Raw genomic sequence first — 71,126 nt, 5'->3', positions numbered from 1 at the left:
GGCGGTAGACGGTGCAGTAGACTGGTAGCCTTCATCGGCGATCTGGGTGCTGGCAGCCGTGGGGCTTGCCTTTTGGCAGTAAATGGTGTATTATGACTGTTAGCCGGCCTATTACAAGTCGGGTCATCGCACATTAGCAGAGTCTTCCCTGAGCAGCAGCTCGTGCAATAGGCCTGAAGACCATCGTCATACACCGCCCCGTATTTGCTGCCAAGCACCCAGAAAGATGCCGAGGGCTATCAGTCACGCTGCACCGTCGTCTTAAGATGTAAAAAATAGATTTTCTCTGTATTCATTTGCTTCCCCCTCCCTCCGTCAAATCAACGGCCTGCTAAACCCAGGGTTTTCAGTTTAATCTTTGGGGGGGACCAGTCTGTGACAGTTGTTTGTGTCTCTCCCTGATGCACAGCCACCGTTCTTTATTTTAATTCCCTGTGCCTGTACGCCATGTCGTCACTCGGCCCCCCTCCCTCCTTCCCCTAGGCCGTCAGATACTACGTTTGCGCCACAGCTCGAGCCGCGAAGCGGTTCACGCCTTTTCTTTGAATTCTGGGTTGAGATCCCAATGCCCGGATGATGCAAAACAGTGTCGCGGGCGGTTCTGGGTACATGTCGTCAGGCCCCTCCCTCCCCCGTCACAGCAACGGCAGACAATAGATTCGCGCCTTTTTACCTGGGTTACCTGGGTTACCTGTGCAGACAACATGGAGCCCGCTCAGCACAGCTGAGCTCACCGTCACCATATGTCCTCTGGGTGCCGGCAGACGTGGGACTGCATTGCTACACAGCAGCAGCTGCTAACTGCCTTTTGGCAGTAGACGGTGTAGCATGAGTGATAGCCGTGGGGCTGGCAGCCGTAGGGCTGCATTGCACCAGCCCCTTCCAGGCGATGGTATATTATGACTGGTACCCGTCGTCGTCGTACTGGAGTGGCTGTCAATCATGGCCACCTGGGCAGACATGCTACTGTCTCGATGATGACGGTTACCAGTCATAATGTACTATTTTCTGCCAATTGCCCAATATTGTCTGCTAAGCACCCAGAAGAGGCCGAGGGCGATGCTGGGTGCTGGCGGACGTGGGGCTGGCAGACATGGGGCTGCATTGCTACACAGCAGCAGCCCCTTGCCTTTTGGCAGATGATGGTATATTATGATTGGTACCCATCATCATCATACTGGTATGGCTGTCACTCATGCTGCAGCGTCGGCTGCCACCTTAAGATGTAAAAAATAGATTTATTCTGTGTTCATTTGCTTCCCCTTCCTCCGTGAAATCAACGGCCTGCTAAGCCCAGGGTTTCCAGTTTAATCTTTGGGGGGACCATTCTGTGTGACAGTTGTTTGTGTTTCTCCCTGTTCCTGTACCTGTACGCCATGTCGTCACTTGGCCCTCCCTCCCTCCCTCCCTCCCTCCCGCCCTCCTTCTCCTGGTCCATCAGATACTACTTTCGCGCCTTTTTTCTGACCAGGCGCCATAGCTAGCACTGGGATCATGGAGCCCGCTCAGATCACCGCGGCAATTATGAGCACTATGAACACCACGCGCATTGTCCTGGAGTATATGCAGAGCCAGAACATGCCAAGGCGAAACCCGGACCAGGCGAGGAGGCGATTGCAGCACGGCGACGAGAGTGATGAGGAAATTGACATGGCCATAGACCTCTCACAAGGCACAGGCCCCAGCAATGTGGAAATCATGGTGTCACTGGGGCAGGTTGATACCGTGGAACGCCGATTCTGGGCCCGGGAAACAAGCACAGACTGGTGGGATCGCATCGTGCTGCAGGTATGGGACGATTCCCAGTGGCTGCGAAACTTTCGCATGCGTAAGGCCACTTTCATGGAACTTTGTGACTTGCTTTCCCCTGCCCTGAAGCGCCAGAATACCAAGATGAGAGCAGCCCTCACAGTTGAGAAGCGAGTGGCGATAGCCCTGTGGAAGCTTGCAACGCCAGACAGCTACCGGTCAGTCGGGAATCAATTTGGAGTGGGCAAATCTACGGTGGGGGCTGCTGTGATCCAATTTGCCAGGGCAATGAAAGACCTGGTGATAGCAAGGGTAGTGACTCTGGGCAACGTGCAGTCAATAGTGGATGGTTTTGCTGAAATGGGATTCCCAAACTGTGGCGGGGCCATAGACGGAACCCATATCCCTATCTTGTCACCGGAGCACCAAGCCACCGACTACGTAAACCGCAAGGGGTACTTTTCAATGCTGCTGCAAGCCCTGGTGGATCACAAGGGACGTTTCACCAACATCAACGTGGGATGGCCGGGAAAGGTACATGATGCTCGCGTCTTCAGGAACTCTGCTCTGTTTCGAAAGCTGGAGGAAGGGACTTTCTTCCCGGACCAGAAAGTGACCATTGGGGATGTTGAAATGCCTATCGTGATCCTTGGGGACCCAGCCTACCCCTTAATGCCATGGCTCATGAAGCCGTACACAGGCAGCCTGGACAGGAGTCAGGACCTGTTCAACTACAGGCTGAGCAAGTGCCGAATGGTGGTGGAATGTGCATTTGGACGTTTAAAAGCGCGCTGGCGCAGCTTACTGACTCGCTCAGACCTCAGCGAAAAGAATATCCCTATTGTTATTGCTGCTTGCTGTGCGCTCCACAATATCTGTGAGAGTAAGGGGGAGACCTTTATGGCGGGGTGGGAGGTTGAGGCAACTCGCCTGGCCGCTGATTACGCGCAGCCAGACACCAGGGCGGTTAGAGGAGCACAGCAGGGCGCGGTGCGCATCAGAGAAGCTTTGAAAACGAGTTTTGTGACTGGCCAGGCTACTGTGTGAAACTTCTGTTTGTTTCTCCTTGATGAACCCTCCAACCCCCCCCCCCGACCCGGTTCACTCTACTTCCCTGTAAACCAACCACCCCACCCCACCCTCCCCTCCCCCTTGCAGAGGCAATAAAGTCATTGTTTTTTCACATTCATGCATTCTTTATTAGTTCCTTACAGAGGTAGGGGGATAATTGCCAAGGTAGCCTGGGATGGGTGGGGGAGGAGGGATGGAAAAGGACACACTGCATTTTAAAACTTTAACTCTTATTGAAGGCCAGCCTTCTGATGCTTTGGCGATCATCTGGGGTGGAGTGACTGGGTGGACGGAGGCCCCCCCACCGTGTTCTTGGGCGTCTGGGTGAGGAGGCTATGGAACTTGGGGAGGAGGGCTGTTGGTTACACAGGGGCTGTAGCGGCGGTCTCTGCTCCTGCTGCCTTTCCTGCAACTCAACCATACGCTCGAGCATATCACTTTGATGCTCCAGCAGACGGAGCATTGCCTCTTGCCGTCTGTCTGCAAGCTGACGCCACCTATCGTCTTCAGCCCGCCACTTGCTCTGTTCTTCCCGCGATTCAGCCCGCCACCTCTCCTCTCGTTCATATTGGGCTTTTCTCATCTCCGTCATTGACTGCCTCCACGCATTCTGCTGTGCTCTATCAGCCTGGGCGGACATCTGCAGCTCCGTGAACATCTCGTCCCTCGTCTTACGTTTTCTCTTTCTAATGTTCACGAGCCTCTGCGAAGGAGAAACATTTGCAGCTGGTGGAGGAGAAGGGAGAGGTGGTTAAAAAGGACACATTTTAGGGAACAATGGGTACACTCTTTCATTACAAGGTCGCATATTTCGGCTTGCAGGCAGCCATCGTAGGCCACAGTGTTTTGGCTTTTTTAACCTTCTTAACATGCGGGAAAGGTTGCAAACAGCAGCGCATTTCCCATATCAAGGATGAATTGGGTTGTCCATTTAAAATGGGGTTTCAATGTAAAAGGAGGGGGCTGCGGTTTCCCGGTTAACATGCGGCACAAACACAAGTAAACCACCCCCCCCCACACACACACACACGATTCTCTGGGATGATCACTTCACCCCTCCCCCCCACCGCGTGGTTAACAGCGGGGAACATTTCTGGTCAGAAGAGCAGGAACGGGCGCCTCTGAATGTCCCCCTTAATAAAATCACCCCATTTCAACCAGGAGAGCTTTCTGGAGATGTCCCTGGAGGATTTCCGCCCCATCCCCATACACGTTAACAGACTTGCTTGCTTTTTTTTTGTAATGTTTACAAATATTTACAAAGTTACACTCACCAGAGGTCTCCTGTGTGCCCTGAGGGTCTTGGGTGAGTTCGGGGGTTACTGGTTCCAGGTCCAGGGTCACAAACATATCCTGGCTGTTGGGGAAACCGGTTTCTCCGCTTCCTTGCTGCTGTGAGCTACCTACAGTACCTCCATCGTCATCTTCCTCGTTCCCCGAACCGTCTTCCCTGTGTGTTTCTCCAGTGAGAGAGTCATAGCACACGGTTGGGGTAGTGGTGGCTGCACCCCCTAGGATCGCATGCAGCTCCGCGTAGTAGCGGCAAGTTTGCGGCTCTGCCCCGGACCTTCCGTTTGCTTCTCTGGCTTTGTGGTAGGCTTGCCTTAGCTCCTTAATTTTCACGCGGCACTGCTGTGTGTCCCTGTTATGGCCTCGGTCCTTCATGGCCTTGGAGATCTTTTCTAATACTTTTCCATTTCTTTTACTGCTACGGAGTTCAGCTATCACTGCTTCATCTCCCCATATGGCGAGCAGATCTCGTACCTCCCGTTCGGTCCATGCTGGAGCTCTTTTGCGATCCTGGGAGGACTCCATGACGGTTACCTGTGCTGATGAGCTCTGCGTGGTCACCTGTGCTCTCCACGCTGGGCAAACAGGAAATGAAATTCAAACCTTCGCGGGTCTTTTCCTGTCTACCTGGTCAGTGCATCTGAGTTGAGAGCGCTGTCCAGAGCGGTCACAATGAAGCACTGTGGGATAGCTCCCGGAGGCCAATAACATCGAATTCCGTCCACACTACCCCAATTCCGACCCGCAAAGGCCGGTTTTATCGCTAATCCCCTCGTCGGAGGTGGTGTAAAGAAACCGGTTTAAAGGGCCCTTTAATTCGAAAGAAAGGGCCTCGTTGTGTGGACGTGTCCAGGCTTAATTCGGTTTAACGCTGCTAAAGTCGACCTAAACCCGTAGTGTAGACCAGGCCTAAGATAATACAAACTGTGTGTGCATTTGCATTTCCTTTGCCTTGACTTTCTAATAAGCTTTTACCTGGGACTCAGTGGTGTAGCCATTAGCCTTTGTCACCAGTGTCCTGGGTTCACATTGGTGGCCAATCACAAGTGCAGTGGGCTTGGTGACCTCACTGGATGTCTTGTCCAAATCCATCACCAAGTTGGCAGTCTCCAGTCAAGAGCACTCCCCTATCGGAGTAAGAGGTGGGGATGCAGTCTGGATGCCTGAGGAGTCCCCACACTCATCCGCCTTCATCACCCTTCGCTCTAGCCGATGCCGGCAGCCTCCCTCCCACCCCCTAATGAACCACCCATCTATCGAACCCACGCAGTGCAGTGAAAGGGAAGGTGTATGGCTCTAGCTATTTCTGGCTGTGCCGGTCTCTCCCTAGACATGTAGGTTTGCATCGTATGCCTTGTTCTTATTTTGTTCTGTTCGTTTGTTTAATGTCTATGTTTGGGGGATAGAAAAACTGGTGAATCTCCCTCAATGCACTTTTTCACTGTACTACCTAGGGCCTGACATTTCATTACTCCCCACTAATGGCAGTGCGTCCAAGTGTGTAGATAACTCAGCGCAGCACTGTAGGGGGGCTTGTTTTTAATTTAATTTAACTATATTATTATTATTAAATGGCCACCAGGTTGTAACTAACTTACCGGAAATGTGAATCCTCTACCCTTCAAGCCCAATCAGTTTTTGCATGAAAATGAAGAGTCACTGCCCAGAGGTCCATCGCTAATGGGTATGGTATGAATTATTCTATGCACGTGGTTCTGTTCTGGTTCCTTTTTTATACTAGGAAGAGGAAATGTAGATTTTGAGGGTTAAAACTAGCTGATGTTATTGAGATGCTGAGCCCAAGGCTATTCAGCGAGCCTTTGCTGAATCTCCATTTTTCAGTGGCTCTGTACTTCAGTTTATTCCAGCTGATGTAATCCTTTCTGGTTTGTGTGTCTTGAGTGCATGCCATCAAAACACAGTGAACATCTGCTCTCTCTCTGGTTGTCTGTCACCCCCCTCATTAAACTGGGTCAGATGTATACACGTGGGGGCTCTGGCCCTCCGGGTCATGAATGTGAAATGGTTGATTTTGTTCTTTAAGCTGATCGGTTAAAGAAACACAGCCCAAAGCGTGGTCCTGATTTTAAACTGCTCCAGTGCAAGGGTATTTGTACTCTGCATATTCAAGTAAACATTTTAAACCAACTGGAAGTCTTAAAATGAACTCCTTTGGGGTTGAGTTCTGACCTGTGGTTCAGGTGTCAGCTTTGTTTGATGTCAGGAGTGAATTATTCTGTGCTTAGAAAAGCAAACTGTTGGCGCTTTTACATAATGTTTGTATATAAATAAAAGACAGACCCTGATCTCACTGTGCTGCTCTTCTTTAAGCTCTGAGGTTTGGATGACTCAAGGGAATGGTAGTGAGCCAGTCTTTCCAGGCTGAGGTATGTGGCACACACAGCCAGCCCAGGGCAGCATTGACCTGATGGCTGTTCAGTGGGTTCCAGCCCAGGCCTTGGCAGACAGATTTCCATGGTCACAGCCAGCAGAGTTTCTTGGTTGGAGACCAAGAACTGAAAATTCTTGCCTTGCCTTGGCAGGTCATGCCTGAGGCGCACTGGCATTGGGGAAGCTTGCAGTGCTGTCTGGGACTAAAACAAAGACTTCCCTCTAGGGCATCAATAATAGTTGTATGTGGCACACAAATTGTATGTGCAAATTGGACCCCTTCCCACATTGAAGTGGGGGGGGGGGAGTTAAAACCGATTAAAAACATGAAAAGGTCAAAGTGGCTTCATTAGAAGGCAAGGGGCTTTCACCAGAACTCTGGGGATGGGGTGGGGGAGAGGGTAGGAAACTTTCCTGGTGAGAATAGAGCCCATGCGAGCAGGCTGGGAAGGGGAGCTTTTTCTGTATGAGTTTTGATGGATAAGATCAATGATCACTTCCAGGGATCATTTTGAAAACCTATCACTAACTCACTCAAATGAATACGGAAATACAGATTGGTTACACATTCTGAAATCAAATCATATTGATACTTCATTATCTCTGAACTGACACAAGGGCAACTGGTAATTGAAATGTCAGAGAAAGTTGCATATTGGTTGGAGGGAAAAATTGACAAATACTGACTGACTGCATGCTAGATTTAAATCCGTTCCTCCCTCCTAAAGTGGAAGGGGCAAATAAAATCCTACCTAAGGGAAAAGTAGAATCACTAATAAATGAGGGGAGTGAAATTTAATATGCGGAGAACAGATGAGCTACAGCACTGCTATTGGAGATTAGCAAGAATAAAAAAAATTTCAGCAGCTGGGATTGAGATGCAACAAAGACCTTGTCAAGAATAAACGTGATAAGTGGGTGATATTTATTTGGATACTCTGGCAGCAATGAATTATCTGGTGTGGATCATCTGCATGCTGGGCTGTAAAGGGAATCTAATAAAACTTACTGAATGTCTGCCTATTGCTTCTCAGTCACGGAGAAGTGGGTAAGTAGCAGGGGCATGGAACCCACCCCACTCCCTAAGCTTCAGAGCTGAAGTGCCAGACTGAGCACAAATGTCTACATAGCTATTTTTAGTTCTGTAGTGAGAGTCCTGTGTGCCCAAATCCATAGACCTGGCCTCTGAAACTCTCCTTGAACAAGGAGATTATGCCTGTGCTCTGCTGGGACCAATCCTGCACAGACTGGACTAAATCCCAGCAGTTGGAAACTGATTCAATATATTACTCATTGAATCTAATGCTCTGACTTACAGTGGGGCTTGCACTAAGTGTGAATAACAAAGAGAGCATTCTTTCACTGGGAAATATTCCAGCCTCTGACATGGGCCAGCATGGTGTCAGGCACAGGCTGGGCAATGCTTCATGGCTATACGATGTTGCGGAGAATGCTGTAGCTCAATGATGGCTGTCTTTGAAGGCTGTAGCTTCCCTTGACAGTGAGGTTAAATGCTGCATGTTAGTGGAAGAGCAGTGGCCCTGGCAGCATGACCTGAACCAACACCCCTCTGCTAAAGGAATGAAGACCTCTTCCGCAGTTATCACTAGAGAACCTGAATGAGCTTCTGCACGTGGTGGTGTCCAACTTGGGAGATGAACATTTGCCACTGCTGGCACCTGACCAAACACCTGAAGAATTAGCTGTTTCCTAAGCTGGATGGGACTAGGCTGGACGGCTGTGTGCTTCACCTGCTAGCCTAGCCTGGCCAGCATCCTCCCTGCTACAGGCATGGAGAAACTGCCCATCCTCTGCCTTCCCTCACTCAAACATTTAACAGCCTGGCTAACAGCTGCGGTAGTGTCAGCTATGACAGCTGACTCCAGCATGCAATGGCTGCTTTAGCCCAAGTATCAGGGGGTAGCCATGTTAGTCTGTATCTACAAAAACAACAAGGAGTCTGGTGGCACCTTCAGATGCATCTGAAGAAGTGAGGTTTTTACCCACAAAAGCTTATGCCCAAATAAATCTGTTAGTCTTTAAGGTGCCACCAGACTCCTTGTTGTTTTTGCTTTAGCTCAGGGGCCTTGAGGCTTACTGTTACCCAAAATTGGGCCAGCTAGTAAGCTTAGCGAGGACTAATGATCCACCAGAATTTGGCAGAAAGCAGCATGTTTATTATACCAATAGCTAAGCTCAAAAGAAGACGGGGGGGGGGGGGGGGAGGGGAAGGAGGGTCACACTCACATTCACATACTCCCAGGACAGGCATGGCCCTGGAGAGGTCAGGATTCTTCAAGGTAAGTGTCCCAGAGCACAGCAATGGACGGTGCGATGAAGGTAAGTCTTCCTGAGGCACAATGGAATGCAACGCTGCAAACCACTGGCCAGGCAGTCTGGGCAAAGGGCCTTCACAGGAGGTGCTTGTGAGTGCACTGCTGAGCACATGGCCCCTTCCCCTTTTAAGGACCTGCTCCCCATGGCCTGTGCCTAGAGATGATTTGGCCGCATCTGGTTCATCACACTCCACCTCGGGCAGTGTCCATGCACTGGGTGGGTGAGCGCTGCCTAATTAATCAGAGTCCTAGATGCCTTGTCTACGTGGAAGCTCTTCTGATCTTCCAGCTGTTCAAGCAGCCCATTCATTCCACAGGCATTCCGGGAGGGAGGGGGAAAGCCACTTCGCAGGTATTCAAAGAGGAAGAGGAGACATGAGGCAGGGGGAGGGAAAGAGAAGTGTAACAGACCTTTTGAGCATACAGATCATGGGTGCTCCTACAACACTTACAAGGGATGAGTTAATTACCATCCCAGCTAGTGCAGTATTGTGTGACTTTTCAGTCTCCCCCCAGAAGAGACCTGCAGAACTCACTGAATGAACAGCTGTTTGAGGGGCTGAGTTTGAACCACCCTCTGCTTTTTTAGCTCCAGTTCACTGAGCGTTCCAACCCTCCCCTCCTCTAAGCTGCAGCAGCCTATGGAAAGGAGGTTTCCTCCTGTGAGTAGTCCCCATTTTGTACAAACTGCACTTGGTGAATAGTAATATACCCAGCCCCCTCAATCTTCTGCCACAGACCATGGTGGGGTCAGCAGCCATGGTCCTGGACATACACCTCCAGCAGCAACTGGGCACTAGGAGATGGCTATACAAAAAATGCAAGTAGCCACTTTTGTCTCTATAGTGACTGCACAGGGCTGGAGCTGGGGGGGCTACAGCTGTTGGAGGGGAGATACAAGCAGTTAAGCACCAGGGAGCACAGCTGCTAAGGGCTTAGGCCCAGGACAGCTGCAGTTCACATGTCATTTGGGACAAATATAGATTTTGGTGCTTAAATTGGGGTACATTGTCAGGGCTGGATTAACCTTTTGTAGGCCCCCATGGAGGCAATGGAGTACGATGGGGGGGGGGGAGGTCAGTTCCCTGGAGTGAGGGGCCAGCTAGAGACAAAGGGGCATGGTAGGGGTGGCCCTGCTTCACCCAATGCAAGGGCACAATTTACAAACTGACAGTTGCCAGATGCACAGTGGCCAGCCTGGCCCTGTGCTCCCAGCATGCCCCTTCCTTGTAGGGGCAGGCCCATATCACACCACACAGCCTCCCCTGCCCAACTCCCTAGGTCCTGAGGCCCCCTGGACCACCTCCCCAAGACCCACCAACAAATGCACAGCACTCTGCATTAGGGTTACCATTCGTCCGGATTTACCCGGACATGTCCTCCTTTTCGCGCTAAAAATAGCGTCGGGGGGAATTTGTAAAGCACTCACAATGTCCGGGATTTCCCCCTCCCCCGGCACAGCAGAGCGAGCGGCGGGGAGGGCTGCAGAAAAATCCCGGGCTGGACTCCTGAGCAGCTGTAGAGGAGCCGGAGCCGCCCTGCATTCTGAGTTGGCCTCTCCTGCAACCCGGTCCGGCAGCACTGTGCAGGGCCAGGGTCCGGGTTTTGTTGTGCTGGGGAGCGCAGCCACGTGTCCGGCTCGGCTCGCACAGAGCCCAACACCCTGTTCTGAGCAGCAGGGTAAGGGGGACCGGGGGCAGGGAGGTTCTGGAGGGGGCAGTCAAGAAACGGGGGGGGGGGCTTTTGGGGGGGGGTGGAGAAAGTTTTGGGCAGCCAGGGTACAGGTAGGGGGTAGGGTCCTGGGGGGCAGTTGGGGGGGGTCTTAGGAGGGGGCAGTTAGGGGACAAGGAACAGGGAGGCTTAGGGGTGGGGTTCTGGAGGGCAGTTAGGAGCAGGGGTCCCAGGAAGGGGCAGTCAGGGGACAAGGAGCAGGGAGGTTTAGATGGGTTGCGAGTTCTGGGGGGGGCTGTCAGGGGGCAGGAGTGGGGAGAGGGATCGGAGCAGTCAGGGGACAGGGAGCAGAGAGGTTTAGATGGGCTGCGAGTTCTGGGGGGGGCTGTCAGGGGGCAGGAGTGGGGAGAGGGATCGGAGCAGTCAGGGGACAGGGAGCAGAGGGGTTTAGATGGGTCGGGAGTTCTGGGGGGGGCTGTCAGGGGGCAGGGGTGGGGAGAGGGATCGGAGCAGTCAGGGGACAGGGAGCAGAGGGGTTTAGATGGGTCGGGAGTTCTGGGGGGGGCTGTCAGGGGGCAGGGGTGGGGAGAGGGATCGGATCAGTCAGGGGACAGGGAGCAGAGAGGTTTAGATGGGTTGCGAGTTCTGGGGGGGGGCTGTCAGGGGGCAGGAGTGGGGAGAGGGATCGGATCAGTCAGGGGACAGGGAGCAGAGAGGTTTAGATGGGTTGCGAGTTCTGGGGGGGGCTGTCAGGGGGCAGGAGTGGGGAGAGGGATCGGAGCAGTCAGGGGACAGGGAGCAGAGAGGTTTAGATGGGTTGGGAGTTCTGGGGGGGGCTGTCAGGGGGTGGGGAGTGGTTGGATGGGGCGTGGGAGTCCCAGGGGTCTGTCTGGGGGTGGGGGTGTGGATAAGGGTTGGGGCAGTCAGGGGACAAGAGGCAGGGAGGCTTAGATAGGGAGTGGAGTCCTGGGGGGCAGTTAGGGGCAGGGGTCCCAGGAGGGGGCAGTCAGGGGACAAGGAACGGGGGGAGGGTTGGGGGTTCTGGGGGGGGCGGGAAGTGGGAGGGGCAGGGGCGGGGCTAGGGCGGGGCTCCTCCCATCCTCTTTTTTGCTTGCTGAAATATGGTAACCCTACAGACTCTGCATGCCACCCCTGCCCATAGCCCCACCACACAGAACCCCACCCCCTAGTGCACCAACACACACACACCCCTTTCCTGCCCCTTCACAGCCTGGCACCCCTTCTCCCAAGCCCTGCCTCCCAGCCACACTCACAGGCCTTGGTGGGAGGTGACTGTGTCTGCTGGGCTGATCTGGCAGCACAGCCAGGGCTGGTCCCAGGACCAGGAATCACTCCAGCCCCTGGGGAGTGGCATGATCAGCCAGGCCAGGGCCTGCCCCTACCAGGATCCCTCAAGAGGCACTTGCATGGAGGGGCCCACCCAAGCCCTCCACCCCCCCCACCCCCACCCCTGGCTGAGACTGGCCAGGCTTCTGCACCAGTCCCAGGCAGCTCAGCTCTGGGGAGACAGGTGGGGGCTGGGGCCCTACAGGTGGTGGGAAGCAGAGACTGCCCAGAGCCAGAGGTGCACTGAGGGCCAGCTGGCAGGCAGGCCAAGAGCAGCAAGTGGTGGGCAGGGGGAACTAGTGGGGGCTTGGGGCACAATGCAAACAGAGCAGGCTGGGGCCCCTTCTGAGCACGGACCCCGCTCCATGGAGCCATTGTAAACCTGGTACTGTAACATTGTTGCCCTCCTGCAGAGGTTACCCCACAGCTCTGCCTTGTTTTAAAGGGGCTGATGACCCTGAAGTATAAAAGCCAGCTCCCCTCATGGAATCCAGCCATCAGCACAAATGAGAGTGCAGCCCTTATACGGAAGAGGTAGTTTCCACAGACTTGACTGGGCTGTGCAGCCACCTCTGCTGGCTGGATTCTGAAATGCAGGCCAGCAGCTTACAGCAAAGGTAGTAAGCATTAACCCACCTCGTCAGCACCAGAGCCACTTTGTCCCCATAGACCAGGGGTCAGCAACCTTTCAGAAGTGGTGTACCAAGTCTTTATTTATTCACTCTAATTTAAGGATTCACATGCCAGTAATACATCTTAATGTTTTTAGGTCTCTTTCTATAAGTCTACAATATAGAACTGAACTATTGTATGTAAAGTAAATACATTTTTTAAATGTTTAAGAAGTTTCATTTAAAATTAAATTAAAATGCAGAACCCCCCCCCCCCGGCAGTATGAGTGCCACTGAAAATCAGCTCATGTGCTACAGGTTGGCAACCCCTGCCATAGACAGCAAGATTTGTTAGCCTGTGTAGAAGAAACCCACAATTTCACTGAGGCTGTGGGTCCAATCCACTCAGCAGTGGGCAGTTGCTTTGCCCACAGCATCTCTCAGCCCCTGTGCCCTCACCCCACACACTTGTGCTGCTACTGCTGAATAGAGCAGTGTCAGCAGGGGAGAGTACTTCTCCCCTACCCATAGGCTCTCTGTGTTCCCACCACCACTCCCTCTCCTCAGCAGGGATAGGGAGAGTTCATCCTGAATCAGTCTGTTTACAGGGAAAGGCCTCTGCCTTACAGCACTGACCTGGCTGCATTTGGACACCACTCCTCGAAAGGTAGTCAGGTTGCCCACGGTGGGCTTAGTGTAAAGATACAATGGCATAACCACTACTATGGTGCCTTTGATAGCAGCAGCCCCTGCTGTGAAGGTTTAGGAGACCTGATCATGCTATGCCCCATGGTTTTGGAGGATAATACATCAAGCAATCTCAGCTGAACAAAGACAGAAAATTACCTATTAAAGCTATGGGGGGGGAATCTATATTCATCTGCAGCCTGTGCAGCATGAGGAAGCTTGTGCAGCATGAGGAAGCTTGTGCAGCATGAGGAAGCTTGGTTTCTTTAGTTAACCAGTTACAATTCGTGTGCTGGAAGATCCCTCCAAAACCCCACCCAGCCCTTGGACAGAGCTCCTCCAATACACATCTACACTGCAATTTAGGGGGAAGATCTGTTCCTTTGTGATAAAAGCAGCCCGCACTTTTGAACGACCAGGTGTCTGTTGGGCATAAGGAGCAGAAGGCAAACTACTTCCTTTGAGGTTCTCAGGCAGGAAAGAATGTCAGAGTTTTACATACAGCTATGATGTAAGTAAGCAATTCCAGCTCATGCAGTCACTCTAATATCAGACATAGAATAGCTTTGGAGGCAAAAATCAAAGCTAGTCTGGCTAGAGTGCCCGTTGAAAGGAGTGAGTGGAAAGTCAAGGTTTCACAACACTGCACATAGTCGTTACCAGTCCCAAACTGAGCCTCCTAAATGAATTCTGTGCTGTGAATTCATGCTGCGAATTCATGCTGCCTGTGTGACCTTGCATCCATCCTTGCAGAGAAGAACGGACTGAAAAGGCCAGTTGCAATGAAGTTCTCAGGGGCTGGACTCCTCTCTGCATGAAGAAAGACTCCCTTATGAAGACTTCAGAGTATAAACTTTATTGGGTCAAAGGCTCTATCACAATATAAGTTACATGAAAAAGTAAACCATTAACTTTAATATATACAAGGACTTGCTCCCCCAGCTCATGGGAAACTATTTGCTCAGCAATTGCTACATGCCAGGGCAAAAAGGGCCCTCATTTATAAAACTGGTTTTGAGCCTATGGCCCTTGCAACATGAGCAGCAAGTTATTCTGCCTTTGGGGCAACTGACACTGTGCCACAGCATCAGGGATAAGAGCTGTTTCAGAGCAGTTTGAATTCCCCACCACCTTCACCAGGACAAAGTGCAATTCCTGATTTGAGCTAGCTCTGAGTGTTCTGTCCCAGTATCACAAGCTAAGTGCTTGATCAGCATGTGAGGAGCAATACTATGTTGGAAGGAGCAAAGAAAACTCCATCAGGCGGCTGGGGAGAAAACCCCAGCCTGGTCAGGGATATGAAGAGCTGATCATTTGACAATAGCTGGCTAAAGCCATTCCCTGATTTAAGACCCATACCAGGTCACTATAGATTTTTGGCTCCACGTGGCAGTTGTGGAGCTAGATTACAATTCCTGCATTAAGTTACTAGCTCAGAACCCTGCTGGGTAATTATATAGATTACTAGGTGTGGTACCATGCAGTATTTGGGTTATTTGTATGCAAATAGTCCTAGGCATTCACTGTAGATTCTGGTTTATTGTTTACTTAAATCTTGCATTTAAAAACTCCACCACCAGAGGAGCAGTCCCAAAAGGGTGTGTTCATCTTCTTGAGTCACCATGAGATAACTCCATCTAGTGTCCATCCATCACATCACGTACCATGTTGCAATGCCTGCAGCCAAGGCAATGCAAGCTGCAAGGACAAACTGCAGGGTGGGCTGCTTCAGCATGGCCATGCCAACGTGATAGGGGCAGCCAGGGTCCCCCTTGCCTGCAGGGAAGGGCAGAAAGCACTGTTAGCTGTATTACCCCAGAGATGCAGATTAATGTACTTGTAATAAAAGAAAAACTACCTAGTTTTGTGGCATAGTATGGGCACTTGCGCAGGTCTCCTTTTCCATCATGCACTGGGAGCCCTCCATCCTGGGCTTCTTCAGTTAACAATGCGCCAATTTTGTCCAGTTCATCGAATACCTGCCAGGGAAAGTGAAGATTCAGTGAGAGTCACCAAGAGCAAACAGCACTTCACAGCCATTCTTGTAAATTTAACTTAAGTGCAGTTTGAATCTGAAGTGTCATCTCACATTTATTCTCAATTTCCAGATCAAATTTGCTCAGCTAACAAGAGCTGCTGAGCAAGGTTTTCAGAAGGGACTGGTAATTTGGGTGCCCAACTTGACTTTTAAAGGGACCTGGGTCTTCAGAATATGCTGATCACCCATCTTCTCAAAAGTTGGACGCCCCAAAGGAAAAAACAACCCACCAACCCAGTCACTTTTGAAAGTCTTTGCTGTTTTTTCCTAGCTGCCAGCCCTGCAAACTCAGTCTGAGGCTCAAGTATTAAAGCTTGGCTCCTGCCTTGAATACATCATCTGAATTATGAATTTTGTTGGAGAACCAAACCAGTATACTCTAGGTCAGGGGTTCTCAACCTTTTTTGAGGAGGCCCTCTCAACATGCTATAAAAATTCCATGGCTCACCTGGGCCACAACTGTTTTTCTGCATATAAAAGCCAAGTAGCACAACTGCCCAGGACCCAAGCCACAAGGGGCCCACAAAGCTAAGTGGCTCAGTCTTCAGCTTCAGCCCTGGGTGGTGGGGCTCAGGGCCCCAGGCTTCAGCCCCGTGCAGTAGGGCTTTGGCTTTCTGCCCTGGGCCCCAGCAAGTCTAATGCTGGCCCTGCTTGGTGGTCCCCCTGAAACCTGCTCACAGCCTCCCAGGGGGCCACAGGCCGAGAACCACTGCTCTAGCTCACTCCCCAAGGGCAGGGTTACTCTGCAAGGCTAATGATACAATTAAATTCTCTCTTCCACCTCTGATGTACTTGGCGAGTGGGTGCCATTTTCAGTAAACTTTTCAGACTAGAACAAAACCCTTGAACAGAGTACTAGAGTTTATTTTTAGTTCAATATTTAGTAAATGAAGTGTGCAACTCCAAGCACTCTGAGGCTGTCTAATAACAGGAGTTCTCTGTTGAAATGCTACTGTGCAGCTTGTTCCAGCAATGTTACTCATTAAACAGAACAGCTTCATGCAGCACTGTAAAATAGGATGGGCCCCTCTTACTTGCTGGCACCTGCAACAGCTATCTAGGTTGCAGGTGAATCTTGTGGTTTGTGTGGCCTTTACATGACACAGCACTCCCTCCAGCAACAGAGGTAGCAGCACAAACTTTCTGTGAGCCCTGTGAAACTGGAGGGACAGGGTCCTGCCCCTCTTGTACTGAAACGAGTGGATCCTTAAATACTAGAGGTTGTGAAGAAATCCCATCCTCCACCCTCCTGCGAGAGTGGTAACAAGTATCTAGGGTTATTTCCCTGCCTTCTGAAACATCAAGCAGGGATCACCAGCAAGAGGGCACATCCCACACGGTCAGTTCACAGCATTATGTGGGGACCTTGGCTCTTCTTCCCCCAATTATGTTTACATACAGGGCAGTCCTAAAAAACAAAAAACTTGAAATGCCTACTGGGGACCATCTGTGCCTACAGGCCCCTGAAAAACAAACCTAGGAGAAGTGCCAACATCTGGCTCTCACAAACAGCACTGATTGTTCTCTAGTGCATCACGTGAAATTCACATATGCAACAAGATTCATGGTATCTCTACTCCTGTGTACTCCCAAGGAGGGCAAATGTCAGTTTGGAGGGGTCAGCTCTATTTACAGCCCTGCTTAAAACAGATTTCTCCAGAGCTGGCTGGGCGATGGGAATGTAACAGCCTGGAACTCTGCCCTGTTTGCAAGTAAGAGATTCAAGAGATCTTTCCTGTTCATCTTGCAGAGTTTCACTGAAGGTGAAATGCCTGCACAGCACCAACCATGTTCTGGGAGCTACTGTTACAGGAATCAAACAAGCTAGAGTCCCAGGTAAGATACTGCAGGGCAAGGTGGAATTCTACTCTGCACAGATGAGAATACTGCTTTCACCAGCAGTGTTCCCAGGCCTCTCCCAAGTGTCTAGAGGAAAAACTGGGAGATGTCAGTGAAGTGTATTAGCAACTCAAAACAGCCTGGAGTATTGTAGAAGGGTTGAGGCCACCAGGCTTTGCTGTTACTTTCCCTTTAGACTCTGGACTGAAAAACACCTTTCCCAATCCATTCTCTCCGCAGACATTCCTGCGAGCTTCGCTCTGCTCCCTTTACGCCCCCTGAACAAGTTTTCTGTTGCCCCCTGCCCTGCACACACCCCCTCCCCCCCCCCAAACAGAGTGCTGAGCTTCATCATTCCCCTTGATTTTTCTGCTGGCAGGGGCCCTCCCAACTTGGAGTGTGAGGGAATTTTAGTCTAAAACAAAAGTTAAGGAGAACTACAGCACCATTTGCTGGGACCTGTGTCCCCTATGTTCTGAACCCAGCCATCAAAGCTTGAACAAAGCAAGAGAGTACTTGGATAGTTTTATTCCAGGGTTTTTGTTTTGTTTTTTTAAAAAGGGGGAACTACTTTTGGTAGAACTGAATTGGGAATGAATGAAATCATAACTGGTGCTCCTCTGTGCTCTCATACTCCAGCCAACAGGGGAAAGCGTCAGGTAGGGATTCACACAGACTTAGCCAAGGTCTCAATAGGACATGGAAGAACACAATCAAATAGGGCAAGACTACTACAAAAACATGCTGCTGCTTGGTGTGAAGCTTGGAGAGGAGGCTCAAATAGTTTGCATTTAATTTTGTAGAAGGTACAACCCAGCATGCTCAACAGGGTAGGTGGGCACTGTTGGGATAATTGGGCCTACAAATTTACCCTAATTGTGAGTTCAACTGGAGGAAGTGAGTGTTGACAAGAAAAAGATATGAAGGGCAGGGGAAAGGGAGGGGGCAGACTGAATTACTCCAAACGAAAAGACCTAATGATGTAAATCAAGACTGTTCAGATCATGCCTGGTAAACAAGCATGGATTCAGAAAAATCAGTGAAACAAAATAGATGTGTCAAAGACTAGGCCCCGTTGATGGACAAAACAATTAGGGGATAGGCCCTCTGTGGGTCTTTAAAGAACAATTTGGTGGGAGGGGGGTAAGTTGGCTACTTGAACAAGCCTCACCATCATGGTGCCACACCCACTATCTCCTGGGACCCTGAGCCTTTGTCATCCCAGTCCTGAGATGTCCTGTCCTGACTAGACTAGGCCAGAGAGGAACCTAGAGGACGTTGCCACCAGCTCCCGCTGAATCCCAAATACCATCTGGACTGGAGACAGCTGAACTTCTCCTCTTCTCGCATCCCCCCCCCCAAAAAAAAACAGGACAGTTATTACTGCCTAAGACTGTCAAACAAGGTTTTTTTTCCCCTCTAAGAACTCTCTCCAGTCAAAGAGAAAGTGAAGAAGGGATGCTGTTAAAATGAAAGCCTTAATTAATACTTTAAATTTCAAATGCTTTAGCCATTTTCCCTTCTTTTCTTTAATCTTAAGTAAAAGGATATTTAGTGGGCTGTTTGGCATGATACTAAGTAGGCAGAGGACTCTGTATATCAAACCCCAAACCTTGTTTAATACTATTTAATGTTGGACAGTGACTGGGTCATGTTAACCCCTTTGGCCCTTATATTCCATCTAAATTAATACAACAATACTTAAGTGCATAGAGGCCAAATCAGGTAGAACCTGTACATCAAAACTCTTGTACTCTACCATCTGATTGTTAGGGAGTCAAAACAGGTTGCGTGGTCCTGATGACATGCTGCATACTAGAATATTTAGTTTCTGGGTTACTCCTTCAGGTTAAAGAGGTAAAATAGATGCAGTCTGCTCTGTTTTATATAAAAAACAGAGCAGCCTTCAGGACGCTGCTAAATCAAGTCAGCCTTTAGATGGCCAGAGTGTGGAAGCCCCTGAGTGTATGATGCATTTGGCTAATTAAGTGCTTCCTTGGCACTCCAAAGGTTAGGAGTAGGTTCAGAGAAGTTTGTGAGGTTTTCCCCCATGAGAGGAGGCCTGGTTTCTTCCCCTTATCTTACCGACTACTTAAGCATGTATTAATTATTGGCATTACAATAACTCCTGGGGGCCCCCAACAAAGTTTTGGGCCCTAGCATGGTAGTGTGCTCTATGTGTCCTTAGTAGAGACATCAGATGCAGTTTGCATTTCCTGTTTAAAAGGCTTATAGCTCTACTCTTCCCTCCTTCCCCTGGATTTAGCGAATGCCATCAGTCCTGCATTATCAGGAACATTAACACTGTCTAAACCAGGCAGAAGATTAAAGCAATGTTGCTTACTTAAGTACAGGCAGTTACAAGAGTTTGGGGATACATGGTACCTGCATGTTGAATTCAAATGCCTTATTGGCTTCCTCCACAATCCTCTCCTTGGCTTTCTTGTCCAAGTCCAGGGCATTTATCCTGGCCCTGTAGAACTGCTTGAACTGCTGTGCATTGGAAATATTGTCAAACACATAGAACTGGATCCCTTCCCCTGTACTGGGCAGCTTCAAGGCCCTCTGGGCTACCTTCTTGAGTATCTGGCCCCCAGACAGGTCCCCCATGTACCGTGTGTAGGCATGGGCTACCAGCAGTTCTGGTTCATACTGCCCAACATGATGGATTCTGTCTACGTAACACCTAGTTGCCTCTGAACACTGAATCTTCTCTTTCCAGTTTTCCCCGTAGAAATACTCCATGTCTTTAGCCAATGCCTCTTTCCGATGAAGCTCTAGAGGGAAATACAAAGGGGCAAATGCAGGATGGTCCTTGTTGCAGTCCATTTCCTCTTCCAGGGCAGAGTATGTGTAGTAAAGTGCCACAGTAGCCAACTAGGAACAAAAGCACAATATATATGAGAGACCACTTGCCAGAAAGAATGATGTATTTAGACATGTACAGACCCATGCATTCCTCCCAATAAACCACACTCCATACAGACCACACTTTTCCCAGGATATTATCTGTTAGGTATTGAGGCATAGGGGTTCAGAGACTTGTCTATGGTGATGCCTGGATGTATCCCAAGCAAAGGGACTTCACCATTTCCTTTTAAGATTCCTTCACAGCCTATCTGTAAAATGGGGACAACATATCCTACTTCAAAAAGGTGTAGAGAAGCTTAATTCATTACTGCTTTAAGCCCCTTTAAGAGAAGGCACTATTTAGATTTGCAGACCGTTATGATCAAAAGATGATGTTCATACGTCTATGCTGAATGCTCTGATCTGCCCACAAAGAACTGGCAATTAAAACATGTTAGTTTAAATAGCTAACATAATTCCCAATACTTTGACAATTTCAACTGCACTGGCATTTATAGCCCCGAGGCATGACGTTAAGGGGCTTCCAGACGCAGTCATGACAGTGGAGGAGTGGCTGAGCCAAACAAGTGGAATTACGTTGCTGTGCACCAGGTCACAAACACCAAGAGCAAGGAGGCAGGCCCAGCCCTGTGGGACATGAGCTTCTGCTGCTGCTGGATGATGCATGTGAGGTGAGATCACTTTACAACCTCTTCCCGAGGCCTCCCCTCCGCACCAGGCCTACAACCCATCTAGAACCTTCTTGCAACCCACTGGTCTGTTGTAGTGTGACCAGATGTCCTGATTTTATAGGGACAGTCCCAATTTTTGGGTCTTTTTCTTATATAGGCTCCTATTAACCCCCCGCCTGCCCCCGTCCTGATTTTTCACACTTGCTGTCTGGTCACCCTAGTCTGTTGGGACCCGCTGTTTTAGAAACGCTGCTTTAGCTCTCCATTAATTGTTTTCCAGACCAGCCAACAGAAGGTGCTGCTGAGCAACATTAAGCTGACTCCCAACCCAAATTGCTAACTACGCCAATTCTGTAGCACTACAAGGTACTGCTAACTCTGGGAGTGAGACACCATGCTGGATTTCCTGACATGTTACACACAGTGTCACTACTAGGCAAGTCAGGTTTCCAGCAGTTTAGTTTGATTTAGTTTGCCCATGACAAGTAAAAATCCACACCCAGAACATAAAAATACATTTTTTTGATTGGGATTTAATAATATTACCTGGCTCTTATGTAGCCCTTGGCATCAGTAGATTTCAAAGGGCTTCACAGTCTGATGCAGGGAAGTATTATCCCCATTTTAGAGACTGGGAATTGAGGGAGAGAGGCTAAGCAAATTGCCCAAGGTCACCCAGGAAGTTTCTGACAGAGCAGGGAATTGAACCCAAGTCTCCAGTTAGTGCCCTAACCACTGGGCCATTCTTTCCCTGATTGTAACAACATGTCATGTCTCCAATTTGGGATACAACTTCCAACTCCAAAGCTCAATATCTCATCTCACATGCTGTTAAGGAAACAGAGCTAGAAAGTGCAAACCTTAAAGAGCTCCTTCTTGATTCGTCCTTTCAGGAAGTCTTTGACAAACTGAGTGTTCTCTGCACGATCATGAGACTCTTTGGTCCCCTCCTTGAGCATCTCCGAGAGGTCAGTGGGACTGTGAAGAACAGAAATTCACATAGGGCATGAGATGGAGAACATGCCCAAAGGATCCCAGGAAGATTCTGTAGGTCTTAAGAGCAACTTTTAAACTACACAAGGCCAGGGCCAGGCCCATACATTGGACCAAGGCAGCTATCTGTGCTTCAGGCCAGTCCTGCATTAGGCTGGGTAGAAACGGTGAATTCCTATTTGCTGATGGCAAGCTCCAGGAAGATGCCATCTGTGTCTTTTTGTCAATTAGTGCTAATTGACATCCAACTCAAGACAGAATTATTCTCTGGCTCAAAATGTGGGGGTGGGGAGGATGAGAGAGAAGAGGGGATGGGAGGAGAGCCAGCAACTCCTCTGGCCATGGGGGACACAGGAAGTGCCCCTCCAAAAAAAATCAGCCAAATTTTTATTCTTGTGCACACCCCTTAAGCTTTAGGGATACAGTTTACATGAAATATACTAAATAAACCTGTGCTGTAAGGTCCCACTATAAGGCCTTGGCTACACTTACCAGGTAGTTCGACGGCTGGAAATCGAAGTTCTGGGTTCGACTTATCGCGTCTAGTCTGGACGCGATAAGTCGAACCCGGAAGTGCTCGCCGTCGACTGCGGTACTCCAGCTCGGCGAGAGGAGTACCGCGGAGTCGACGGGGGAGCCTGCCTGCCGCGTGTGGACCAAGGTAAGTTCGAACTAAGGTACTTCGACTTCAGCTACGTTATTCACGTAGCTGAAGTTGCGTACCTTAGTTCGAATTGGGGGGGGTAGTGTAGACCAAGCCTAAGTGAGGTTTTGGACACCACTAGCATGGTCTCTTAAAATGCTGTCTCTGGGAATAGGACTGTACCATCACATCAGACTGTCAGCATGGAAGTACAAACACCACCATACAAAACATGCTGAACAATCACCACAGCGTGATGACATTACACTCGTCCTGTTGATTTTGGTTTGCTTTTAACATCCAGTCCCAGTATGTTAGCCTCTGAAACAGGTAGTCTCATCAAACCCAGGACTGTTCCACAAAGTCATCATCATCAGCGATTACCCCAGATGCAATAGAAATCCTACTGACAATGCTAAGAGAATAAGGTCAAGCACAAAGGAGACAGCAGCTCATAAGAGATGTTGAATATACTACTGAGCTAGGGTAGTGTGAATCCACATCTCCAGCACAGTCTGGTTGTGCCTTGAGTCTGTGACAGGCAGCAATACTAGCAGGAGTCTCATTCATTTTAGAGAGGCTAACAGGTATGGTCCATTCACCACATTCAGACACCCAAATACGGAGTCATTAAAACTGACTTTTTGGCACAAATTCCCCTACTGTGAATTCTTAGAGTATAGTAGAACCCCAGAGTTACAAACTGACCGGTCAAACACACACCTTGTTTGGAACCAGAAGTAGGCAATCAGGCAGCAGCAGAGGTTGGGGGGGGGGAAAGCAAATACAGTACAGTACTGTGTTAATGTAAGCCACTAAAAAAAAGATTTGACCAGGTAAGGAAACTGTTTCTGAACTGGTTTCATTTAAATTAAGATGGTTAAAAGCAGCATTTTTCTTCTGCATAGTAAAGTCTCAAAGCTGTCAATGTTCAGTTGTAAACTTTTGAAAGAACCACAATGTTTTGTTCAGAGTCGCAAACAATTTCCATTCCTGAGGTGTTCGTAACTGAGCTTCTAATGTAATCTCAGAATAGCAACCCAGCCTTCAAAACATGGGTGGTGATCTCCCTGTGATCACTATATTAGCGGTGCACCTTTGACAGCCTCAACTGCACTCTGCCCATTAATCTAATCTCACTCATGATTAACATTCCAAACCTCTGAGCGGCTTCAGTTAAAAAACAACCTGCCCTCAATGCTTTCCATACTCCCAGTTGTGGAATTGTCACAGTTAGCCTATGATGCAGGACAGGGCACTAGTTCAGGACTAAACTAGTACCAACTCGAAGATCGCTCAGCTTGTGACCCATCACAGGTAGGAAACAGGAACTCCTCCTTCCCAATGACACAGGACATTTTTGTTTCTGGTACTAGTGCCTCAAAATGGCAGATTTTAATAATTTACTACGACAAATAGCTCTAGTTCCTGTCTTCCGACAGCGGCCAATGCTAGATGCTTCAGAAGGAATTAACAGAACAGGTAATCAAGTGATCCATCCCCTGTCACCCATTCCCAGATTTTGGCAAACAGAGGCTAGGGACACCATCCCTGCCCATTGATGGACCTATCCTCCATGAATTTATCTAGTTATTTTTTGTACCCTGTTATAGTCTTGGCCTTCACAACATCCTCTGGCAAGGAGTTCCACAGGTTGACTGTGCATTGTATGGGGCGGGGGGGAGGAGGAAGAGAACTTCCCTTTGTTTGTTTTAAACCTGCTGCCTATTAATTTCATTTGGTGACCCCTAATTGTTATGTTATGAGAAGGAGTAAATAACACTTCCTTATTTACTTTCTTCACACCAGTCATGATTTTATAAACTTCTAGAATATCCCCCCCATAGTCATCCCTTTTCCAAAGTGAAAACTCCCAGACTTATTAATCTTTCCTCATATTAGCTGCTCCAATGTCCTAATCATTTTTGTTGCCCTTTTCTGTACCTCTTCCAATTCCAATATATCTTTTTGAGACGGGGCGACCACATTTGCACACAGTATTCAAGATGTGGGCATACCATTGATTTATACAGAGGCAATATATTTTCTGTTTTATTTTTTATCCCTGTCTTAATGATTCCCAACATTCTGTTTGCTTTAATTGCCGCTGCACACTGAGTGGATGTTTTCAGAGAACTATCCACGACTCCAAAAATCTCTTTTTTGAGTTGTAACAGCTAATTTAGACCCCATCATTTTATATGTAGAGTTGGGATTATGTTTGCTAATGTGCATTACTTTGCATTTATCAACATTGAATGTCATCTGCCATTTTGTTGCCCAGTCACCCAGTTTTGAGAGATCCTTTTGTAGCTCTTCACAATCTTGAGTAGTTTTGTATCATCTGCAAATTTTGCCACCTCACTTTTCCCAGATCATTTATGAATATGTTGAATAGGACTGGTCCCGGTACAGACTCCTGGTGGGCACCACTATTTACCGCTCTCCATTCTGAAAACGGAACATTTATTCCTACCCTTCGTTTCCTATCTTTTAACCAGTTACCATTCCATGAGAGGACCTTCCCTCTTATCCCACGACAGCTTACTTTGCTAAAGAGCTTTGGTGAGGGGCCTTGTCAAAGGCTTTATGAAAATGAATGAATTAGTTGGATAAACTGAAATTAAGAAAATATTCTTTGCATCTGTAGAATAGCCTACTGACATCAAAAGCTCATTTAGAGAGACAAGGTGGGTGAGGCAGTATCTTTTATTAGACCAACTTCTGTTGAGGAAAGTAAACAGAGCTCTGTGTCAGCTTGACAGCTTGTCTCTTTCACCAACAGACACTGGTCCAATAAAAGTTATTGCCTCATCCATCTTGTGTCTCTAATATCCTGGGACCAATATGGCTGCAACCACACTGCAGAAACCTAGTTCCAGGTGCTTAGCCAGTGACTTCCACCAGTTCTGTAACTTGACTTTCTTTAAAAGCTCAGCAGCAAACATGTACTGCTTGAATATTGTTTTTGTATTTATTAAAATCAAATAAATGAAAGACTATAGTCTAAGCCTTAACATTGGTTGCCAATGTTAAATGGGTTTACTTTTCAAATGAAAACTAAATTTAAATTAAGTAAACAATTTGATTTTTAAAGTCAGTTTTGATCCACTCTAATATCTCCTATAGAGCAGTTTAAAAAAAAAAAAAAAAAAAAAAAACACACTCCCACCCTTCAGTCCAGCAATGATTCCAGCCTCACCACCACATTCACTTCCTTTTAGATCTTCCATGCTTCCAATGCACGGACCGGCCTCCCGATCCCAGTGTCCCATGCCATGTCCCAAGCCTCTCATTCAAATCCCAGTTTAAGGTCCATTTCCTCCACGTAGCCCCACAAATATTACTCAAATGCACTCTCCACCCCAACCTTCAATAAGGGAGAGACTGAAAGGCTCTTTCTGGGTCTCCTAGTGCATCTGATTTTATCTATATCTTTTAGACTAAGCTCTCTGGAGCAGGGACTGTGGGTATTGTACCTACTGAAAACACTGTTGGTGCATAACAAAAAGTTAATATACTCCTGGTTATAGACGTGTGCTGCATTTTCATCTCACTAGAGGGTTTTTGATTTTTAGTAAAGTGAATAGATGCACTTTATCAAGTCACAGCATCTCCTGGTGGATCCTTAATGAAAGTATCAGAGGGGTAGCCGTGTTTGTTGCTTTTTACAGATCCAGACTAAGAGTCCCGTGGCACCTTATAGACTAACAGATGTATTGGAGCATAAGCTTTTGTGGGTGAATACCCACTTGGTCAGACGCATGTAATGGAATTTCCAGATTCTTGCCTGCATATTTATACCTGTCTCTGGTCAGACGCATGTAATGGAATTTCCAGATTCTTGCCTGCATATTTATACCTGTCTCTGGAAATTTCCAGAGACAGGTATAAATATGCAGGCAAGAATCTGGAAATTCCATTACATGCGTCTGACCAGAGACAGGTATAAATATGCAGGCAAGAATCTGGAAATTCCATTACATGCGTCTGACCAAGTGGGTATTCACCCACAAAAGCTTATGCTCCAATACATCTGTTAGTCTATAAGGTGCCACGGGACTCTTTGTTCCTTAATGAAAGGGTTCAGCTTTGCAGCTGCTTCACCCCAGGAATGCACAAGACAAGACTTTTGAACTGCCCATTATTCAGGAGGGATAGATTATTGCACTCCAAAACAAACAAGAAAAGGAAAATCTCAATCAAACTAGAAGGAATTATTTCTTGGCAAAGAGCAATTAGACCCAATTGCATCTGAAGAAGTGAGGTTCTTACCCACGAAAGCTTATGCTCCCAATACTTCTGTTAGTCTTAAAGGTGCCACAGGACCCTCTGTTGCTTTTTACAGATTCAGACTAACACGGTTACCCCTCGGATACTAGGCTGTGGAAGAATCTTACAGTAAGTGGAAGAAACCCTATTAATTCTTGTCATTTGAAACTGGATGGGATAACACACTAGAAAGTTTACTGTAAGGAAATAAATGTGCTGGCCCCAGGGAGATGAGCTGGATTATCTAGTCACATCCCAATAGAGCCTCATCACTAGCCCTTCACTTCAGCCATTTACAGATATCCTTCTCTCCTGAATGGGGGTGGAATGAATATTAAAGTGTTCCCACATTACTGAAAGTGGGGTGGGGGGAGGAAGAGAGAAAGAGAGGGGACAGCAAGCACCACATTCCTGCCTGGGACCCACATGCAGGGATACCCTTCTAGAAGACAAGTTGTTCCAGGTAACAAAGCCCCACTCACTAGCCAGGAGGCCCCGACAGGACTCACCTGACGTTTTCATCCTCTTCTGTTTCCTCATAGTGGACATTCTCTGCCTCATCTACCCCCTCAGAGGCTTCCGTTACATCAGACGGCATCTCTCCAGAGACCTGATCTTCCTAAAGTTCTCTTCACTTTTCTAGTCCTGTTTGGAAACAGCCAGAGTTCATCATTCAGTTATTTCAGCAACACTAAGTGACTGAAGAGCAAAAGCTTGACTTTAATAAAGCAGAAGATTCCTGAATGAGGAGTGGGGGTGAAGGAAAGCACCAAATGCTGCAAAGCTGCAAAAGCCTTAACTCACTCAAACACATGCATGGTCAGTCAACAGAGCTGTGCTCTTGACATTCTCCCTCAGTGGACTCAAGGATATACAGCATAATACAAGCTTACCTGTTTATGGTCCAACACTGCCTTAGAAAACACAGAACCTTGTGTACCCTCTGGCAACTCTAAGCAAAGGCACTGACAGCCTCAGCTCAGAGTTACATATAGTGCATAACAAAGCAGCTCGCATACTAATAAACCATAACGTTGTGCAAGAAAGACACCCGTGACTCAGCAAGCAATCCAAGTTAGGCTTCCCACTCAGGGTTTGGTGGATCAGCTGAGCAGACTAGAAGACCTGTATTTCACCAGCCTGCATGATGATACTTCTGAGCAAAACACTTTTCCACCAGGACTTCAACAACAACAACAAAAAATCCCTAGGCCATCTGCAGAAAGGTAAGATTCAGAGCAGAGTGATTGACCCGAGAAGGAAGGGAAACAACCCTCCTTCCTAGATCTTTTTCAGCTTTAGTTTCTGGGATTTGAGCTGCAATCAGCAACATGCAGCCTCTCCTCTTTCCTACTAGCACTGCAGTAAGTTACAGCAGCTAAGCCACAAAGGCAGGCAGCTTGGCAGGGAATTAACAAAGCCTCTCCCTCTGCAACGTAGCACATCTGGAAGGGAAGAGAAATGGGTCATGGGACCGCAAAACAATGCTAGCAAAACAGGCCTCCAAATTGCACAGTTCTTTTCACAAAGGCAGAGGCAGAGTTCACTAGCCTGGCTTTCTGGGACAGCCTCCATACCTGTCCAAAGAGCATGAGAAAGCAAAACTCCTATGCAGCTGAAGCATTTTTATTTGGTTCCCCTTAAAATTATTCTGTTCAGCATGGACTCTCCCAAATAATATATCCCAATTATTCAATAGGCTTAAAAAAAGGACTATTTGAAAAAGCTTGAGATAAAGTAGTATGCCGTGCAACAGATGCAATATTAAGGACTAAGAGCCAAACATCTGGCTTTTATTACCAGCTTTGACTCACTGACACCTTGGGTAAACCACTGGGCCTGTTTCCCCACCCCCCAATCTGTAAAATGGGAAATAAACCAATTAGCTGATAGACACTAATCACCACTAAGTTAAGAGTAGAAGATGGCAGAGCTGACAGATAATGCCAGAAGGCAGCTGGGCACAGACCAAGCCACTGCTTATTATTTAGAAAGCATCTGTGCTAAACACTGTCTGACCAAACACATTTCATCCTCTTATACTGTGTCTCCCAATCACCTCACTATGAGCCTGATATGTAGGTCACTGCTCACCTTAAGAAAGCTTGTTTTAATCCTACATGTCTATGTTCTGAGGCTGGGAAAACAGTAAATGAGATAAGACTGTGCAGAGCAGGCCACGCTAGTTAATGTGAAGCCAGAATTGGCAGCTCTGACCCCAGCTTCCAGTCTGAAGCACAAACACACAAAAAGGATGGATCAATTATAAATTGATAACTGCCCTTCCAGTTAATGACCTCTGGTTTCCTAACCCTCTCCTTCAGCCTTCCAGTAACTGCCCTACCTCCCCCACTACTTTCTCTAACTTTTTAGAAACAAAGTTTTCCAAGCAAGAGGTTCCAGCTGGAATGTCCTGAAGACTGAAGCCTTAAGCAATACACAACACGTACAGCACAAGCAATAGCCAGATAAGCCAGCCCTGCACAATGTGTCTTGCCTAAACCTGAAGGCACCACCACTCACAGGGTATGTCTACACTGCAATTAAAAACCCATGGCTGGCCTGTGCCACCTGACTCGGGCTTGCACTAAGGGGCTGTTAACTGCAGTACAGATATTTGGGCTCCAGGACCCTGTGAGATGGGAGGGACTAGCCCAGGGGTCGGCAACCTATGGCACATGTGCCAAAGGCGGCACGCAAGCGGATTTTCAGTAGCACTCTGCTACTGGTCTGGGGTTCTGTCCGCTGGCCCCTGCCAGCCAGGATCCCTGCTGCCGGCGTCCCTGATGCTGGCCCCGCTCAGCCCGGGGTTCCGTCTATCCAGGCTGGCAGTGGGCTGAGCAGGGCCAGCAGCCGGAACCCCAGGCCGGCAGCGAGCTGAGCTGCTCAGCCCGCTGCCAGTCTGGGTTTCCGTCCGCCAGCCCCTGCCAGCCGGGGTCCTGGCCACCAGCCCGCTCAGCCTGCTGCCAGTCTGGGGTTCCGTCCACCAGCCCCTGTAAATGTAAAATGTATTACTGGCATGCGAAACCTTAAATATCAGTGAATAAATGAAGACTTGGCACACCACTTCTGAAAGGTTGCTGACACCTGGTCTACCCAAGCCCTGGGAGCCCAAGTCAGCTGGCACATGCCAGTTGCAGGTATCTAATCACAGTGTAGACATACCTACAGTGACCACAATTATAATTCATGCAATCTTTGGCCTCTACTAAGAATACCAACTGCTCCAAATTGCGATAGCTATTATGCTGAAGACACTTGCCTAATGGGAACTGGACTAAGACCCAGCATCTCATTTCACTGCCAACACTCTTCGTATGGTAATTTTGTCAATGTCAAACTGAGCCAGATTCAAATTTCTGATTTAGAGGTCACAGCCTTGTTTCTCTATTATCAATCCCCCCACAAGCCAGCCAGTGCCCCCAATCTTCACTCCTCCTGGAAAGCCAGCCTACGTCACAGGTTTTCTGTTGGACATGGTAAGCCTGCCAGAGTTACAAAGCTTTCTGAGCTTTGTCTCTGCAATTATGTCCTTATTTTCCTCATTCCCTTTCTTTTAGTCCCTCCTCAGTTCCAACAGCAAACATGCATGCTCTAACAGCTACCTGATAAGTAGAACACATACTGTTTACAAGTGCTACACAGATATTTAATTTTGCTTAACGCCCCTGTCAAGGCTCCTTCCCCCTCTGAACTTTAGGGTACAGATGTGGGGGCCTGCATGAAAACTTCTAAGCTTAACTACCAGCCTGGATCTGGTCCGCTGCCACCACTCCCAATGTGGTGATTCCCTTCCCTGGGTAGCCTTGAGAGACTCTTCACCAATTCCCTGGTGAATACAGATCCAAACCCCTTGGATCTTAAAACAAGGAGAAATTAACCATCCCCCCTTCCCCCCACCAACTCCTGGTGGATCAAGATCCAACCCCCTTGGATCTAAAAAACAGGGGAAATCAATCAGGTTCTTAAAAAGAAGGCTTTTAATTAAAGAAAAAAGTAAAAATCATCTCTGTAAAAATCAGGATGGAAACTAACTTTACAGGGTAATCAAACTTAAAGAGCCCAGAGGAACCCTCTTTAGCCTTAGGTTCAAAGTTACAGCAAACAGAGTAAACACCCTAGTAAAAGGTACATTTACAAGTTGAGAAAACAAAGATAAAACTAACACACCTTGCCTGGATGTTTACTTACAAGTCTGAAATATGAGAGACTTGTTCAGAAAGATTTCGAGAGCATGGATTGATGTCTGGTCCCTCTCAGTCCCAAGAGCGAACCACCACCAAAACAAAGAGCCCAAACAAAAGCCTTCCCCCCACCAAGATTTGAAAGTATCTTGTCCCCTTATTGGTCCTTTGGGTCAGGTGTCAGCCAGGTTACCTGAGCTTCTTAACCCTTTACAGGTAAAAGGATTTTGGAGTCTCTGGCCAGGGGGGATTTTATAGTATTGTACACAGGAGGGCTGTTGCCCTTCCCTTTATAGTTATGACAGCCCCTCTGAGGCGTTAATTAATCTCACTTTACAAGGAGGAACTGAGGCAGAGAGGTTAAGTGATTTGCCCAAGCTCACACAAGGAAGTCTGGCCAAAATGGGGATGGAAATAAAAGGTCTCCTGCTCTAGACACATGCATAGAGACAGCAGCAGATCAACCTTGTTTGCATAGTGCTTCCTTACAGCTGAGATCTCAGACAGCATTTGATTTAACAGTTTAACTTGCTCTAGTCCCTGCGCCAATATTTCAAAATTCAGATTTTAAAGTCAGAAATTTGCATCAAAGCCCAATCGTTCAAAGAGTTCAGTCTTATGTTCCCCAGAAAATAAACCAAACTTTTGGAGAAATAGTATGTCACCTCCATATACAGATCTAGAACCGCTACTGATATGGAAGCAGAGCATCTCTGGCACTGCAGCAAGTTACACCAGTTAAGCCATTTCAGCAGGGGAGTAAAGCCTTTCCCCCTGCAATGCAGCACATCTGGTAGGGAAGAGATTGCACAGTACTCTTCACAAAGGCAGGGGCAGTGTTCAGAGAACTGCTCTGACACCACTTCCACTCACTCAACTATACAGAGATTAAAAACCAAAACAAAAAAAAAAACCAAGCAAAATCTTTAATGTAAAGGGAAGCAAACTGAACAAGAATAGGTTGAAAAAAAAAAAGACAGGCAAGAGGAACTGCATGAGATAAGCCACAGTAACATGGTTTGATAAAGGTTCTTAGCAACCGGGTTTTATACAACACTGACTCTTGGTGGGATTATTTGTTTACAAAATAGACCCAGAGTGGCCTTTGGACTCCTCTCACAGATTTTCTAAGACCAGCATTTTCCTTGGCAAATTCACAATACGGTTTAGTTGCTTTCAAGTACTTGCTGCTACGAAACTTTATAGTCTCCTCTCCATACACGTATCAGATTTTCTTTAACACAGGCACTTTCCCATAGCTTGTGTACCGGAGAAATAAAAAATGGTATAGCATAGCACTGTTAGTTATGAAGCATATAGCATGTGCAGGAGATCGTGTTGTAGAGGCAAACAGACCTTGAAAGATTGATAAGTCCCAAAAAAGCACTTTCATTTTACATTTTCATGTAACTGATTACAACAGGGTTCTTCTAGCTCCATTTTCATGTAATTTATCCTTTAAAAAGGGCACCAGTTCCTGTAGACCTGCATATGATGTAGAGCCATGTGCTGGAGAAAACCCCTCTCAAAACACTAAGCTTCCAAAGGTTAAACTGATAATTTTAAAAAACTGAAATACCTCCATAGTGGTTGTCAAAGTCCCAGGCCAGCACAGCCTAGGAAGGAGGCCACCCCTCTCCAAGGCTTGAATTCATTCATGGGGCATGGGAACTTGAAAATAAGGAGTCATACTAACGTGGCATATTTACCTTCCTACCATCAGTTCTAGACTCTGGCTGCTGAGTGAATGGAACAGACTAGATTCCCATTCCCTAGAGCAGTGGTTTTCAAACTTTTTTTTCTGGTGACCCAGTTGGAGAAAATTGTTGATGCTCACGATGACCCAGCAGAGCTAGGGGATGAGGGATTTGGGACGTGGGGGGGCTCTGGGCTGAGGGTGCCAGCTCTGGGATGGAGCCAGGGAGGAGGGGTTTGTGGTGCAGTAAGCGGCTCTGGATTTGGCAGGGCTCAAGGCTGGGGCAGGGAATTGGGGCATGGGCTTACCTTGGACGGCTCCCGGTCAGTGGCGCAGTGGGGGTGCTAAGGCAGGCTGCCTGTCCTGGCACCATGGACCATGCTGCACCCCAGAAGTGACCAGCAGCAGGTCTGGCTCCTAGGTGGAGGCATACAAGCAGCTCCATGCAGCTCTTGCCCCACAGGCACAGCCCCCTCCCAGCTCCTATTGGCAGGTAATCAGCCAATGGGAATGCAGAGCCAGTGCTCGGGACGGGGGTAGTGCATGGAGCTCCGTGACCACCCCACCTAGGAGCCGAACCTGCTGCTGGCTGCTTCCGGGGCACAGCACGGTGTCCGAACAGGTAGGAACTAGCCTGCCTTAGCTAGGCAGCACCACTGCCGGGACTTTTAATGGCCTGGTTGGCGCTGCGGCCCAGTGCCTTACATTCTGCGACCCAGTACTGGGTTGCGATCCGCAGTTTGAGAACCACTTCCCTAGAGTCACAGTATTAGTAGGCTCTCAGGACAGCTCTGCCTGTCTTAAAGAGATATGCCTCCTAGATAAGCAAAGGTAACAGTCACTTAGCTGCCAGCCTGCAGCTCCTGATGAGCTGGAGAGAGTGAAACTCTTCCACTCATTACTTCGTGTACTCCACTGAAAATGCTACAGCAGCACAGCTGAAGTGCTGCAATGTGGTCACTACCTACACCGATGGTGTATATAATCCCCCCCCCCCCCCCCCCCAAGGCAACAGCTAGGTTGATGGAAGAATTCTTCCATCAATTTAGCGCTGTCTACACAGGGGTTTAGGTCAGCTTAACTACGTTGCTCAGGTGTGTGGATTTTTCAGACCCCTGAGAGGCATAGCTCTGCCGCTATAAGTTCCCATTGTTGATCAGCCCTTAGTAATGATATTCCCCAAAAGACCAGGCCAAGATCTAGAATAAATGCCTATCCTCCCGATTTCCCTGTGGGTGGTAGCCGGATTCTCAGGCAGCCACTCATGGCTGTAAACATAGAATCAGAACTGGAAGGGTCCTCAATAGGTCATCTAGTCCAGTAACCAGCACTCAAGACAGGACTAAGTAATAACTAGTCCATTCCTGACAGGTGTCTAATTTGTTCTTAAAAACCTCCAGTGACAGAGATTCCACAGCCTCCCTATACAATCTGTTCCAGTGCTTAACTACCCTGATGGTTAGGACGTTTTTCCCCTAATGTCCAACCTAAACCTCCCTTGCTGCAATTTAAGCCCATTGCTTCTTGTCCTATCCTCAGGAGGTTAAGGAGAACAATTTTTCACCCTCCTCCTTGTAACAACCTTTTATATACTATCATGTTCCCCCTTGGTCTTCTCTTCTCCAGACTAAACGAACATTTTTTCCCCAATCTTCCCTCACAAGTCATGTTTTCTAGACCTTTAGTTATTCCTGTTGCTCTCTTCTGGACTGTCTCCAATTTGTCCATGTCTTTCCTGAAATGTGGCACCCAGAACTGAATACAACACTCCAGCTGAAGCCTTATCTGCACAGAATAGAATAGAAGCATTACTTCTCGTGTCTTGCTTACGACACTCCTACTAATACATCCCAGAATGATGTTCACTTTTTTTGCATCAGTGTTACATTGTTGACTCGTATTTAGCTTGTGATTCACTATGACCCCCAGATCCCTTTCTGCAGTACTCCTTCCTACGCAGTCATTTCCCATTTTGTATGTGTGCAATTAATTGTTCCTTCCTAAGTTGAATACTTTGCATTTGTCCTCACTGGAGAAATGATCTGAAGTAAACGGGATGAAATTCAGTTTGTCCAGATCATTTTTAATTTTAAGTTTGTTCTCCAAAGCACTTGCAAACCCTCCTGCTTTGGTATTATCTGCAAAACTTTGTACGTGTACTCTCTATGCCATTATCTAAATAACTGATGAGGATATTGAACAGAACCGAACTCAGTACTGAACCTTGTTGGACCCCACTTGATATGCCCTTCCAGCTTGACTGTGAACCACTGAGAACTACTCTCTGGGAATGGTTTTCCAACAAGTTATGTACCCATCTTATAGTAGCTCCATCTAGGATGTATTTCCCTAGTTTGTTTATGAGAAGATCATGCAAGACGATATCAAAAGTCTTACTAAAGTCAAAAATATACCACATCTAATGCTTCCCTGCACTACAACATTATAGTACACCTCCGTACCATTCACACAGAGGGGCTTGATAATCAAGAGAGATCCTGTGGAAAAAAGGAAGTTGAGAATTCTATGCTTCTGAAAACAGCCTTTTCCAGGACAAAAGCTGTATACATCTGCAATAAGTGTAAACCCTTTCTGAATAATCCATCCAAAATTACAGGCATCTCTAACTTCACTCCAATTTGAGTACTCGTCAGGTTTACTCTACGAATTCCCAGTGAAGTTACTAAAACAAATACTTAGGTTTAGTTGTTAGAGTCTGGGTCTACAAAGTTCTGTTCCTGGCTCGATCTCTGATGCCATGTGACTTGGGGAGTCATTTATGGACTGTATCTCAGTTTCCCCATCCATAAAAAGCAAACGATACCTGATTCATGATTTGAGGCTTGTAAAGCTCTTTAAGATCCATTGATTAAGAGTGCTTGTGCCCAACATTTGTACTGTCTTGTCCATCATTTCTGTTTTGTGTTAAGGTAATAACTGACCTACTTTACTGAGTCCCAAAGAACCATGAGCATTTGTGTGTCATATCCCATTCATTCTATGGAACTTATTAAAGACAATATTACCATAATGCCTCATTCCAGAGAGGTTTGAGATTAACTGCTCAGAAGCTGGTCAAGTAGTGAGGGGATTAAGACTGCAAGATCCAACCCCCAAGTTTGTCCAGATATTGTCTGGTATGAGCAGAGCAAAAAAACTCAGCAGTCTGGTGCAGTTATTTCTGTATAGTGCTATAGATGTTCATATTAATACTAAATGAGTATAATACTCTGACCCCCCAAAAAAATGCTATTTAATACAAGATTTTAAGCAGGAACAAGTATTAGAGCACGACTAGAGAAAGATTAGACACCTGTAAACAAGAACATCTGCATCTCCAGCTAGGACTAAAGCTACCAGGCAGGCTTGTCAAGCCACATGCTTCTGGGTACAGTCTAATCAACAGCTGAAGTCAGGAAAGAAAATCCCTGATGCAGAAGTGCATTATGAGAACTTTACACATTCCTTTCTAGTATCTGGAATTGGTCACTGAGACAGGATGCCCAACTGGGATGCCTGCCTAGGCAGATCTTTGGCCTGTACCAGTGAGCAAGTTCCTATGGGAACCAGTATAGAATATTTCTGCACAGAGGCATGAAATAGTAGCACTTCCAACCCCAAATTGCAGCTTCTAACCAAAAGTAGTTTTAGGTAACGTACAGAATAAAGAATGGGCGTTTCCACACACTTAACCCCCTTAAAAAAAAGGTATTGTACTTCAGGGAAGTGTTTCTAACTCTAAGTCTCAGCCACATGCCACTGGCCAGACAGGACTAAGCCGTATTTTCTTCAGAGTGCAATAGCAATGTCCCCTGCCAAGTTGGCTATGGAGTGAAGTGAGGCAGCCCTTGTTACAGGCTCTGTTCAGGTCAGAGATGAGGCTGCTGGGCTAAGAATGGCCTTACTTTGCAGTGTTTCAGTCACAAGCATTGTAACAAGATTCTATAGACTCTCCTTAGTCAGTTTTGCCCAGTGATTCAGTGACCACAATAAACAAAGCACAGTTAGGGTTAATTTTGCTGTCCTGTTCATAAAAAGCACATGGGCAGTACCAATGAGTGTTGAGGCAAGGCCTTGCGCAACTGTACTATTTGATTGGCCAGCTTTCTAATGTTTTTGATACATATTACATCAAATTAAATCCTCCATTGTTCTTAGAACAGGAAGCTTCCATCAAGCCAGATGTGCCCAAGAGATATCAAGTGGGGCCAGTAACAGACAGTTACAATGCATTAAACAATTCAACTATGTTGGTAACAAGTCTCAATACATAGCAGTTATGACAAATGTGTTATTCATGTATCTCACAATGGAAGCATTACAGTGAGGTGGGGACAGTAAGAGGTCTCAGAGAAATGCCATTTTCAAAGCTCTTTGCAGAATTAAATTTGGACAGGGAGTTAGAGGTAGAAGTGGCTGATGCCAGTTCTTCACACTTGTGTACTGTTAACAGCACTCTGATTATAATAGATTCTAGAATACTATAAATACTTCCATACTGAAGGACCTTAAAAGTCCTTTACTAACAATTACAGTAAACACAAGGATATCTTTCATCTACCCGTTAACTGCAGCCATCTCGGAGATGGAACATGCAATCATCTAGCCACAATAGTGTAGGATGATCGGGAATGCTACCCAAAGGAAACTGAAGGGTAAATTTAGGAAGGTAGAATTACCAATGTTGCAATTCAGACAGAACACTGCACTAATAGCCATATTACCTTTGTGAAAAGGGTCAAAGAATTCTTTACTAGTCAGTACCTAGATTTAGATCTTACCCAAAAGAGCGCATTTCCAGCAACACAGTGCCCCCAGAGTATAATACAGGGGCATTGGTTCAGTACTGACTCTGGAAGAAAAGCACCAAAACCACTTCCTGACACACACAGAGGAACAAACAATGTACTACTTCCAAGTGCTGACTATCACAACCCTGAATAGTGTGCAAAATAACCAGCTGCAGCACAAGGTGAGGTGGCTGCAGGCAGCACAGAAGGTTTTGTGTTGGTTTGAAAGAAAACAAGATTCTTCCTCATTTAGCTGATGCCGCACCAGATTAGAGCTAACCTCTGACAGTGGAAAGCAGGCCAGATGTGGCAAAACTGAAACGGGAAGAGACCACAAAGGACCAAGAAGATAGCAATTTTGTTGAAGATAGGAAAGCAACGTAGGTTCCTCCACAAACAGAGGTGAAAGGATAAAATTTGCACATACAGGTAAGTAGTGAGGCTGCAACATTCTAAATGAAGCTACCCCAGTTCTCTGAGAAAAGCTAGGAAAACAAGCATGCAGTGGCCTGGGGAGTCCAGTTACCCATGGAAAACCTGTACATGATTACCTATTTGACAATATAAATTACAGTTACTGGACTTGCCATAGAAGATCAGTTCCACCATCTCTTTTGAAAAAGATAGGATAAAAATAATGGATGTGACAAGGCTTTCCATGATATCATGGGAAGGTGTTATTGTCACTCCAGTATGGCAGCTAGAAATTCTTTCCTCACATGATTGTGTCTCCTCCAAGCCCACATGTACAGTGTTGCAGTTGGCCAGATACTTCACAGGGGTCTGACACTTCCCATAAAAATATAAAACAACCACAGCCAGAAATAGAAGACTGGACCTGATGAAGCAGTGACCTGACCTTTTATTGCTCTCCTTTGTTGGGAACAGGTGGAAGGTTTCCTAGGATTGCTAAGGGTAGATATTTGTAGACCTTCCCATCCTCTTTTCAAGATCCTGGGAAGGAACACTTCCTTGTCTCAGTACAAACAAGAGGTGATCTTTAATTCCTAAATGGTAGAGGAGTAAACTGTTAATCATCTGGTTGGACTAGATACTTAGTAAGGCCAACATTAAACAAAAACAGGCCAACTGGATACATTCAGAGATGTATGCCTACAACTGATTTCAGAATAAGGATATTCCAAAGACAACATTTCTAGTATAGCAACCAGTCACTCTGACCAGCAGTGATTGTGCAAAGAGGAACACATCTATGAATTGTGATTGCATACTGAAATGCTGACAAAGGGGAAAGATAGAAATCCTGCAACATTAAAAAAAAAAAAAAAAAAAAAGAAGAATAATCACAATCATTATTGGTTTATTTTGGTTGTCCAAGTACATCCTGTGGTTTGACCAGACACCAGAAGGTTAATCCCATTGAGGAAACTAAATTCCCAGCAACAATTTTTTGCCATTTACTGTAGGAAAATATCTGTTACTGCTAGGCCACAAATTACTCTGGATTAGTTAACCACTGCTCAAGCAGTCCTCATTATGATTGATGCACTAGCATATTAGAAATTTAAATCAGGCCTAGCAATGTTTGTCGTACCAACCAATTTCATTGCAGTAAGAAGATTGCTGTTGCTAGGCCCGGAGTGATTTCCAGAAATAAGGCATGTAGAAAAGAGCAATGCACTATTTGTATCTTGTTAATGGATTACCATGGTTAGCAGATTAAATACATTTCTAGTGCCCAGTTGCCTCTGCTCGGCTTTGTTTCTTGAGTAGTACATTTTTATAACTAACTGTTTACAGATACAGATAAAAATATAAAATCACTTGAGTCATTTATGCAATAAGAAAGCAGGCAGTGTGTTTTCTGGGCATTCCTATTTACAGTGACATGGCACTTTACAAAAGTCAACTAATCTGTCTTCTCAACACCCCTATGACGGAAGCAAGAATTATCCTCATCTTATAAGAGGAGAGATTAGAACTTGCCAAAGGGCACACAGGAAGTTTATTTCAGCATAGGAATTGGAACTCTGGAGCTGCTGATTCCTGGTCCTTTGTTCAAGCCATTATTTAAAAAGCTGCAGTCCTATTAAAAATAAAATAAGCTGCCCAGCAGCTGTTGCTTCTCACTGAGACACAAAGGCTTAGAACTGAAGGGACAGCTATGAGTGATGTTTCAGGACATGCGTGTTGAAGGACAATTTACTGTTTGGAACCATATCACGGCAGACATTAACAGAGTCAGCCAAGCACTCCACTGTCCTCTAGGACTGGAAACACCAGCTCTAATAGAAAGTGAGGAATTTTAAGACTGGGGGAGCAAAAATGTTATCCTTGGACTTTATCATATTGCCCACAGTTGCCCAAATCTCGATTCTTACATGGCACTCATCACAATGGAATCCAAATGTTTCACAAAAACTAGAGTATACAAAGATATGTAATTCTTTCCTGTAGTCAACTGGGACCAGATGTGTGAGTTGAGTTATTATGGGAAGGCTTGGTTGAAGTGGGTTTTGCAGTTCGATCAGAAAATGCTGACATTCAGTCATCCCAAACCTCACAGGTTGGTCAATGAGAAAGTTCAGCCTTCTATATACAAAAGAGTTCAGATCTTGAAATTGACAGTTCCAGAGCAACTTGGCAACCATGGGAGTGCCTGATTTTGCAGCAGTAAGTGGTCCCTGTACTGATATGGGTCAATTTCCTGGAGGACTTAAGATGAGAACTGAAAAATGCTGAGTCAAATCTAAGTTAACGGGAAGCAAATGCAGAAAACAGCAAGGATTTTCATGCTCTTAGCTGCTTGCATCGTTGAAAAACCTTATTGTTATATCCTGTGTCAAGTCTTCATTTTTTTTTTTTTTTTAAGATTGCAGTGTTTAGGTATGAAATTGTCAATTTTCTGTAGGATATCAGACCTGGAGGTGTGATCAAGTTGATCACAACAGAAGTGGGTGGAGTTCTTGTCAGCTGTAGATTAACAATCAGAGGGTAAACACCCTCAAAAGAAGGTGATGTTATAGAAGTGGAGAGTTCTTCAAAAATATTTTCTTCTATCTATTAGCTTCACCTCAGTCTTTCCAAGAATTAGCTTCAGCCACCTGCAGACCTCAGCCAGGCGCTTAGAACTTAAAGCAGGTGCTATCTAGTACTGATGTCAAGGCAACAGAAGGGATCTGTCCACTTATTGATGACTTAAGCCCATACTTTTTTTTCTTATTTAAATGATTTGCTTTAGAGAAGAAATGACCCCAAGGAGGAAGACCCTGGATATGGCAGAGACTGTACAGCAATGCTCTCAACCAGATGTACCCTGGGGGTATGCAGAGGTCTTCCAGGAGGTACATCAACTAATCTAGTTATTTGCTTAGTTTTACAACTGGCTACATAAAAAGCTTTAGTGAAGTCAGTACAAACTAAAATTTCATTCAGACTATGACTTTACACTGCTTTATATACTATGCACTGAAATGTAATTACAATATTTATATTCCAATGGACTTGCTTACTTTATCATTTTATAATTATATAGTAAAATGAGAAAGTAAGCAATTTTTCAGCAAATGTGCTGTGACACTTCTGTAGTTTTATGTCTGATTTTGTGAGCAAGTAGTTTTTAAAGTGAGGTGAAACTTGGGGGTACACAAGACAAATCAGACTTCTGAAAGGGGGTACAATAGTCTGGAAAGGTTGAGAGCCACTGTATCACAATGGGGTTCTTGTCCATGACTAGGGCTCTTAGATGTTGTGGTAATACAAATTATAAATAATGGAGTCCACCACAACTCCATGTAGAGGAACATTCAAGCCATTTTAATGCATCATCACCAATCTTGTCCATGTCTTTGATATACCATCCAGATTGGGCCTTCAGATTAAAAATAATAAATAAAATAATAATAATAATAATAATAATAATGAGGGCAGCTGCAGTCAGCTCCAGGTCTGAAATAAGGAGTCCTGACAAAATGTTAATGGGCCTCTTACATAAAAGTTTGGACGTTCCTGTTCTAAGAAACAAATCTGAAGTTACAGTAGCACTTAGAGCCTTCAGTGCACACAAGGCAGTGCTAAAAGTCAAAGCTGAAATGGTGCAACGAAGTCCACTGGAGTCATAATATAGTGCCCATCTATAAAAAGGGAAATAAAAACAGCCCAGGAAACTACAGACCAGTTAGTTTAACATCTGTGCCAGGGAAGATAATGGAGCAAGTAATTAAGGAAATCACCTGCAAACACTTGGAAGGTGGTAAGGTGATAGGGAACAGCCAGCATGGATTTGTAAAGAACAAATCATGTCAAACCAACCTGATAGCTTTCTTCGATAGGATAACGAGTCTTGTGGATAAGGGAGAAGCTGTGGATGTGGTATACCTAGACTTTAGGTGAGGCATTTGATACGGTCTCACATGATATTCTTATCGATAAACTAGGCAAATACACTTTAGATGGGGCTACTATAAGGTGGGTGCATAACTGGCTGGATAACCGTACTCAGAGTTGTTATTAATGGTTCCCAATCCTGCTGGAAAGGTATAACGAGTGGGGTTCCGCAGGGGTCTGTTTTGGGACCGGCTCTGTTCAATATCTTCATTAACTACTTAGATATTGGCATAGAAAGTACGCCTATTAAGTTTGCAGAGGATACCAAACTGGGAGGGATTGCAACTGTTTTGGAGGACAGGGTCATAATTCAAAATGATCTGGACAAATTGGAGAAATGGTCTGAGTTAAACAGGATGAAGTTTAACAAAGACAAATGCAAAGTGCTCCACTTAGGAGAAAAAAAAATCTGTGTCACACATACAGAATGGGAAGAGACTGTCTAGGAAGGAGTACAGCAGAAACGGGTCTAGGGGTTATAGTGGACCACAAGCTAAATATGAGTCAACAGTGTGATGCTGTTGCAAAAAGAGCAAACATGATTCTGGGATGTATTAACAGGTGTGTTGTGAGCAAGACACGAGAAGTCATTCTTCCGCTCTACTCTGCTCTGGTTAGGCCTCGCCTGGAGCATTGTGTCCAGTTCTGGGCACCGCATTTCAAGAAATGCGTGGAGAAATTGGAGAGTGTCCAGAGAAGAGCAACAAGAATGATTAAAGGTCTTGAGAACATGACCTATGAAGGAAGGCTGAAAGAATTGGGTTTGTTTAGTTTGGAAAAGAGAAGACTGAGAGGGGACATGATACCAGTTTTCAGGTATATAAAAGGGTGTCATAAGGAGGAGGGAGAAAACTTGTTCACCTTAGCCTCTAAGGATAGAGCAAGAAGCAATGGGCTTAAACTGCAGCAAGGGAGGTCTAGGCTGGACATTAGGAAATAGTTCCTAACTGTCAGGGTGGTTAAACACTGGAATAAATTGCCTAGGGAGGTTGTGGAATCTCCATCTCTGGAGATATTTAAGAGTAGGTTAGATAAATGTCTATCAGGGATGGTCTTCTAGACAGTATTTGGTCCTGCCATGCAGGCAGGGGACTGGACTCGATGACTTCTCAAGGTCCCTTCCAGTCCTAGAATCTATGCCACTGTGCGGGGAGGATATGGCTCTGTCACAGGGAGGACACTGGCTGCTGGTTACTTCTGGCAGCAGGCAGTGCTTCACCCATACTCCCAACCCACTCACCACAGTGATGAAGAACTGTTATGCTGCCCTGGCAACAAGCAATGAGGAATCACCCCCAAAGGTGGAGAAGCCATTTACTCTCAAGGCTGGGAGGATCACAGCCACCACTTCCAGGAGGAAACAGTGTCATGTGGTTGGTGACTCTTCTGAGAGGATGGAGGCACCCATCTATCAGCCTGACATGGTATCCCAGGAGGTATGCTGCCTGCCAGGGACCTGTATCTGAGACATGGTGGAGGGACTATCGAGGATCTGACTATTACCCCATGCTACTCATCCATGTGGGCACTAATGATACTGCAAGGTATGATCCTGAGAAGATCAGAAGTGACTACAGGGCTCTGAGAGTACAGGTGAAGGAGTTGCGGGGCACAGGTGGTGTTCTCTTCGATCCCTCCAGTCAAAGACAGATGTATCCTGGAGATTAATGTGTGCATGGGCAGCAGATATAAAATAGGCCAGGGGAGGCTCTGCTACCGGACCCTGGTTGCAGGTTTGGCAGGGGGAATTTTTGTTTTTTTATTATACCTCATGTAGGTTCCGGGGTGGCTGAGGAGATGGTAAATGCTATACTTCGCTTCCTGGATTCATCAGTAACACATACTGCCTTCTCAGCTGCCCCGGAACCTGCATGGGACATATCAAAAACTCAGGTTCTTCTTCCAGAAGAGAGAAGAGAAGAGCTTCTGAATTTTCCCACAGGGCAGCTTAGGGTCTGACTCTGTGGAAGGGAGGCACAGCTGCAGCAACTCCAGCTAGCCCAGGACTTCTCCGGGCAGGCTGGGGAGGTGGGTGTGCTCAGGCTACAGCTGAGCCAGAGCTCCACTGGACATGGGGTGGAGGGGAGGGCATGAAAGGGACAGAGCCAGGGGCTAGCCTCTATCTGCTGCCCATGAATGCCTGGCTGCGAGCATGGTGTTGCCAGGAGGGCTTCAGCTTCTTGGACCCTGGGATGCTGTTCTGGAAAGGACTACTAAGCAGAGGTGAGGTCCACCTATCGAGGAAGGGGAAGGATACAGACTGGCTAACCTAGCGAGGAGGGCTTTAAACTAGATTCAACAGGGGCAGATGACAAAAGCCCACAGGTAAGTCAAAAACAGAGAACTTAGAGAAGGGTCAGAATCTGGGGAAGCACGGGCTGTTATAGCAGGGATAAGGGAGAGAAGAGAACATGAGGGGGGAAAAATCAAATCAGTATCTTAGATGTCTGTACACTAATGCAAGAAGTATGGAGAATAAGCAGGAAGAACTTGAAATGCTATTTAATAAACACAACTATGACATACTTGGCATCATAGGTAATACGCATGACTGGAATATTGGTATAGAAGGCTACGGCTTGCTTGGGAAGGACAGATAAGGAAAAAAGGGAGTAGGTGCTGCCTTATATGTTAAAAATGTATATACTTGGACTGAGGTTGAGATGGGAATAGGAGACAGACTTGTTGAAAGTTTCTGGATAAGGATAAAGGGCTTAAAAAAAAAAAAAAACCACAGGGTGATATGGTAGGGGTCTACTACATTTCACCTAACCAGAAAGAAGAGGTGGATAAGGCTTTTTTTTTTTTTTTTTTTTTTTTTTTTTTAAATACAACAACTAAAAATCATTCAAAGTCCTGGACTTGGTGGTGATATGGGATGTCAAGTTCTTGACATGTACTGGAGGCAATTTTTTATTTCAGAAGATGGAGAAAGCTACTAGGGGAGAGGCTGTCCTAGATATGATTTTGACAAATAGGGAAAAACTGGTTGAGAATTTGAAAGTGGAAGACAGCTTAGAAATGGAGAGTTCATGATTCTAGGGAATGGTAAGGGGTGGAAAAACAGCACAATGAAGATAATGGATTTCAAGAAACTGTTGTAGGTAAGATCCCATGGGAAGCAGTAGATGTGGTATATCAATTTTAATATGGCTCTGGATACAGTCTCACATGACCTTCTCATAAACAAACTAGGGAAATACAACCTAGATGAAGCTACTATAAAGGTGGGTGCATAATTGGTTGGAAAACCATGCCCAGGGAGTAGTTATCAATGGTTCAGTGTCAAGCTGGAAGGGCATATTGAATGGGGGTCCCGCAGGGATCAGTTCTGGGTCCAGTTCTGTTCAATATCTTCATCAATGATTTAGATAACGGCATAGAGAGTACATTTATAAAGTTTGTGGACAATACCAAGCTGGGAGAGGTTGCAAGTGCTTTGGCAGACTGGATTAAAATTCAAAGTGATCTGGACAAACTGGAGAAATGGGATAAAATTCAATAAAGGACAAATGCAAAGTACTCCACTTAGGAAGGAACAATCGATTGTATACATACAAAATGGGAAACAACTGCCCAGTAAGGAGTACTGCAGAAAGGGATCTGGGGATCATAGTGGATCACAAGCTAAATAGGAATGAACAGTGTAACACTATTGCACACACATACAAAAAAAGCAAAAACAAACATTCTGGGATGTATTAGGAGTGTTGTAAGCAAGACACGTGAAGTAATTCTTACGCTCTACTCTGTGCTGATTAGGCCTCAGCTGGAGCACTGTGTCCAATTCCAGGCACCACATATCAAGAAAGATGTGGAGAAATTGGAGAAAGCAGAGAAGAGCAACAACAACAACAACAACAAAATTTGAATGTCTAGAAAACATGACTGTGACAGGGTGCTGGGCAAAGGGTTGCAGATCCAGCCCTCTGTCACACCTGCTCCTTGTTAGGGAAACAAATTAGAGCAGGCTGGAGATAACCTGACCCTAATTAGGGAGACAGCTGCTACCTAATTAGCCTGGGGCTGCATAAAAGCCTTCAGGGAAGGAAGCCAGGGGAGAGCAGGAAAGGCAGGGAATGGACGGTAGCGCTCCCCTCCTGCAGATGGAGGAAGGCTACTTGGACATGGTGAAACAGTGGTGGGAACAAGCCTGAGAACAGAGTGCATCAGTGGCTACTAAACCAAGGGTCTCAGTGTGACTTTGTGAACCTAGCAGTGGCAGAAGTCAAGGGGGCCCTGCTGCACTCTGCTACAATGACCTATGAGGGGAGATTGGAAAAATTGGGTTTGTTTAGTCTGGAGAAGAGAAGACTATGGAGGGACATGATCACAGTTTTCAAGTACATAAAAGGTTGCTACAAGAAGGAGGGAGAAATATTGTTCTCCTTAACCCCTGAGGATAGGACAAGAAGCCTTGGGCTTAAACTGCAGTAAGGGCAGTTTAGGTTGGACATTAACCACCCTGATAAGTTTTTCCTAAACACTGAATTAAATTACCTAGGGAGGCTGTGAAATCTCCATCCTTGGAGATTTTTAAGATCAGGTTAGACAAACACCTGTCAAGGATGGTCTAGATAATACTTAGTCCTGCTATGAGTGCAGGGGACAGGACTAGATGAGCTCGTGTCTCCTTCCAGTCCTACAATCTGTGCTTCTATAAAAGTGTATCATCTCTTCCATACATGACACTTGTCAAATGTTTGCTCATTCAGAACAAGCAATGCTCGCTCTCCCGTTACCATGAAGAGATTTTAGCCTGACTTTATAAAACAAACAGACATGAACCTCAGGACAAGTGCTCCAGTGAAGGTTTGGGAGGAGAAAAGCCACAGACATGCAGCCCTGCTTTCAAAGCTGTAATGAGCTCAGCTGGAAGAGAGCAAAATAGTATCACCTTCCTTCACTCCCCATGGACATGAAGAGAAATGACAGTACAAGGACTTGGTATTTTCCATATTTACTTTTTTTTAAATCTCCATGAACATCCTCCCCTAACTAGTCAGTTTTGCAGTCCAAAACCTGTATGTCACCTAGTAATGCAAACTTAATATTAAATAAAATCCATTTAATTCAGTGCTAAATTGTGAGGTCCCATGTAGACATAGTGATGGGTGTTGAGACTTTTAACTTAAGATGTGACATGCACATAGAAGTGTACACAATAGCCATTTAATTTTACTGAAGTCAAAGTCAGATTTCCCCCCCTTCACTTTTGACAATTCTTTAGTTCCCAGGAAACTGAATGGCATCAAAACTTTATTGCACAAAGCAGCAGTGATGAGTATATCAGCTCCTCGTGCACCCAGCTCCAGACATGTAACAGTGAGACTAGTCCCAGACTTTTAGTCACACAAGTAAAATTAAACCTTTTCTGTTCTTAATTTCAGATTATGTATGCCCTATTGTGCGTTTTATGGGAATGATTTAAGCAATAATGATAAGAAGGAGGGAAGTGCTTGACAGTGACTCAGGGAGACTCATCATATATGGCCTTGGCTACACTGGCAATTCACAGCACTGCACTTGCTGCGCTCAGGGGTGTGAAAAAACACCCCCCCTGAGTGCAGTGCTGTAAAGCGCCAGCGTAATCAGCGCCTGCAGCGCTGCAAGCTATTCCCCTCGCTGGCGGCACGACTACACTCGCGCTTTACAGCGCTGCCGCGAGCGTAGCCAAGGCCATAGAGAGCCAGTAACCAAAAACCAGAGGAGGAAGAGAAAAACGGTCCACTCCCAGAGACCAACAACTGGACAACCAGGGAGACAGGAGATGGACGCTGAAGCATCCCAAAAGAGGAGTGCAAGAGAAGCGTTTCCTCAAACTCCCAGAAATGGCACCGCCCTTTCCCTTAAGAAGCGGGCAGGAAAAGCTGCGCCTAGCCCTGGGAGAAAGGAGACACACCAGCCGGGACAATGACAAGCGGACACAGGGGCTAGAGCCCACGTAGACGGTGCTGCTCAGCCCCAGGCACGTGCCCGGTGACACCCCCCGGGACAGACTGGCGGGATGTGCTCACACGGGCACGTCTCGTCCCGCCCGTCAAGGTCTCCACCTACCCCCCTCGGGCTGAGGAGACGCGGCTCCAAGCCGAGGCGGTTACCCAGGCCGCTCAGCGGGTCACGTCGCGCGCTCCAGGCTGAACGCCCGTTGCCGGGGCACAGCTCGGCGGAGCCAGCACCCCGGGGCCCCGCCTGTCCCAACCGGGCTCCGAGGGACGCCCGCCCTCGATCACTCGCCAGCCAGAGGCGGCTCCGGGCAGTGAGCCCTAGAGACCCGCGGACACAGCTCCGTGGCGGGGCGGTCTGAACCCTGCTCCCCGCGTCAAGCCAGCCCGCGCCTCCGCACCCCCACCTGTCAGGGACCCTGCACCGCCCGCAGCGCACGCCAAGGCTGGGGCCGCGCGGCCGGTACCGGCGGGCAGGGCACCAGCCTCACCCCGCGGCGCCGACCCAGCCGGGAGACGCTCAGAGCGGGCCCTGGGGGGACATAGCGGCACCCCCTGACCCCGAACCCGCGTCCCCGCTGGGCTAATCCCGCCCCCGCACTCACCCACAGCAGCTCCTCTCAGCGCTGCAGCCGCCTCGGCCTGTTGGAAAAGGTGGGACAAAGGAACATCAGGATAATTAATTATTCATGAGCAGGCGGGGCAGCGGCGAGTTTATAGGTAATTCAGCCCAGGCTGACGTGACGTGTCCCTGATGTAACAGTCCCCACCTCTTTGCAGAGGCCCGCCCCTCATTTGGCCCCGCCTTCAGACCGTGGATCCGGAGCGTTCCACTTATCGTCTCTGGCATTGCGGCTACTGGGTGGCACGTGCTCCCTTACCCCAGCCAACATGCTGGCCCTGATTGTCACCATTAATGAGTGCCCAGAGTTCCCTGTCAGGGCTGGCGCCTCACTGCGGTGGGTACTAAACACACATCCTAAAATAAAGTCTCTTCCCTTTTCTGTTCTACCCCCAAGCTCACAGAATCATATCCTTATATGATTTTGTCACTGAGGTCACAAATCCCATGACTGTAAGAGACCTCTGTGACTTCTTCAGCTTCAACTGCGTGCCCCAGGGCAGTGGGCTGGAACTGTCAGCCCCCAGGAGGTGGCAGGGCCCCATGGCTGTTAGCTGCCATGGCTGCAGCAGGGGCTGGAGCTGTCAGTCCCTCCCTGCCTCAGGGCTTGGGCTTCAGTCCCCCACAGCAGTCAGCCCTCCCGCTTCCCCCACCCCTCCATTATTTGTAGTAAAAATCACAGACATCGTGGGGTTCCATGAATTTTTGTTTATTGCCCATAACCTGTCTGTGACATTTACTAAAAATAACTGTGACAAAATCATCTTAACCTTAGAAATGTAGGGCTGGAAGGGACCTTGAGTGGTCATCAAGTCCAGCCCCCTGCACTGGGGCAGAACCAACTAACCTAGGTCAGCCCTGCTCTGACAGGTGTTTGTCCAAACTGTTTTCCATAGCTTCCCTTGGAAGCTTATGCCAGAGCTTAACTGCCTTTACAGCTAGAAAGTTTTCCTAATATCTAACCTAAACCTCCCTTACTGCAGATTAAGCCCATTACCTCTTGTCCTACCTTCAGTGGAAAGACAAGTGATCACTGTCTTCTTTATAACAGCCCTTAGCATATTTGAAGACTATTTTCAGGTGCCTCCTCAGTTTTTTTTTCTCAAGCCTAAACATGCCCACTTTCTTTAACCTTTCCTCAGAGCAGGGCCGCCCAGAGGATTCAGGGGGCCTGGGGTCTTTGGCAGCGGGTCCCGGGGCAGAAGGACCCCCCGCCGCAGGTCTTCGGGGCACTTTGGCGTGGAAGGACCCCTGCCGCCAAAGACCCAGAGTGGAAGAAGCTCCAGGGGCCTGGGGCCCCTGGAGCGAGTGAAGGACCCCGCTCCAGGGGCCCTGAAAAACTCTTGTGGGGGCCCCTGTGGGGCCCGGGGCAAATTGCCCCACTTTTCCCCCCCAGGTGGCCCTGCCTCAGAGGTCAGGTTTTCTAAACCTTTTATTATTTTTGTTGCTCTCATCTAGACTCCAGTCTATCTACATCTTTCCTAAAATGTGGTGCCCAGAATTGGACACAACACACCAGCTGAGGCCTCACCAGTGCTGAGTAGAGCAGTACAATTGCCTCCCATGTTTTATGACACTAGTGTTAATACATCCCATTAGCTTTTTTTTCACAACTACATCACACTGTTGACTCATACTCAATTTGCAATCCACTATACCCCGCCCCGATCCTTTTCAGTAGTACTACCACCCAGCCAGTTATTCCCCATTTTGAAGTTGTGCATTTGATTTGTCCTTCCTTAGTGTAGTACTTTGCATTTGTCTTTATTGAATTTCAACTTGTTGATTTCAGATCACTTCTCCAATTTATCAAGGTCATTCTGAATTCTAATCCTCCCCTTCAAAGTGCTTGCAGCTCATCCCAGCTTGGTGTCACCTGCAAATAAATAAGCATACTTGCCACTTCATTATCCAAGTCATTAATGAAATATTGAATAGTACCAGACACAGGACTGACCCCAGAGGGATCCCACTAGACACACTCTCCCAGTTGAACAGCGAACCATTGATAACTACTCTTTGAGTATAGCCTTTCAAGACATTGTGCACCCACCTTATAGTAATTTCATCTCGATCACATTTCCCTAGTTTGTTTATGAGAATGTCATGTGGGATTGTGCAAAAAGCCTTACTAAAATGAAGATATAGGACGTCTACTGCTTCCCCCCATCCACTAGGCCAGTAACCCTGTCAAAGAAGGAAATTAAGTTGGTTTGGAATGATTTGTTCCCACAAATCTATGATGGCTAGTCCTTATAAGCCTATTATTTTCCAGGTGCTTACAAACTGATTGTTTAATAATTTTTTCCAGGTATCAAAGTTAGGCTGATTACTTTATAATTCCCTGGGTCCTCTTTTTCCCCCTTTTTGAAGATAGGTACTATCTCTCCTGGGGGGACCTCACATGTCCTCCAGGCACAGTTGCCAATTTTCACATGGTAAATAAGCACCCCAACTTTCACAATAAGCCAAAAAGCAAGCTAATCCCATTTCAAAACATGGCCAAAACAAGCCAATCCTTAAGAATCCCAACACTCTATGTGATTAGATTCCCCCTGGCGTGCAGTCTGGGACTGTGGTGGGCGCGCTGTGCACCCCGACTCTCTCCCCCGCTTTCCCCTACTTGCACCTTGTCCCTGCTTGCCGGGAGCTGATCAAAAAAAAGAAGCAACAAGCTACAAGCCAAAAACTAGCCAACAAGCAATTCACAAGCCAATTAAGCAAAAAACAAGCCCAATTTCTGCATTTTTTGGTTTGGTTTGGTTTGTTTTTTTTGTGGGTTTGGCATGTTTGCCTCCAGGAGTTCTCAAACAGTTCTGAGATTGCTTCAGCTAGTACCTTAAGTACCCTAGGATGAATTTCATCACGACCTGCTGACTTAAGTACATCTAACTTATCTAAATAGTCTTTATCCTGTTTTTTCCCTATTTTGGCTCATGGTCCTTCCTCTTGCTAATATTAATTGTATTGAGTGTCTGGTCACCATTACCCATTTTAGTGAAGACTGAAGTAAGATAGGCATTAAACACCTCAGCTTTCTTGATGCATCCATTATTAGCGCTCCTTCCCTTTTAAGTAGAGAAACCTACACTTTTCTTTGTCTTTCTCTTGCTCCTAATTTATTTAAAGAACTTCTTATTGCCTTTTATGGCCCTTGCTAAGTTAACTCATTTAGTGCCTTAGCCTTTCTGATTTTGTTCCTACAGGCTTGTGCTATTCTTTTGTATATCTCCTTAGCAATTTGTCAATGTTTCCATTTTTTCTAGGATTTCTTTTTGATTTTCAGGTCATTAAAGCACTCCTGATGGAACCATATTGACCTCTTAATAGTCTTCCTGTCTTTCCTTCGCAGCAGGATAGTTTGCAGTTGTGCCTTTAATGTTGTCTCCTTGAGAACCAGCTAGCTGTCCTGTACTCCTTTTTCCCTTAGATTTCCCCTCCCCATGAGACTTTATCTACCAGTTCTTTGAGTGAATTTGCTAAAGGAAGCTTTTTTGAAATCCATCAGCCTTATTCTGCTGCTCTCACTCCTTCCTTTCCTTAGAATCATGAAATCTATAATTTCAGGGTCACTTTAACTCAAATTGCCTTCCACTTTCAGATTCGCTACCAATTTCTCCCTGTTCCTCATAGTCAAGTCTAAAATGACTGTCCCCCCTGGTTACTTCCTCCACTTTCTGGAACAAAACATTATCCACAATAGATTCCAAGAACTTACTGAAAATTTTGTGTTTTCCCATATTACATTTCCAGCAGATTTCTGGGTAGTTAAAATCCCGCATTATTACTAGGTTTTGTGTTTTGGATATTTCTGGAATCCTCTGCCCTTAGTGAATTCCTTGGCCCCATGGTTCTCTGCCCCCTGGAAGAATGCTTCCTCTCTCAAGCTCCTCATCAGCCTCCCAGGGAAAATCCTTTCCCTTCCCCCCACTGATTTTAAACATATTAAAACAGTAGTTCACAATCTGTGGTCCTTGTAGGGCACCCACACAGAGTTGGCTGGTTACATGCTGTTGGTTCTTCTTTTTGTCAGCTCTTATATTCCATTAGAGGAAACTATAAATAAACAAACACTGAAGGTGATTTGTAAGAAATTTCGTCAGTTGCCCTGGAGATTATATATGATTTTGAATGACAAGGAAATCAGTCTGTTTTCTAGCAAATATAGGGGGATGAGGGAAAGGAGAGGGGCAGACAATCGTGCATGGGAGGTGGTGAAGGTTGCTAACAGACCAGGTAGATACAGATCAGGATTTGCCATTTTACTCTCCCTGACGCTCAGTTACTCAGTGACACCAGCCATCCTTTGTTCTGTATCCAGGTTACATGTCCCTCTCTCATGGATAAGCCTTGAGTGTGTGAGGGGGAAGGTGTGGTGAAGAGGGTTTAAAAATCAGGATTCAACCTTGACTATGGAAAGACTACTGCTGTCTCTCATGGACAAGCTGTTGCTCTGATCTGAGCTGCACTAAATAAATTCTGGCTGCATAGACTAACTGGGGCACCTAGCCTCAGCCTGAGAACAAACACTGATTCCTGCCTTAGTTTCCCTTTAAATGCCACCAAATGGCAGACAACTCCAGAATGCAGCACTGTTCCTGTTCCCTTCCCCAAGTGCAGTTCATGTCCAGCTGGCCAAGGAGACTCAGAGGAGGAATTCATCAAACAGGGAGTTGGGTAAGGCAAATCTATTTCTCCTGCTGTTTATAAGGAACCAGAAGTAGGGTGACCAGACACCCCATTTTTAAAGGGACAGTCCTGTATTTAAGCCCTCCTGCAAGTGTCCTGACTTTTTCTTTAAAACTGTCAAATTGTTCCGTATTTTCTGTCTCCTCCCATCAGTACTGGCTGCTGTCCAGATCCCTGCTTGCCAGCCGCCCACTCACCAGCGGTGAATGGGAGGGTCCAGTGGCCAATGGTGGGGGTGGGTATGCAAGGCTGGTGGCGTAGTGAAGATGCAGCATGTAGGGCTGTCTGCTCCTCCACCGATCCGTCAGCGCAGCCCCTGCTGCATGCCAGCTTTCGGCCAGCAGGGCCCCATCCCATTTCCAGCCGGCATTGGCTGTGCTCTGCGAGCTGTGGTATCTGGTGAGTGCAGGCAGGTGCCAGGTGGCAGCCGGTTATATGTCTCTTCTGCCGCCCCCCCCATTGGTCCTTATGTGCTACTCCTTTCCACTGTCTTCTCTGTGCTTTGCCCCTCTGTCCCCACTCCAGCCCCACTGCTCCTCCATATCCCCTCCTGTGGGGAGCATCCCATTTCCAGCACTGTGTGGAGAACCAGCCCCTGGTGGGAGTGCTCAGCTCACCAACAGCCCGGCTGGCAGGCTCCTTCCTTCCCCCACTGCCTCTGGCTGACCCAGCACCCCGGGAAAGCCCCAAACCCTCTGGCCTGGGGTGCTGAGCAGGAGAAGCCAGAGCCCCGCACAGCGCTGGCACAGAGAAGCCTCTCTGCCTCTCAGCTAAGCTGTGGAGTGGTGGGGAAAAGAAGTGATTTCCAGCCTCTTCATGACCCGAACCTGCAGGCTCCACAGCAGCCCCTGGGGTAGGGGCTTAGCATCCTCTTCACCTGTGCCACCCCGGGGTCCTGCCCCCAGGGAGCACGGGGCTGCCCCGTCCCCTAGGCACTCTCCCCTGCTGAGCCACCTCTCTGGCCAGGTTCACTGAAGCCCCTGCAGTCAGGTTCCCTGAGCTCTGGTGCACCATGCATCCTGAGGGCTTAACACCTTCCTGGCCTCACTGTAGCCAGGGAACAGGAGGCGGCTGGGTTATGTCAGTGGCCAGCAGCAGCCTGGAGGTGTTAGCTGCCTTTGGCATGAATGGATAAGCTTCCAGCCACATGGGGTGGGAGGAAGGAGAGATGAGCTCCGCAAAGACATGGGCCAGGTCATCCTTTCCCCACCTCCTGCTCCCCTGTGGCTGAAAGCAGCTCCCATCCCTTTCCTCCTGCACAGTGCCAAAAGAGTGCTGCTGGCCACATTCTGGTGTGAACCCTGGCAGAAATCTGGAAGGGGGGCATGTTACCCTGAATGCCCTCCCCCATGTGTTGCCTTGGGAAGACGTGGCACCGGGTACTAGGAGAGGCAGGTCAGTCCCGGGGGCCCAGCCAGGCATGGAAGGCAGAGAGCCCTGGGTAGGGAGCGTTGGGTCGGTCAGTCACCCACCCCCTGTGTGAGAGAGGTGGATGGGAGTGTGTATGTGTCACCTCTCCCAGTGTGAACCCTAAAGCCTTAAAGATAAAAAGGTAAATATAAAGAATCCAACTACTCACTATTTCTTTTTAACGGGAGTTCAGTCAACTTGATGTTAATTTGAACATTTGTACTGCATAGTTCTGATTGATTGCCATTAAACTCGCTTGAATATGAGAAATTTTACCAGGTGTCCCTTATTCATAGGGAAATATGGTCACTCGTACCAGAAGCAAGAGGCCAGTTCTCATTTTCCAGCTCAGTCTGGAGGCACTGACGATCAGTGTGTAATGGGAACACATGGAGTAATGTTCTGCCTTTCTGCCACTATTCAAACAGCAAGCCCTGTCTTGTTCCCCCGAACCCTGTTCTATGGAGATGGGGTACAGGAGCGGGGGGAGGGGGACACCCTGACATTAGCACCCCTCTTCCCCCCACCCTTGCACAGCAAGCAGGAGGTTCCAAGGCAGAGGGCAGGAGCAGCACACAGCAGTGGTGGGAGGGACAGCTGAACTGCCCGGCAATTGATAGCCTTCTGGGCAGCTGCTGCACAGGGAACTTAGGAGAACGGGGAGCTGATAGTGGGGCTGCTGGTCCACCCTGGTTCCAAGCCCCCACCAGCTATGATCCAACGGGCTGCGCTTTCTGCAAGCAGTAGACAAAGCAGGCGGCTGCCCAAACAACATTATAATGGAGCATTGCACAACTTTAAACGAGCATGTTCTCTAATTGATCAGCAACATAACAATGAAACAACATTAACTGGAACGACGTTAAGTGAGGAATTACTGTATATATCTCTTTTCTTATGGGTTTCTTATTTTTTTATGGGTTTATTTGTTTTATTATAATAGGTTATTATAGGTTTATATTAGAATATTTTTTGGCTGTAATGCAAGGGACCTACAGGCCACATCTTGTACATTGAGCTAAGGCAAAGTTAGCGTACATAGGTGTGGGACCTTTCACCTAGATAGGTGGTGATGAACTAAAGCCTAAGGTCCATATATGGCTGTGGCCTATAACACAGATAGATGAAGGATGCGTTGAAGCAGATTGGTATAAGGGGACTTCCTAAATTCATGCCCTCTTTAAACTTAACAGATACACCACAAAGAACTTGGAAAGAACCGAAATAACCAGTTAGGCCAGAAATAACAGATGTGAGAATGAGCTAAGGTCATTAATATGTATGTATATGTCATCAGTATGTACAAACATACCAGCCTATGGAGTAAGTATACCCCAACATTTCTGTGGGTGAGGAAACTAGGTTTGGACATAGAAGGTTCAAGCTCTGTAAGAGGGGTGACCCATCATGTCACGGAGGCTTCTCCATTCTTAGTTCTTTGTTTATTATCATTTTGTCTATTAGGTCTTAATTGTAAATTTGAAGTCAGTGAATTAAGTAAAACTCTAAGTTAGCTTCTTTCGTCATCTATAGCTCTTTGCTTTTTAGCTTCTCCTAAACTCTGCACCTCCCACTCAAGAATTGAGGGACCTGGACCTGAACTTTCTCGGCATGCCAGAGGCGAGGCTGATATTTTGTCTCTTACCACCAGGTTATCAAGGAAGGGTGTGAGTATATTAATCAAAAGCTTTATACTATATAATATCACATGTATCTCTAAAACAATATTATTGCCTTTGTAACAATGATTATTTTACCATTTGATTACTATTCCACTTATCTCAATAAAAGTCTTTAAGGCTACATTTGTCTCAGTGTGAGCATCCTTGTCAGACATACCGAGGGTCCCTGTAAACTCTGTGTAGCCTGATTCTGGGACAAGAACATTATTATCTTCTGATCAGATTAACTGGTGAGTCTATAACCCATATTATCTAAAATAATAATATTAACCTCCTTAAATCAGGCAACACTGACTTTTACTTGAATTTGGCATCACTACCCCCTGCCTTGTGAGTGAAGTTTAATACAGGATGCCCCCTGTTGCAATTATTAATAATATTAGAAATTATGTATATGGGAAACCACCAGACACTAATTTTATATTAAATTCCTTTATGGAGTCCAAAAGCCAAATGGGCTTTTATACAATTGCTCTAAACATGCCTAACAGCCTAAAAATAAGAAGTCTCTACACTCAAACAGTCACAAAACACTTATAAGTATGTGATTAAGATACTTACAAACAGGCAAAAGGTAGTAGTGCTTAGACCCATATTGGTCCACTCCAATGTGGTCAGGCAGGTATTAGCAATGAACCCCTTAAGAGTTTATTGTTTTATACCCTTCAACAAATAAGTAATGTCACTACCAAGTACTGACTTCAGCTGAAAATCAGTTTGAGACAGTTCACCCTTAATTCCAGTTTTAATCCAGATAAGATTTACAATCTCCTTTCTCCCCAAGACCCTTCCTCCCCTGCTTCATGCTAACCAAAAGTTTTCCCATTGCACCTGGGTTCACATAAGAAGGGTCATGTTGGCTCATTTTACAGCCATCTGCAATCATCCCTGTCGGTGAGAGGCCTTTTTTTTTAGTAACCTCTCCTTATCTCATCAGTTATTCTTTGAACCAGATATCCTCCCAACATCATTCCTTCTGGCCTTATACTGTAACTCATTAGTTTCAAGGCCTTCCTTCTACTTGCTAGTCAGGACCTTTCTTTACAATATATATATTTCCTTAAGCAAACTTAAGCTAACTCTAATTCTTTAATCTCATATTTATCCTACAGCCCTCCCCACAATTAGGTAGGGTTGCTAACTTTGTAACTGCACAAAACTGAACACCCTTGCCCTGCGGCCCACCCCTTCCCCGCCCCTTGTCTGAGGCCATGCCCCCCACTCACTCCAGCCCCCCTCCCTGCATTGCTCGCTCTCCCCCGCCCTCACTCACTTTCTCTGGGCTGGGGCAGGGGGTTGGGGTGCAGGAAAGGGGGAGAGCTTCAGCTGGGGGTTCGGGCTCTGGGTTGGGGCTGGGAATGAGGGTTTTGGGGTGCAGGAGGGGGCTCCAGGCTGGGGTAGGGAGTTGGCGTGCAGGAGGTGGTGCAGGGTGTGGGTGGGAGTTAGGATGCGGGAGGGGGTTCTGACCTGGGGCAGGGGGTTGAGGTGTGGGGTCTGAGAGGGAGTTAGGGTGTGGGAGGGAGTTTCGACCTGGGGCAGGGGGTTCAGAGTCAAGGAGAGATTTAGGGTGTGGGAGAGAGTTCTGACCTAGGGGCCTGCTGGCCACTTCTGGGGCACAGCACGGAGCCAGGACAGGCAGGGAGCCCGCCTTAGCCCCACTGCGCTGCTGACCAGGAGCCCCCCAAAGTAAGCCTGTGCCCCAACCCTGAGCCCCCCCAAACCCAGAGACATCTCCGGCATCCCAAACCCCTCATCCCTGGCCCCACCCCAGAGCCCACACCTCCATCCCAGGGCCTGTACCCCCTCCTGCACCCCAACCCCACATCCTGAGCCCCCCCAAACCCGGAGCCCCCTCCTGCACTCCAGAGCGCACCCCCCCCAGCCCAGAGCCCTTGCCCCCTCCTGCACCTCAACCCCCTGCCTCAACCTACAGCTCCCTTCCACATTCCAAATCCCTTGGCCCCACCTCCCAGCCTGGAACCCCCTCCTATACCCCAAACCCTTCATCCCTAACCCGAGCCCCCACCCCCTCCTGCACCCCAACTCCCCGCCCGGAGCCCCCTCCTACACCCTGAAACCCTCATTTCTGGCCCCACCTCAGAGCCAGCACCCCCATTTAGAGCCCTCACCCCCTCCCGCACCCCAACCCTCTGCCCCAGCCCAGTGAAAGTGAGTTAGGATGGGGGACAGCAAGCCCCTGAAGGGGAATGTAGAGAGTGGTGGGGTGGGGCCTTGGGGCAGGGGTGCTGCTAAGGTCTTTGATTTTGTGGGATTAGAGAGTTCATAACCCTAGCAGACACCCCAAACTGGTGGTGTGTTCTATAATTAGATTTCACCAACCCAGTAACACGTGTGAACTCCTAGATCACTAATAGTCTTATCATGGAGTCACAGACAGTCCCCTTGGGCTCTCTAGTCTATCTTGCCAGCTACAGCTGCACCACCTTTAAACCGCAAATGAACAGGGGATAGGGATATTTTCACTGTTAACTTATGAAGTAACCATGGGATGTTATCTGAGTTCTCCCACTCAGTGTTTTAATCAGTGCCATGCTAATTACACTTAGACCCAAATTTTCTAAATGGCAGCCTCCCTTTTGCAGGTACAATGTGCAAAAGTGCTAGCGTGCAGCTGCACATGCAGTTGAATAATGAGGAGAGACAATTTCTTTCCCACCAAAACTGAAGGAATTTTCAAATCTTCTGATGTGCCACATCCTACCCAGGCCTTTCATTTTAGACTCATTACAGGAATAGTAGAGTGTCCATGTTTTGTGACACTCCATGTGTGGCATTTAAGGCAAACGATTTAATGAGATATCTGGTAAATATCAAACTAATTTGTCTATAACTAAACTAATCTTAACAAAATCCTGTAGATTTAGTGCTGGTGAAAGCATTATCATCCCTTGTTTGTAGATAGGGAACTAAGATACAGTATAATTAATACCAATATCATAGCCCATCATAGAGCTGAACATACATCTCCTGAATTGTAGCTCACAGAACCTTAACCACAAGCACCCCCCAGCTCTTTCTTTTAAATATGGTTTTAGCTAGAACACCTCAGTGTGGCTGCCTTGTTCTTTAAATACATGCTCACATATTTTCCCCCAACATGTTTGAACTGAGGCTCTTCAGAACCACAACACACACTGCTTCCACTTGTTCTAGAGCAATAACTGGCTGGATATTGTGTGCGGATGCCAGACTCTCGTCTCCAAAAACAAGTCGTCTACTCTCAGCTCACCCATGGTCAGAGATCCCGTGGTGGTCAGAGGAAATGCCAAAAAGACAAACTGAAAGCGTATCTGTCAAGGCTGATTCCCCACTCTGGCACTTTGAGTGCAGAAGGTGGGGGCCTGCAAGGATTTTAAAAATTAATACTGGCCACTCCAGGCTTTTATTAAACTCCCAACATTACAGCTTTTCTCTGACCTTGGATGGGTAGATGCTGCCATCACCCAAGTGCAAAAATCCCTTTGAGAACCCAGGAAGGTGCACTTGGAAATTCCTTCCTGTGGGGTACTCTCAAGCCCTTTCACCCCCTGCACTCCTCCAGGGAAGAGCTGAAAAAGAAAACAAAGGAAATCAACTGTTGCCACCAGCTAATTAAACGACATGTGTACAAACCTCTTAGGACACAGAACTCCAATCCTGTTCTTAAAAAAGGTACGTTTTATTTAAAAAAAAATACATCTGAAAACTCAGGCTATTGATAGATTTAAAAAGAGCAAATACAAAAATTAAGAATCAAGAATAGCTTTCTTGATGGTCAGTGTAAAGGTTACAAGCAAAACAAAAGCACCTGGGGTTAGCACAGAGGAATCCACAAGACATAAAGAAATAAAAGAAATAAACCTCATCCCATCTTCCTAGATATTTCCTGATCTACTTACATATCTGGGGTTTAAAATGAGTAGTTTCTAGGTATAGTCTTTGATTTTTCATACCTGGCCCAAGCTCTTACCGCATAGCTGCAGTGTCCCTTCTCTCCAGGAGAACAACACAGACAGACAAAGGGGAAGTTTCCCCCCCAATTTTAAAAAGTTTTAGCCTTCCCATTGGCTCTTTTGGTCAGGTGCCCACTCCCTTCCTTTTACCTATGCAGGGAGACTTTTTAACCCTTTACAGGTAAAGCAAGTAGAGAACAACTACTAAGAGGGGTTTTATAGTTAACTGTCTGGCTGGGTGTCAATAAAAGGAAGCTCCCCCCCCATTTCATTTATCACAGTATGTTAAGAAAAATAATGTGGACATCACAAGCTGGGAGAAGCGAACCACCAACCAACCTGAATGGCGCCACATCCTCCATCAGGCAGTAGCCTGCTTTGAAGAGAAGTGCCTTGTCCTCAAAGCTGAAAATAGAGAGAGAAGGAAGGAAAAAGAAGGAACTTTCTCCCACAGACAGATGACCTGCCAGGAAATGTCTGTACCTACTGCGGGTGGATCTGTGGTTCCAGGATCGGACTCCTGAGTCATCTCAGGAGGACCCATATATAAATCTGTGGTAGAGATCATCCTCGAATCAAGGGATTGCCGATGATGATGATAGGTTTAGCTGCTATTAGACATCATGTGGACCACCCACTAGAGAAGGGCATGACCCACCTTGTCAGTGAGGTACACAGTTATTTGTGAGACAGCATTGGAATGCTGGAGATCAGGATTCCTGGATTCTATTCCTGGCTCTGGATAGGCAAGAGATGTCATGTTCTGTTTCATGCCTGAAGATAGAGGATGTTCTGTGCATGAAGGTGGAGGGAAAAGGAGTAGGGAGGTGATTTTACTTCTGTATACTGCAATGGTGAGACTGATACTGGAATTCTGCATACATTTTTGCCTTCCACACTTCAAAAAGGATGTTGAAAAATCATACAAGAGTTATCTGAGCTCTGGAAAACATGCCCTATAGTGAGAAATTAAAGAAGATCAATCTATTTATTTTATCCAAGAGAGGGTTAAGAGCTGACTGAATCACAGTCTACAAATACTTACATGGGGAAGAGATTTCTGATAGTAGATGACTCTTTAATCTGTTATGTTCACAATATACAAATAGAGAAGCTGAAGTATTTTATGTTTTAATCCTTCTGGAAGGTTGCAATGTAAAACACTACTTTATTTCTTAAGATCCAGAATTTTCACACACCAGAACCAAAACCATGTTGCACCCTAAGGCAGAGAGGCCCAACTCCCCCCACCTTGCTCTAGGTCAGCGATTCTCAAACTGTGGGATGGGACCCCAAAGAGGGTTGTGACCCCATTTTAATGGGGTCACCATGGCTGTCATTAGACTTGCTGGGGTCTGGGGCCGGGACCAAAGCCCGAGCTGCACCACCTTCAACAGTGGGGCTAAGGCTACAGGCCCCCTGGGGTCATGTAGTAACTTTTGTTGTCAGAAGGGGGTCACGGTGCAATGAAGTTTGAGAACCCCTGCTCTAGGTCAGGGCCACCCAGAGGATTCAAGGGGGGCCTGGGGCAAAGCAATTTTGGGGGGCCCTTTCATAAAAAATAAGTTACTATACTATAGTATTTGGAAATGTAAAAAATAACCAGTGAAATACATTCAAAAATTAATTTTTAATAATTTGAAAATACACGAAATACATTATTTAAAAACATTAAATGCTTTAATGGTATGTATACATTTGCAATTACATAATGGGCTGTCGCTGCCTGGGGGTGGCACTACTGTGGCCCGGGGCTGGGTGGGGAGCTGGGGTCTGGGTTGGGGGGTGCCCGGCTCAGAGGGGCTGGGCTCGGAGCTGGGGGACAGAGCTGAGGGTCAGGGGTGTGGGGGATGGGCTCGGGGGGTGCCCAGCTCAGAGAGGCTGGGCTCAGAGCTAGGGGTCAGGGCTGTGGGAGATGGGCTTGGGAGGGTGTCTGGCTCAGAGGGGCTGGGCTCGGAGCTGGGGGTCAGGGCTGTGGGGGGAGGTCGGGGGGGGTCCGGCTCAGAGGGGCTGGGCTCGGAGCTGGGGGTCAGGGCTGTAGGGGAATGGGGTTGGGGGGGGTGTCTGGCTCAGAGGGGCTGGGCTCGGAGCTGGGGGTCAGGACTGGGGGGTGTCCGGTTCAGAGGGGCTGGGCTCAGAGCTGGGGGTCAGGGCTCGGGGGGTGCCTGGCTCAGAGGGGCTTACCATGCTGCTCACCCCCTCTCCCAGAGACTCAGCGAGCCACGTCCAGGAGCTCCTGCTGCTTGGCCTGCAGGAGCTCGCAGCCCCGCCCCCTTACCATGCGGCTCCGAGCGGGAGGAGCTCAGGCCACACCACTGCAGCGCTGTCCGGGGCCGCTCCTGGACGCGGCGCGCTGAGGTGCCCAGGGATGGGGAAGGCGAAGGCGAAAGGTGGTGGGAGCCTCCAACATTCTCGTGGGGGCCCCTGCGGGGTCTGGGGCAAATTGCCCCACTTGCCCTCCCTTCTGGGCGGCCCTGCTCTAGGTTGACTCTTTGCAGACTGACTGCTGAAAGACCCAGATAGCATACTTCCCTAGAGGGCCACTGTGATGGGTTTGGTCACAGAGAACCCCTTGGGACTGTCACCTGATGTGCTGAAATTGCCTCTGAGCCTGTTTTCCCTGATGGCTTGGGACTCCAGAACCCTGCCTTGTTGAGCAAGACACACTAGTCTGCTGCAACACAGACTCAGGTCTGAACCATGCCCCCAAAGCTGTAGGCTTTAACCGAAAACCACTCAGCAGGTTACCTATCTCCATTACACAGACACCCAGTTCCCAATGGGATCCAAACCCCAAATAAATCAGTTTTACTCTGTATAAAGCTTATACAGGGTAAACTCATAAATTGTCCACCCTCTGTAACACTGATAGAGAAATATGCACAGCTATTTAGTCTCCTAAGTATTAATCACTTACTTTGTGATTAATTTGTTTACTAATAAACAAAAGTGATTTTATTAAGTATAAAAAGTAGGATTTAAGTGGTTTCAAGTAATAACAGAACAAAGTAAGTTACCAAGCAAAATAAAACAAAACACCCAAGTCTAAGCCTAATACATTTAAGAAATTGAATACAGGTAAATCTCACTCTCAGAGATGTTCCAATAAGCTTCTTTCACAGACCAGACTCCTTTCTAATCTGGGCCCAGTCCTTTCCCCTGGCACAGTCCTTGTTAGTTCCAGCTCAGGTAGTAATTTCTCAGGTAGGGGATTTCTCATGACTGGCAGCCCCCTTTGTTCTGTTCCACCCCCTTTTATGGCTTTGGCACAAGGCGGGAATATTTTGTCTCTCTGGGTCCCCACCCGTCCTTCTAAATGGAAAAACACCAGGTTTAAGATGGATTCCAGTACCAGGTGACATGGTCATATGTCCTGTGAGACCCCAAGTCTCCATTCTTTCTGGCCTGACTCACGGGAACACAGGCAGGCTTACAAGTAAACAGAGCCATTTACAACCAATTGTCCTGGTTAATGGGAGCCATCAAGATTCTAAACCACCATTAATGGCCCACACTTTGCATAATTACAACAGGACTTCAGAGTAATACTTCATATTTCTAGCTTCAGATACAAGAATGATACATTCATACAAATAGGATGAACTCACTCAGTAGATTATAAGCTTTGTAGCGATACCTTACAACAGACCTTTTGCGTAAAGCATATTCCAGTTACATTATAGTCACACTCATAAGCATATTTCCATAAACATATGGAGTGCAACGTCACAGTCACTACTAACCTGCAAGCAAGACAGGAAAACCCCTGAGAATTTAAAGTGATAGGTTATAATTTTAACACAATTTTCAATACACTACACAATCTGTCAGAAAAAGGCAGAATGATCCATTCTGAAGCTGAAACTAGACAAATTCAGACTAGAAATAGGGTGCACATTTTGAACAGAGAGATTAACTATTGCCATAATTACCTAGGGACATGGTGGATTCTTTCTAAAACATCAGCTCTAGCTCAAACACAAGTTATAGCCGGGAGCAAGAAGTCACTTTCTCTCTCTCTCTCTCTCTCTCTCTCTCTCTCCAGAGAGAGAAGGGCCTGGCTGCAGGGAGCTTGAGTCAGGGTACCTGAGTGGAGCAGGGCTGGGGAAAGGCAGAGGAGCTGGGGAGCTCCAGGCTGGAAAGCCCCAGGCTGTAGCCTAGCATTGGGCCTACAGGTACTAGGGGTTGCAGAGGGCAGCCCAGGGGCAGGCAAAGGCAGCAGGTCCAAACCCAACCTTGCCTGTGATGAGTGGCTGATACTGCAGTCTGCCCCAGGGAGTGGGGCTAGATGGTGACTGGCAGTAGCCTTACACTGAGGCGAGGTGGGGTTAGTGGGTGGGGAGATCCCCTGGGAGGGGAGACCCAGTGTGTGTGGGTGCTGCCAAGGGGCAGCACGCAAAGAAAGGGGCACCGGGGTCCTGGGAGGGACATGGGGGCCAGTGACAAGGTGGATCACCGGCCTGCAGAGGGCGCTCCAGGCTGGAAATTGAGCTAATTCCTGGAAGAGACCAGCCGGAGGCGCCGCAGGGTGAGTCTGCCCCCTTACATTGGCAAAGTTGAAATTTGTAACAGATAACCAAAAATCTGGGAATTCAAAGTCATTGAAACAAAAGGGATTGAGATCTTCATTTGATAAATCCTACCAAGATCCCAAGATCCTAAGGAGAACTGAGTCATCTATCTGCCATCCTGACAGGAAAACTGAGAAGTATGCTGCTTGCCTGGAGCTAAGATTCACGATCTGACAGAGAAAGAACAGAGGCACCTTAAGGCACTGTTAAGGCACCTTAGAGACTAACAAATTTATTAGAGTATAAGCTTTCGTGGGCTACAGCCCACTTCTTCGGATGCATCTGCGGATACAGACTAACACGGCTGCTACTCTGAGATATGACGGAGAGACTGCCAAGACTCATCAAGCCCTTGGATCGCTACCCCTTCCTGCTTTTCCACATGGGCACCAATGATACTGGGCCCAGTCCTTTCCCCTGGCACAGTCCTTGTTAGTTCCAGCCCTGGTTCTCATGGGGGACTTCTCTCCAACTATACCAACAGCTTCCCTTTTATCTCCAAATGCTCAATCCTCCTGCTGCCCACAGCACCTCCCGGTCTCTGGCTCTGGCTCCCAGCATACATTCCTCTCCACACCTCAGGTCCCTACATGACCCTTCTCCCTGCACCAACATTTCCTCTTTGTTTAACTTGACCATCCTCAACAAGGCATTTTTCATTCTCTGTGAAAAGAGAAGAGCCTTATGGACTCAAAGCAAGAAACATGCCTGGCTACTATCTATTGGGAGACTCTGGAGGGATATCTGACATGAAGCTTTCAGCCCATTTTTAGGGTTTCCCTCCCATGTGGATTCTCTGATGTCGAATGAGGGCAGAGCTCACAGTGAAGCCCTTTCCACAGTTGGCACATTCAAAGGGTCTCTCCCCAGTGTGGATTCTCTGATGCTGAATAAGGTGTGCGCTCTGACGGAAGCTTTCCCCACACTCGGTACACTCATAGGGTTTCTGTCCTGTGTGGATTCTCTGATGTCGAAGAAGGGCTGATCTCCAAAGGAAGCCTTTCCCACAGTCAGCACATTCGTAGGGCTTTTCCCCGGTGTGGACTCTCCGGTGCTGAATCAGGTGTGAGCTCACTGTGAAGCTTTTCCCACACTCAGCACATTCATAAGGTCTTTCCCCTGTGTGGAATCTCTGATGCTGAATGAGGGCAGAGCTCACGCTGAAGCTCTTTCCACACTTGGAACACTCATAGGGTCTCTCACCCGTATGGATTCTCTGATGCTGAATAAGGTGTGAGCGCTGCCGGAAGCTTTCCCCACACTCGGCACATTCATAAGGTTTCTCTCCAGTGTGCGTTCTCTGATGTTGAGTAAGAGCTGAGCTCACACTGAAGCTCTTCCCACAGTCACCACATTTGTAGGGTCTCTCACCCGTGTGGACTCTCTGGTGCAGGATAAGCTGTGAGTTCCCAATGAAGCTTTTGCCACACTCACCACATTTATAGGGTTTTTCTCCTGTGTGGATTATCTGATGCCGAATGAGTTTTGAGCTCATACTGAAGCTTTTCCCACACTCGGTACATTCATAGGGTCTCTCCCCCGTGTGCTTTGTCTTATGCTGAATAAGATGTGAGCGCTGCCGGAAACTTTCCCCACACTCGGCACATCCAAAGGGTTTCTCTCCAGTGTGAATCCTTTGATGCTGTCTGAGGTTTGATCTCAGCCGGAAGCTTTTCCCACAGTCATCACATATTATTGGTTTCCCCATCTTGGGATTTCCCAGCTGGATAATGTCTGGTAGTTTCCTAAAACCTATTTCACATGCAGTTGATTGACCTAGTCTCTTCCCTGGAGGAGTTCTTTGATGCCTTTCTGATCCGTGCTGACCCTCACAGGCTTTATCCTGCTCAGGACTCTGGGAAATATTCCTTTGGGATGCTCCTGATAATGTGCCATGTGGTTCCATTGGCTCATGACTGTCCTGGTGCAGATTCTCCTTCCCATTCTCACTCACAATCCCATCACCTGTTAGAATAAAATGAGAATCTAGAGATGAGTCAGTGGAGAGAAAGGAAACCTTGGGAAAAGGAATATCATATTTCCATATGAACACATGGTACCTACTGTTTTTACAGGTAACCCATAAGATAGTAAGAGCGGTCCTGCTCTCAAGCCTACTGAAAAGAACCTTCTGAATACAGTCGAGCAGAAAAGCACCATTAACAAATATATAGGAAATGTTATAAATTAAGTTATATTGTTTAAAGAGAGAATTGATTTTTTAAAATTTAGTCAATTAAATGAAATCAAGTTGACCGCAGCTCCTGGGAGACACAATCAAGGATCAGGGTCCCATTGCCCTAGACACTGTACAAACAACTAATAAGTAGAGTTCCTGTCCCAGAGCGCTCACCGTCTAGCTTGAAATAGGGTTTCAGGACAAGAAGGGTTCCAGGTTTCAAACAGGCCTAAAATCATGAACTGAGAGCAGATTCTTCCGCAAAAGAGAGGGAGAGGCCGTATTCTCCTTTCACATTCCCTCTGAACTCTCAGAGGAAAAACAAGTGAGGTCACAGACTCTCACCTGAAGTCAATCAGTATGACTGGGAAGCCCTCGGAGATATCTGTCTTGAGAACATGAGTATTGGTTACAATAGTGGGACAAAATGGTGCAAGCTCACAGCATTTCTGGGGAAATTCCAGAGTTTCATTCAACTCACTGACAGTTCTCCAGACAGTTTAGCTTATTCCTCACCTGCACAGGTGCCACTCAGCATCTCCTTTTCCTCGTAGCCCTGGAGATCAGGAACCCAAGGCTCTTCCTCTCGTTCTATGAGGGAGATTATGTCCAGTTTTTTAATTGGAAATTCTGCTCTGGATAGGAAAAATGAGCAATATCAGGGTTTGTCACATCTTGCTACAAAAAACCTTGTCCCTCTCTTTGCTGGCGGGGACATTTCATCTGTATGGAAAGGAAATACAGTAACACCTCACTTAACGTAGTTCCTGAAAAATATGACTTTAAGTGAAACAATGTTAAGCAAATCCAATTTCCCCATAAGAATTAATATAAATAGGGGGGGTTAGGTGCCAGGGCAGCTTCCCCTACTCTATAAGTACCAATGGCGGGGGGCTGAACCCTCAGCCTGCCCACTCCACCCCTTCCCCCAAACCCCCACCCTTGACCCGCCTCTTCTCCCTCCGCCCCCCACTTCCTCCCCCTTTACTTCGCACGCTGCGTCCTGGCTCCTCTCCCCTCCCTCCCCTCCCTTCTAAACGCCGCAAGCCAATTGATTGCCGCGTTCGGGAGGCAGGGGAGGGAGGGGGAGCCTGCGCGCCCAGTCCTCGCTCCTCCCCCCTCCCTCCAAAACGCTGCATGCCAGCTGATTGCCGCGGGCAGGAGGCGAGGGGGAGGAGAGGGAAGGTGCTGATCCACGGGGTCTGCCGGTGGGCGGGAGGCGCTGGGGGGAGAGGGAGGCGTAGGGAGGCTGCCAGCTGTGGAGAAAGCAGACAGCCAAACAACGGATGAGTGGAGCATTGCACAACTTTAAATGAGTATATTCCCTAATTGATCAGCAACATAACAATGAAACGACGTTAAGCGGGACGACTTTAAGTGAGGAGTTACTGTAGCTCCTGGGAAAGTCAGATGTGCTGTGAAATGTGTTGTGCCCCCTGTAGGAGATTCAGAGATCTCCACACAGTGAGGGACTATGGCAGAGTATTACTGCGCCACTTGCACATCTCTAACCCAGCCTGTTAGAGACCAGGGCCTGCTAGAGAACAGAACCAGCCCCAAGGGTGGAGGAACAGCCATTCTATATGTGTGACTGACCGGTGACAGGTCAATGTCATAGTTCTTTCCCCCTTGGAAACCCTGGGCAGAGGGAGATTGGCAGTGGTGTGGTATCTCTGACCCTCTTTCCCAAATGGAGGAGATAGGAGAATACAGTCTCTGCCCACAAGCTTTGGGAGCTATCAGGAGTCAATACATAACAGGGAGCATGGCGCCAGGCATTTGCTGATGGTGGTGACCTCCTATCTAGGCCATGGGGCTGCTTAAGAGAAGTAACAATGACCTGTTCTATGCTAGCACTGCCTGCTCCCACTTACTTGTCCAGCATGGTTGCCTCCAGGATTCACCCCTACCTCACCAAGGGGAACAGGACAATGAATGAGGACTCAGAGATCCCTTCCCTTCAACATGGAGAAGGAGAGAGGCCAACTTCTGGTCTCCCCATTCTTACTATACTCCTCCATGGAAACCAGGGAAAACTCTCTCTGCCACTTCCATGTGGATGGGACCTCAAGGCCCCTCTGGGAGAGATTCCGCTATCCAAAGAAGTAGGTTGGTGTGTGACGAGGGGTGAATGGAAAAGTGACTAATGTCTGAGAGACGTAGGCCTGAGGGGCAGAATGGCAGGATGACTGGTGTGTAAGTGGCTAGGTCTGTATGTGACAGCGTGACTGATGTATTACTTGTATGGGGTAGACTGGAATGGAGGGGTCATGATCTAAGAGTGGCAATTTTGGGGGGTCTGAATGAGAAACTGGGCTGAGTGAGGAAGGAGAAGAAACTGTTAGGGAGGTGAAGAGAGTATTAAAAGATGAAGAGTGGGGGTAAAATATTAAGAGAGAAGAGGGGAAAGGGGAGGAAAAAGCATGATTCAGGGAAGGCAGGGGTATTGAGAGAGAAGGAAATAAGCAGGGAGAGAGTGCAAAATGAGAGTGGGAAGAAAGAAAAGAAAAAGAAAGAAAGAAACCAAAGGAGAGACAAATTCAAACACAAATTACTCCGTTATTTTTGGGCTGCTTGAAAGATATTGCGTAGAATGTTTCCACCTTCCAGGAACTAGAGAAGAACCCAGAGCTGAAGTCACCCTGGGAACACCAGAGACCATAAAGCTCCTACTAAATATGGACAAACAAATCCTTCACCACTGATAGCAGAATTTGGTCATTCTCCTGCACAATGTCTTTGCAGAGTGCCACTTCCCTTTCACCTTAAAGGCCCTGCTCTGCCTAGGTTAAACACATGGCTGCTTCCTCACGTGTCACTGGCATCACTCCCTTTTTTGGTCCTTAAAGAAAGAGACTTTGGGAGGACTAGAATAGACAGAAGAACAGAGAGCGACTACTGAAGCAAGCTTCACCATCACGGCTGCCACCCCCCGCCCACACCCATCTTTTGGGCCGCTGGGTTTTTATCATCCCGAGAGATGTCCTGACCAGACCGGGCCAGCGAGAGGGATCCAAATGACATCACCCTCCCTACCAGCTCTAGCTGAATCCAAAATACTACCTGAAATGAAATGGGATGGGTCTTTAACACAATAGCTCTAGCCCACCTCAATTAACTTCTTGTCTTTTCCCCAAAGGATAGTTATTACCATTTTTGATACTAAGAGACTGTCAAACAAGGGTGGTTTTGCTTCTAAAGCTCTCTCCAGCTAGAAAGAAAGGGAAGAAGAAATGTTGTTAAAATGAAAGCCTTACTTAATACTTTACATTTCAACACTTCAACTGTTTTTCTTTTTCTGTATCTTCAATAAAAGGTTAAAATGGTGCATGTGCCATTGTACTAAGCAGGCTGAGGTCTCTGTATACCAAACCCCTGACCTTCTTACTGTTTAGAGACTGGGTTATCTTAGCACATATATTCCATCTAAATTAATATAACAGGTGATCTGGAGTGACACGCAGGAAGCTATTCTACAACCTGACAGGGTGATAAAGGGTTTTGGTCCATTTTAAAGCTAAATTCTCAGGCTTTCCTTGGGCGCAGATATTCTAAACTCTGATATTGAAAACCGCTTGGTCCCTTTACTACAGTGCAGAGCCAGCATCCTCCCCGAGACTAAATGAACCAAGACATTTATGTAACCTCCCTTTAACAGACTGAACAAATTTCTGTAGAGGAGCAGAATAAAATGCTACACTTTGGGGAGTTTCCCTGACAATGTCTCTAAGAGCAGTACATTTTCTTTGCAGCATGGTTACTAGGCAGAGATAGGGCACTGCCTTTTTACTCTTGCTCCTCTCAATCTGCACAGTGATGATGCAGTAACAGGACTGGGTAGCACTGGGAACTCGTCACCTCTCATTATTTTTCCTGTCTCTTTCAGTCCCTCTTCCTTTCTATCTCCTCTCACACTGCTGGGAGATTTGGTGACTTCCATTTCCGGGTGCATTGGCTCTCCCGTACCTGGATTGGCTCCTGCAAGTGCTAACAGGACCAAGAATCTCTGTGTGCCAGTAAAGTCAGCAGATCTGGGACGAACAGTCACACATGCAGCAGACATGGGGGTGGAAGGGGCAGTTTTACAGTCACGTTCCCCAAGTTCTCTCGGTTACCTGGAGTCTTCAGCTCCGAAGGAAGCTAGTGAAACTGTCCCCCACCTTGCTTGGACCAGAAAAATCTTACCATGCAAAACAGGAAGAGAAGAGAGTGAACAGCAGCTACCGTGCTCGGGCTCCTGGGAAAAATGAGGTAGCAGCAGCAGCAGTACTGGCCCTTGTCACGTGACAGTGGTATCGCTAAGGAACCAGGAATTGTCATGTGACAATAGCAGCAACTCGCAGAATCCCTTTCTCCCAGAGCTGAACAAGGGATGTGTCTAGATGCAACCACAGGCTCATTTAAACGCATAACAGCTCTCTGCTCTGAACAAGACTAAATTAGTGGCAACAAAGAGAATGATTTTATCGTATGGAAATTAGTAAACCGCTACGTTTGATGGGTTCATTCAACAAAACAGTGACAAAGGGATGCACTGGCCACAGAATCAATGAGTTCTGTGTCATTCAAGGATCACAT

The 71,126-nt window shown here is 47.2% G+C and overlaps 2 protein-coding genes across 6 annotated transcripts; both read right to left on the bottom strand.

The window, feature by feature from the left end:
* Positions 1–13,993: 13,993 nt before the first annotated feature.
* HMOX2 (heme oxygenase 2) lies at positions 13,994–48,110 on the bottom strand. Of its 4 annotated transcripts, none has more exons than XM_054041889.1 (6): positions 48,048–48,110; positions 26,990–27,125; positions 21,433–21,550; positions 19,416–19,907; positions 15,012–15,132; positions 13,994–14,929 (listed from the first exon to the last, which is right to left on the bottom strand). In XM_054041889.1, the coding sequence occupies exons 2-6, from the start codon at positions 27,076–27,078 to the stop codon at positions 14,805–14,807; spliced, it is 945 nt and encodes a 314-aa protein (XP_053897864.1). In that variant the 5' UTR covers positions 27,079–27,125; positions 48,048–48,110; the 3' UTR covers positions 13,994–14,804. The 4 variants fall into 4 exon arrangements, with proteins under 4 accessions (XP_053897864.1, XP_053897867.1, XP_053897865.1 ...); XM_054041892.1 differs by lacking the exon at positions 48,048–48,110 and adding an exon at positions 43,266–43,364; XM_054041890.1 differs by lacking the exon at positions 48,048–48,110 and adding an exon at positions 38,010–38,157.
* Positions 48,111–61,409: 13,299 nt separating this feature from the next.
* LOC128844325 (zinc finger protein 501-like) lies at positions 61,410–70,845 on the bottom strand. 2 transcript variants are annotated; one of them, XM_054041971.1, is made up of 3 exons: positions 70,734–70,845; positions 67,065–67,183; positions 61,410–66,334 (listed from the first exon to the last, which is right to left on the bottom strand). In XM_054041971.1, exons 2-3 carry the CDS (start codon positions 67,084–67,086, stop codon positions 65,139–65,141), a joined length of 1,218 nt encoding a protein of 405 aa, XP_053897946.1. In that variant the 5' UTR covers positions 67,087–67,183; positions 70,734–70,845; the 3' UTR covers positions 61,410–65,138. The 2 variants fall into 2 exon arrangements, with proteins under 2 accessions (XP_053897946.1, XP_053897945.1); XM_054041970.1 differs by lacking the exon at positions 70,734–70,845 and having other exon boundaries at positions 67,065–67,434.
* Between the last annotated feature and the right edge of the window lie 281 nt (positions 70,846–71,126).

The sequence above is a fragment of the Malaclemys terrapin genome, chromosome 10, assembly GCF_027887155.1.
Source record: "Malaclemys terrapin pileata isolate rMalTer1 chromosome 10, rMalTer1.hap1, whole genome shotgun sequence".
In the NCBI taxonomy this organism is placed as follows: Eukaryota; Metazoa; Chordata; order Testudines; family Emydidae; genus Malaclemys; species Malaclemys terrapin.
This window is presented reverse-complemented; position numbering and strand designations above follow the sequence as displayed.

Bases quoted from the DNA above. Each gene is read 5' to 3' on its own strand.
- HMOX2 (XM_054041889.1), bottom strand. From the start codon at position 27,078: ATGCCGTCTGATGTAACGGAAGCCTCTGAGGGGGTAGATGAGGCAGAG. The intron at 21,551-26,989 runs GTGAGTCCTGTC...TGTTCTTCACAG, and splicing joins GAAGAGGATGAAAACGTCAG to TCCCACTGACCTCTCGGAGA. The intron at 19,908-21,432 runs GTTTGCACTTTC...TTTTGTTCCTAG, and splicing joins TCAAGAAGGAGCTCTTTAAG to TTGGCTACTGTGGCACTTTA.
- LOC128844325 (XM_054041971.1), bottom strand. From the start codon at position 67,086: ATGCTGAGTGGCACCTGTGCAG. The intron at 66,335-67,064 runs GTGAGGAATAAG...TTATTCTAACAG, and splicing joins GCTGAGTGGCACCTGTGCAG to GTGATGGGATTGTGAGTGAG.